At 46.3% G+C, this 72,089-nt stretch overlaps 1 protein-coding gene across 1 annotated transcript; it reads right to left on the reverse strand.

Moving 5' to 3' along the window:
• Positions 1-11,542: 11,542 nt before the first annotated feature.
• On the reverse strand, positions 11,543-38,463 carry ZNF697 (zinc finger protein 697). Its single transcript, XM_030325816.1, has 3 exons — positions 38,424-38,463; positions 14,669-14,949; positions 11,543-13,288 (listed from the first exon to the last, which is right to left on the reverse strand). The coding sequence occupies exons 2-3, from the start codon at positions 14,910-14,912 to the stop codon at positions 11,877-11,879; spliced, it is 1,656 nt and encodes a 551-aa protein (XP_030181676.1). The 5' UTR covers positions 14,913-14,949; positions 38,424-38,463; the 3' UTR covers positions 11,543-11,876.
• Positions 38,464-72,089: the final 33,626 nt, after the last annotated feature.

The following is a 72,089-nucleotide window of genomic DNA, read 5'->3' on the forward strand; positions in this document are numbered from 1 at the left end:
GTGATTCTTCGACTAAATGAATTGTGATTGTTAAAAAAAGAATGAGAACTAATGAAATGCATCTGCGGGCTAGACCCACAACTAAGGCTCCCAGTGTCCCATCTCTGTTCCCAGGCTGGTGGGGGCAATAAAGCGTGAGACACGGTAGGTACTGTATGCGGTGAAATGTACAAAAGCCATCAGAAAGGTAATGTGCCTCGGGAGGATCCCATCTGGGCAGGGGACTCAATAAAGCACTTGCACTGGGCTGAATACTGAAAGATGGTAGGATTCTAACAGGCAGAAATGGAGAGCCTGTATGCCAGGCAGAGGGAGTCTGCTGAGACACAGAGGTGGGAAAGGGGAGTCATTTTCAGGCAACGATGAGACCAGTGTGGACAGACTAGAGAGGACAGGTGCAGGGGAGAATGGAAGACGCACCTGGAACGACATAATGGGAAAAGACCAGGGTGACCTTGATTCACCTCTAGGGGAAACTCTGCCTCCTTCCTTCTTTCCCCTCAGAGCACGAATTCTGTTCCCCTTCTAAAGACCATTTGATATTTAGCTACTTTACGTGTAATATGCCTCACCTTCTGTGGAAAATTACACTCTTTCAGGGCAAAGACCATGTCTTCATGTTCCCACTAGCAATGAATACTGATAGGCGAAAGAACTTGGAGATTTTTCAATGTGCAGCCAGTGAGGATTCTTGTTCAGCTGCCCCTGGAAGAGGACTTGGGCACCAGTGTGCAGGATGGACTGGAAGAAATTAAGAGGATACCTCAAGGGGCACCCGGGTGGCTCAGTCAGTTAAGCGTCCGACTTCGGCTCAGGTCATGATCTCACGGTTTGTGGGTTCAAGCCCCGCATTGGGATCTGTGCTGACAGCTTGGAGCCTGAAGCCTGCTTCGGATTCTGTGTCTCCCTCTCAACTCTGCTCCTCCCCCACTCACTCTCTGTCTCTGTCTCTGTCTCTCTCAAAAATAAATAAACATTAAAAAAAAATTTTTTTAAAAGAGGATACCTCAAGAATCTAGGCAAGAAATAAAGGTCTGATTTCTGCAGGATTAACAAAAATGGAATGCAGGGGGCAACTGAGGCCAGCCTGAGGCAGAGCAGACACTACTTTAAGAAATACCTGAGTAGGGTCACAGCACTCCTATGCACCCACTCTCTCCAGCCAGAAACCTGGATGTCCTTCTCCCACTCTCCCTCCAGCCTATCAATCAGTCCTACCAACGTCACCTCCAGAGTGCCTCCTGACAGTGTCCTCTCCCTGTCCAGTAACACAGCCTAGTTTGGGCCCTCGTTGTCTCTTGCTTGGCCGCCCTGCCTCGGAGAGTCACCGATGAAATCCACTCTCTTAGTCATTGTCCATCCAACATAGACTCTGACCACGTGGCTCCTTTCCTGAAAACCATTCAGTGGAACCCCTTAGGATAACCCTGAGTGTCTTAGAGTAACAGCTAAGGCCCTTCAAGATCTAGCCCCTGCCCACCTCTCCAGATGCAACGGTCACCAGTTCCTGCCCTCTCTCTAGATTGTCCAGCTTTATGTGCCAACGACAGGCCAAGACTTCCCGCATATGTTGTGCTTTTACATACTCCTGTGCTAAAGCTGTGTCCCTTCTGCTTACACCTTGCCCGTCGCTCCTGCCAGCACATCTTTCTCAAGTCCTTGTTCACTTACCCAAAGCTTCCATTGTATCCTCTCTGCATCCTGTGCATATGTAATCGCATGGTAATTATTTCTATGTTCTGCCTCGCTCACTACACTGTCATGTCCTTGAGGGCAGCCACTCACCATTTCATCTCTGTGTCCCTAGAGCCAAGACTTGTGCCTGACACAAAGCAGGCACATAGATGGACCGCGGACTGACGGATGGATGGATGGGTGGGTGGTTAGATGGATAGAGGGATGGGTAGATAGACAGACAGACAAAACACAAACAAACTGAATTGCTGAGATGGGGAGGGAAGGGAGTCAGGGAAGGAGAAAGATTTCAAACCTCAAGAAATCAACAAACCTGAAGAAGCTGGGTCATCGTGAGAACCAGGAAGAGGGCAAGCAACATTGGGAGTGTGGGGGAGAGAGAGGAATCCATTTCTGTGGTACGAGGAGTGAGTGGTTGAAAGAAACGTTGAGAGGGAATGTCACCTACGAAGGCAGAACGTAACTGGGAAGATTTTTACGGGGACTGGAAGTTAGATGTACAATCTGAAACAGCGTGATGCCCAGGGAGTTTTTAGACTACAAAAATAAGGGGACGTCTGGGGTGGCTTAGTCAGTTGAGTGTCCGACTCTTGATTTCAGCTCAGGTCATGATCTCACAGCACGTGAGAATGAGCCCCGAGTCAGGCTCTGCGCTGAGCTTGGAGCCTACTTAAAATTCTCTCTCTCCCTCTCTCTCTCCCCCTCTCTCTGCCCCTCCCCCAAGTGCACACTCTCTCTCAAATAAAAATAAATAAATAAATAAAATCTAAAAATACAAAAACAAAAACTAGGATATTCTATTTTTAAAAACTAAATTCAGAAGAAAATCTCATCAGAAAAGAAGGAAGAGGGAGGAAGAAGGGGAGGAGGGGGAGGGAGAGGAGAGGGAGGAGGAGGGGGAAGAGGAGGGAGAGGAAGGGATAGGAAAAGGAGGAAGGAAAGGAGGGAGGAGGAGAAGGGGGGAAGAGGAGGAGGGGGAGGAGGAGGAGGGGAAAATCTCCCATTCCTTAAATGATTACTTTAAGTGGTCACTTACAGTGCTCCTGAAAGCACCCAGGACTCTGAAGAAGTTTGGAGGGAATCCCCCTCCATTCACCTGGGACAGATCCCACACAAAGGTAAAGAGCAGGGAACACAGTTGGTGTTTCAAGGCAAGAGAGAGGCTCATTATAATGCAGTGGAGGGGGAGGGGAGGACTAACAAAATGTGGATTGGCCACTGTCCCGGAGGGCAGGGGACCCTGGGGTCAGTTGCAAACTCTGGAACAGTCACCAGTCTGTTCTAGAAACCTGAAGCTCCCCACTAATTAAAACTGCAGTCTTTCCTCGAGAAACAGAACCTGAGCAGGCAGAGTCAGCCCATCTTCCAAAATAGGGGCTGGTGACAGGGGCTGGGCACAGTGGGCACAGGATCTAAACTCCTGGCACCAGCTGGAGCCTGTAAATCCACTGGCTCAATTGTGAGCAGTGCGCATCATGAGCATGCGGCTTGTGAGGTCACAAGGGCCCTGTGCTTGGCTTACCGCTCTGCCCTGGGGGCCCCCCCACATCTGATTTTGCACTTAGCCTTGGGATTTAAGCAGCCAATCCTGATAATGAGAATTTCTTTCATCAGTAGGCAAAACAACCCCCTCCTAATCACAGGTAAACCTGGAAGGCTCCCCGACCCCTCCTGGAGAGATCAACATGTTGGTGAGGTTCAAACTATAGAGCTCAACTAGGCCCTAGAGACTCCGGCATTTAGCTATGGTTGCCTTCTCTTCCTCACTTCACAAATGAGAACACCGAGGCCTGAGAAGTAAAGTGATTTTCCCAGCGTCGCCGACAAATCAGTAGCAGAGCTGGCTAGAGTGTAGGTCTCCATTCTGCCCCTCAAGAACACACGAGAATCCCCATGGTGAAGAAAAGAGGAAAGTTTATAGCAGGGGCACCTGGGGCCAGGCAACATACAGAGTTTGAGAAGCACAGCACATGGGCTGGGCGGGTGGGGGGGGGTTACTTTGTAGCCTCTGACACATCTGAAACACCCACCTGAACCCGGCCACACCACGCTGCTGCCATGGCCGCTCGTGCCTGCAACACATTCCTGTTCCCTGGCACCCTTCCCTGACCCAACGAACTGGTCCTCATGCTTCGGGCTGCGCCTTCCCTAGAAAGTCTCCAGCCTTCCAGGGAGGGGTAAAATGTGTCCCTCCGCTAAGGCACTTGTCACAGTCCAGGTGGTTGCTTATTAACTTGCCCATCTCCCTAACTAGACTGTGGACTCCGGAAGGCTCCGTGAGGACCCTGCTTGGACAACCCACGCCTGGCCCCAGAGCAAGCATTCGGTCAACATTTACGGAGTGGAGGAAGGAAGAAAGCCAGTGTTCTTAAAGAAAGAGACTCTGGACCAGAAGAAATGGGATTTTAGGGAGTGGAGGGAAGGTTGTCCAAGTAGGCGTTCCTCTAAGCAAGACAAAGCTGGACTCCATACCCACCTGTCCTGGTGACCTGCTATCGACTGCCAAGGTTGGCCTGTGAGCACCGTGCTCAGAATGGGTAGGAGAGACACCGCCTCCTGGAGGCCAAGAAGGCACAGAGCCAGGAGGCAGCCCTACCAACATATTTGCTAAAGAAAAAGAAACAGGGATAAGAGAGAACATTTGGAAAGGGGGCAGAGGGCAGGCTTACCCAGCACACCGAGCCTTCTGCCCAGAGCCTTCTGCAGAGCTGATACAGCCCAGCACGGCTTGTGGAATGCTGGTCTTACACAGAGACAGCAGGTGCTTCATAGGACAGGAACAAAAGTTGCCGGGGCAAAGTGGGGGGGGGGTGGTGGTGCTGGGGGAGGAGGAAGAGGAGGGAAAAAGAGAAGACAGTATTTTCTCTCTTCAGAAGCTTCTATCTCCAGGGGCGCCTGGGTGGCTCAGTCGGTTGAGCGTCTGATCTCAGTTCAGGTCATGATCTCACAGTTTGTGAGTTTGAGGCCTGCATCAGGCTCTGCGCTGACAACTCAGAGCCTGGAGCCTGCTTCGGATTCTGTGTCTCCTTCTCTTTCTACCCCTCCCCTGCTCTCTCTCTCTCTCAAAAATAAACATTAAAAAAAAAAAAAAAAAGAAGCTTCCATTTCTGCAAACAAGGGTGAACACCTGGGCTCTCTTTCGTTTTGGCCCTTTTCAGAATTAGGCAACTCTCTTTACTTCTCTCGGTCTGTTTCTTTAGCTGCAAAATGAAGGTCGTGGCCCATTTCTCAGGTCCATCCCAGTGACATTGGGCAATCGTAAGTGGCTTCCAGCACCACCATACTTCTGCAGCCAACCTTCACCAGAACACGGTCGTCCAGCTGTACATTTATTTGGGCAAAGCCAAAGGTGAGAGTGGCTCCCTGGCCCTGCCCCAGCCCTATTGGCATCTGGTTCCTCATCTGCACAGGACACACTCCCCTTCCCAATGTAGACGACCAAGGCCCAACCAAGCAGGAGCCCACCGGAGAGTCCCCTCCCTCCTGAGCCACAGAAGCTAACATGGACTGAGACAAGCTCCCACGCCATTCTTGTGTTGAGCTTTGGATGTTTCCCAAGCAGGGTTCAAGCTTTCTGACAACCACTAGACACTAGAGTGGGCAGGGTCCATAGAGATGGTGTCTCTTGAAGAGGAAACTGGCCCAGAAAAGCCCAAGCCTTCCTCAAGACCACAGCTGGCGAATGCCAGAGCTCCGCCCTTTGCCCGTCCCTCAAAGGGATGATAGGTCGGTTCCTCCTTTCTTCCTCTGTCCTCAGGAAAGGAGTGAAGGCCATGGCCTCCCATCCCCTCATCCCTCTGCCTCTGGAGCTGGAAATCGGAGAGGAGACAGGCCAGTGGTCAACTCCATGACCCCTCCTACGCCCACTGACATTAATCGAGAGCAGTAGAGCTACTTCGGAGGAAGCCTGGAGGTGGTCCTTGTGTATCAAAATTCTGGCTTTCCTCACCACTTTCTAACACCAGACTTGACAAAAGAAGTGTCTAGCCAGGTCCCTTGGCAGCCCCTTGCTTCATTAGCCTCTCCAAGGTCACACTGCCTCTTTCACCCACCCACCAAAGCCAGATAAAGTGGATCACTGCCTGCTCTGCAGCAGCAGTGACCCTGGCACAAGTCCTTGGCAGAGTCCGTTTCACCCTGAGCCTTTGCTGGAGGTACCTTACCCAGGCATCATACCTGAAGCCATACTCCATATTATGGAGTTCTTCCTTCCCCCACAAGGGGCCAAATCCCAAGTCACACTTACAGTTTGCAAAATAATTCTCCACCAGGAAGCTGGTTTGATGTTAGGCAGTGAACAAAACCAGCCTTCTCCTTCACCGTTCTGGAGGGTTACAACACGTGAGCTTCTCTCTTTCATACCTATACCCCCAGCATCAAGCGCTACCCCAGCACAAGGGCACTCAGCAGGCTTATGGACTGAGCTTCTCAGGGTCTCTGCTCTTAATGAGCCACAGCCTTGGGGCACCAGGGAAGCCACCCGTCCATAGGAAATGTGTATAGGACATTATGGGAATGTCTCTGCGGAAGAACCACTCCGGCCCTCGTGGGTCAGGGAAGGCATCTCAGGGGAGCATCTTCTGTGAATAAATGACTACCCTAGTTTCCAGCAACTGGTGAAGTCTGGAACCGTTCAGCCCTTTCGCTGGGCATGACACCCCTTCAAATATCTGCACAGGAAGGCCAGCTGGAGCCCTGCCAATAAACTGATACACTTCTTAAATCTTTCCTAAGCACAGGGAAGCTTGGTACATGAAACACCTTGCAACCCAGTTCTTTGGTTTCCAGAGCTGAGTATCTGCAGCTGCTGCAATGCAGGTGAATACAGACAAGTCTGTGAACAGTCGCCTGGACCCCAGTGGGGCGGTTGGAAATTGAAAACCGCTGGAGTGTGCTTCGGATGAGCAGAGCTGACCTTGAAAGCACAGGCGGCCAGCAGGGGACTGTAATCTGCAGACACTTGAGGCTCCAACCAGGAAAAAGAAGAGCCCAGCACTAGTCTGTTCAAGCTGGAGACCCGATGGGTGAGCTCCTCCCCTTTCTCTCCAGGAGCAAAATTCAGAAAACCGCTGGATTGCCAAGGGCAGCTCAGAAAAGGAGTAATGAATGGAATTTTGCTTTGTTAAGTGAGCTGAGGCGGAATGAAGGTCGGAAAGAAGGGAAGGCAGGCAGTCTATGACAGGCAAAGACAAAGGAAGGCCAGCAGCTGCCTGTGATGCCTATCTGGCACTACCTGATGAAGGGTGAATGTGGGCACTCCCCTGGCCCTTACTTATTATCTATTTGGGGAAGGTGCAAGTGAAAGGCAGGCCTAGCAGGAATGACAGGCAGCAAAGCCAGCAGCATCTGACAATGCCCTATGCCTCTATACCCCTTGGCAGAGGAGAGATGGGAGGCTTACCAGTTTTACTTACTGTAACCGCCAAGAAAGAAAGGAGATGCCTAAATGGTCCTACAGATTGCTCAATCCTGGATGCACATTAAAGTTGCCTAGGGAGCCTTTATAAAATTACAGGTCCTTGGACTTCACTCCAGACCAATCAATCAATCAATCAATCAATCTCCGGACCAGTTTTTTTGGTTTTTTTTTTTGTTTTTTTTTTTCGGGGGGGGGGGGGGGAAGGAGGTTGTTTGTTTTTAAAGCTCTCCAGGTAATTCTACTGTGTAGTTAAGGTTAAATTCAGAAAATCCTGATCTTAAACTAATTAAGCCTAAAGAATTCCAAATTGACCAGATAACATTTTCTCCACCTGGACCTCGGACTGAGCCCTGCTCTAACAGCAAGTTCAGGCTGAACATCCTTTCGTGGCATAGCCCAGAAGGCCAGGTTCACTGCTGTGTCCCCACAGAGCACCAGACAAATACTTCAAATACTCGTTCCTAGGAACCAGGAGCTAGACTGGTTGCTTCAAGCCAGTACAGTCAGGCCTAGGGAGGAATGTTGCAATCTCAGAAGGGAGAGCCCCCTCCACAACTAGGACCCGGCGTTCACTGGACCTGCCAGGCAAAGAAGGACCGGCAGACACACAAGGAGGTAGTTGTGATCATTACAAGAAAATAAGGTATTTTTCACGCTTCCTCTTTTCTAGTTCTTGTGAATCCTTTTCTTAAAAACAGCTGTCTCATTGTTTCCATGAGGTTGGGCAGAAACCAGCTAAAAAAGATTTTAAGTAGGAGTCCAGTCTAGCTGATAAGTTCCATTCTGAATTATCAGTAGCCATTAAGTTACATTTCTGAGAGCTGAGGGAAAGAAAATACTTTCTTAGGTGATTCAGGAATATATTCTTTTAATAGATTAGAGGTGAGACCTAAGGCTGCCTCCCCTCCCCACCCCGACTTTCCCCTGCCCGCTGCCTAAATGCCCCAGATTGGTTCATACAAGGAATGAACACACAAATCTTTGGATATCGATACCAGTGGCATTGCATTAACATCCTCCCAACACCCCAAAGTCCCATTAGTACAGAAGTGCCCCGCTGAATTATTGGTTAAAATGGGCAGAGTATTTAGACAGCAGCCAGTTCCAGGATGATCTAGGATCCACCTGAACATTCTAATAACACAGGAGTCAGCAAAGTTTGTTTGTAAAGATCCAGAGAGTAAATATTTTAGGACTGTGGGCCACGCAGCCTCTGTGACAAAGACTCAACCTTGCTGTTGTAGAGCAAAAGCAGCCACAGACAATCTGTAATCAAGGTTGTATGGATATGACTGTCACCCAAAAATTTTTACTTGCAAAAAGAGGCAGCCTAGGTTTGGTAGTTTGCTGACCCCTGTTCTACCAACATAGCTTCCATATACTGATCTGAGTGACATTCAATGGATGACAAAGAAGAAAAGAATGACATGGGGAAAGACTGATATGGATTTAATGACAAATACTCCATATTGGTGGCTGAACACCAGAATGCTGTCCAAGGAACCATCATTAAATAAAACAACCTGAAAATAAGGCAGTTCTCACATATACAAGCACACACACAAAAACTGTTATTTTCAGGATCATTAAATTATTCACTATTTTAACAAACAGCTGTAAAATAACATTACAGTGAAGGAAAATGTGCACAAACTTCAGAAACACAGTTCAGATTGTCTATGAACACAGGTTCTTAATCTGTACTTTTCACATATGTACAAGGCTCTTGATCCTGAAGAGACCACACGGCTCAAGGGGTTAACTTTTCATCTTCTCTTTCCAACTCAGAACTCAAGATTTCGTCAAGCCATTTAACCTATTTAAACTGCTCCTGGCTTCGCCAAGTAAAGAGCAGCCTGTACTTGACCAAACTCCCCAGGAAACAAATGATACACTTGCCTCCGCATCATTAATGAGTTGATGGAAGGAATCTTCAAAGTCACACTTTTAAGGGTGAACCACAGTTAACAAGCGCTGGCTGAAGAAAAACAATTCTCAAACTAAATACGAGAAACAATCTCCTGACTGCATTTCGAGTCACCTAATGCAGCTCTGTTCCCTGAAGAATTGTAAGAGTGGAATCACATTTTAAATGCACCATGAGAGTGGGGGTGTTGGTGGCTGGACTGTTTTCTTCTGCTAAGGGATTTGCTCACAAAAGGGATACAGAAGGAGTAGCTGACTCTCTTATCCATGGTACCCAAGAGAGGTGGATGAAATCCAAAGATTTCCACTGCCACTAAGTTATTTTATATTAGCTTCAGTCTCCTTTCCCTGTTGACCTCTTTCTTGAAAGCCATCCATACATAACCTAGCTAATATAGATGACTGTGTAGTGGCAGCAAAACACCAAATAACCCATAAAGTGGAGGATCAATCCCCGAATAATCAAAAGTTAGATGAGATTTCATAGGCACGAACTTGAGAGAACTTAAAACGTCTGGAAGAGGTAGATGTACATGAAAAAAAAACAAAACAAAACAAAAACCACACACACAAAGGAATAAGATTACCTACAAATTGGCTATATTCTTTTCAGAGGAGTCCTACACACTTAGAATTCAGAGTAAAGAGTCAGAATAAATAATGCACATTTACTTTGCTCATAGTGCTGTCGAGTACTAAAAGAAAATAAAGAATTAGTGTCTTCCAAAATTATCTATCTTTTGAAAATCTGTATTATTTGCATTTGTAAGTGACAATAAACTGATTAAGAGGGCAAGATCGACAGGCATTACATTAAGCCCAGAAGTCTCCAGACTTTTTTAAGAAAGTGTTTTCATAAGGACAGAAACATGCTTTCCTACAGTCCCCAAAGAGGTTCTTGGCTAAAACACAACTGATCAAGTATAAAATACCAGCATCCACAGAAACTTTGCTAAAACCATAAAAACAATCTTGCAATTTTTCTTCTTCTCCTTCAAGTGTGTCCAACAGCTTGTGAAGATGCTTCCATGAAAGGTACAGGACAACTCACGATGACTGGTGAGGAAAACAACACTGCTTTCCACAACTCTAACTTCTAGAAGCTAAACCAGGGGTGGGATTTTCAGCACAGGTAACCGAAATCTGTTGAACAGTCATCTAACTACAGCCCTACTAGAAATACAACAAACCTAAGACACCCTAATTGCGTGACAAAGACCAGCTTTGTCAACAAGGACATCTTTGGCCCTTCTAGACTAGCCTTAAGTTTTCCATAAAGCAGAAGAATTTTCAGTGTCTTTATTACATAAATCATGACAGGTTGTCTTCTAGCAGCTGAGCTGGAGAGCACAAAAGGTCAGGCCGTACCTATCCCCACGGTCATCAGCCTCTCTTCAGAACAGCCTGCTGTACTCTTGTCCCCAGGCCTTCCCTACGATCATAATACTGATCTACCTCACAAAGATGTGAGAAACAACTAACAATCATTAAAAAGCATAAAGCACTTTACAAATATAAAAGTGCTGTTTTGGCATTCATATAACAACCAGAAAACATTCATTGCTTGTGCTATTTGGCAATGTTGCATTTACACCTCTCCCTGCTTGTGCCCTCCTGGTGTAAAGCCTTAAGCTTTCTACTGTGCCTCCCTGTGTAACAAAAAGAAATTTCTACTCAGACCAAAAGCCCATATCAAAATGGATAGAGGTGGCTGTTCTATTCCCTCCTCCATTACTACCAAGGTGGGAGGGGTGCACTGGATACAGAGTGAAGGCAAATGAGACAAGCCTTGCACCCCAACATGTGACCATTTGCTTTCCCGGATTTCTCACGTAAGGCCAGCAGAACTCTGAGCTGGTTGACTTCTGTAGCAGGTCACTGGTCTGAAACAAGCATCATGTTGACCTGGGAAAGGGAAAGTCACACACAGCCAGGACTGTTTCATTTTCCTGCACTTAGAATCTCACAAGTGAGACCTCAAATACCCGGCTCGGCACACACCGGACTTCCACATGGACCACCTTGACCTAGCATGGAGCTAGACTATTTTAAAGGAAGTAATAAAGAGCCAGGGGCAGGACCAAGCTTACCCAGGTCATCTTAAAACCAGTTACGAACGCATTTCTAAATCTCAGTGTTGCGTTTGAAAACAGAGTGTGTAGCTTTCCTGCCCAGTTTCCCCTGGATGCCTCAAAATAGCAGCTAACTGTGGCTCAGAGAAAAGAAGGGAAGAATATATAAAATATCCTCCCCCATAGGATCGACAAGGTTTCGTCTACTTTTCATGGGACTACAGCTGATGGGGGGACAGGGTTCCAACACTGACTTAACGCCCGGTGAGACCAGGATAGAATTATTCATACCTTCCTTTTATTTTATCCCATAATCCTCACTCTAACCACGCCCTCTCCCGATTTTCACAGGCCATCACCACCCTACCTACCCTATTGCCTGCCATCCTGTTCACTCCCCCACCCCGCCCCCCCTTCTTCAAGGTCCTCAAAGCGCCTGCTCCCCCCACCCCGCCCCCGTGCTCTTCACCCCCTACTGCGTGCACCTGAAGAAGTCTTCCCGCTCAAGCACATCTCCCCCAAGCGTGCCCTCCTGCGGGAGGAGGCAGGCAAAATATAAGACCCCCAAACAACGCTTAGTCAATCCTCCCCTTCAAGACCCCCTAACACCAAAAGACTCCCCCCCGTCACTCTCCGATTGCCCCTCCCGCCCCTTCCCATTTCTTTCTACATGGCCTATCCCCAGAACATCTATTCCCCTGCATGCTCCCCCCACCCCACCCCACCCCACCCCACCCCCAGGGCAGCCTCCCTGCGGCCCAGCCCTAACACAGGTGCAGCTTCTGGTGTTGCGCGAGGTGCGTTTTGTAGCGGAAGCCCTTGCCGCAGCCCGCACACTTGTGCGGCTTGTTGCCGGTGTGGATGCGGCGGTGGCGGATCAGGTGCGAGCTCTGGATGAAGCTCTTGCCGCACTCGATGCACGTGTAGGGCTTCTCGCCCGTGTGCGTGCGCTGGTGCTGCGTGAGCGTCGAGAAGTCGCTGAATCGCTTCTCGCACTGGCCGCAGCGGAAGGGCTTCTCGCCCGTGTGCACGCGCAGGTGGTTCACCAGGTGCGAGTTGCGCCCGAAGCCCTTGCCGCACTCGCGGCAGACGTAGGGCCGCTCGCCCGAGTGCGTGCGCTTGTGCGTGAAGAGGTGCGAGCTGACGCTGAAGGTCTCGCCGCATTCGGAGCACATGTAGGGCTTCTCGCCCGTGTGCACGCGCTGGTGCTTCACCAGGTCCGAGCGCCAGCTGAAGCGCTTGCCGCACTCGCCGCAGCCGTGCGGCTTCTCGCCCGTGTGGATGCGCTGGTGGTTGGCCAGGTGCGAGCGGCGCACGAAGCCCTTGCCGCACTCGCCGCAGGCGAAGGGCCGCAGCGCCGCCGCCCCCGCGCCGCTGGCCGCCGCGTGCGCGCGCCGGTGGCTCAGCAGGTGCGAGCTGAGGCTGAAGGCCTCGCCGCACTCGGGGCAGGGGTAGGGCTTCTCGCCCGTGTGCAGGCGCCGGTGCTTGAGCAGGTCGGCGCGCCAGCTGAAGCTCTTGCCGCAGTCGGCGCACAGGTTGGGCCGCTCGCCCGTGTGCAGGCGCAGGTGATTGGTCAGGTAGGTGTTGCGGCTGAAGCCCTTGCCGCACTCCCCGCAGCGGAAGGGCTTCTCGCGCGGGGGCCGGGCCAGCGCGGGCCCCGCCCCAAAGCCCCCCGCCACGCCCACGCCCACCATCCCCACTACCGCGCCGCACTCGCCCGCGAAGCCGAAGGGCTCCAGGCTGGCAGCGGCGGCGGCCTCGGCCAGGCGGTGGATGCGCTGGTGCTGCAGGAAGGCGGCGCCGGGGCTGAAGCTCTCCCCGCAGTCGGGGCAGATGGTGGGCGCGTCCATGATGCTGGCCATCAGGCTGTCGAGCTCCCCGAGGTCCATGGCCATGGGATGGTGGAGCCGGCGGAAGCGGCGGTGGGCAGGATTGTCGCTCCGGTGCCGACTCCCCAGGGAGAGGTGCCGCCGCCAGGGAAGCATGGGAGGGGGCGGCTGCTCCTCTTCGTCTAGCGGGTTCTCCCCAGCGCTCTCCTCCTCCTCCTCTTCCCGGGGGCTGCGGGAAATGCTGTCCGACTCAGACAGTCCCGGGAACATCGCCATTTCAGCTACACCAGATGGGTAATCTTCTTCCTCGCGGAGAGCAGCCCCTTCTTCCTCACTCAGCAGCCCCTCTGCAACAGAAAAGGTGGCAGTGGGGGGTGACCATACTTGGCGCTCAAAGGTAAACCTAGAGGAGACCAGCCTCTTAGAGTATGGGCCACGGAGTGATCCCCTTCCCCAGGTACTCTCAAGCCTGTCTCTCCAGGGCCCCCATGATTCCAGGCTCTTTCCCACCTGGTACCTCCTGGGGAAGGCCTACCTGAGAGTGGGCTCTGAAACCTGGGAAAGGCTCACTCACCTGTTCCCTTGGGGGGCCAGTTCTTCCAGCAGCTGCCTCTGGGCCCAGGCCCCACCCACGGTACACATCTGAAGGCCTGACAGTCGGCTTGAAATGGTCAAGTCTGAGCAGGTGGGGCTCTGTGGGATCTAGGGACAGACTGGCTCACTCTAGCAGCCCCCAATGCGTTTCCAGGCCCTGGCCTCCAAAGACAAGACCAGTCCAGCCAACCACAAGAAAAGACCACCTGTCCTAACCAGGTAATGGGCTGATTTTTATAATTTGTTGGGGTGGAACAACAACCAACCCCAACTTAAGGGCTTTACTATGTAGGCCGGGCAGGGAGAGTGAGCGCAGGGCCTAGAGCTTAGAGACTGACTCAAAACGCACACCTGTCCGTCTCTGGTGGCCATCTCTAAGCAGAGGGCACTCCGGAAGCTTACTAGGATATGAAAAGACCACGTGCTTGTGCACACTGCAGGGGAGGGCAGTAGGAAGTCCAGGATGTGTCACAGGGGAAGGAATGTAACTCCACAGTCTTGGCCATAAGGTATTTGAGTTCACTTCTGTCCCCCAGGCACGCACAGGGCAGTATGAAGCAACGAATGCCCAAAGGTGGAACCAAGGAGGTGGATGGAGGGCCAGCACTTACTCTTTCCAGGTCAGGAGTAGCAAGGGACTTAGCAGAGGCCTTGAGCCCTCTGGGCATTATCGACATGCACCTGGGTAGTCACTTACCACTGAGTTTACTTATCTGCAAACAAAGATGATGACTGTAACTGTAAACACCTGGATGCTTTATTTGCTCAGTGCTGTGCTAAGTTTTTATGCACAACTCATCTGAACTCTCCCAACACCCTGATGAGGTAGGTTCTGATCCGAGCTGTGTTCCCTCTCGTGTGGTTCCAGGTGTTCATTTATAGCAGTGTTCTGCATACTGTAAAGTGCCGCGTCAGTGAGTTACCCTCTTCACCCGTGTTAACCAGTTACATCCCACTTCAGGCTGGACTCAAGAAGAGGCTGTTCCTCAGGCTTTCAGTGGCACCGAATCTGTTTAATGGTGTCCACTAAAGGACTCTCCCGCAACGAATGCCACCCCTGGTTCTAACTCTAGAAGAGCTAGAAATGATGGTGAGTGGGACAACTTCCAAGGAAATGCCAGCTTCGTCCTCACCTGGGCAGATGTCAGACACCAGTTCCCTCTCCTCTGGGTCCCTTCCTAGAGCTGCGTCCTGTGGGTTGGAGCCCATCTTTGGCTCTGGGTGGTCTTGTCTCTTGAGTGCATCCTGTGGATTAGAGCCCATTCCCGTTTCTTCTGGGTCCCGTTCCCTGTCTTCAGAGTTCTCAAAATCAGAGCCCATCCCCTCGTCTTCTGAGTCCTGGGCTTCACACACACCCTGTTTATCTTCTTGTTCCATCCGGGAAGAACAGGACAAGGGACGGGACCAGGGACCCCTGTTCCAGACAAAACACAGATAAAGGTCATGTCAGTCTGGCCTCCTGCCCTCACCGTATCTGGCTTGGATTTCCATGAAAATCAGTGGCACAGTCCAAGAAAACGTGTAGAGTTCCATGCCCCAGATGGCAAATCTCTGCTCCACCTCTCATTTTAAGACGCACAGAACTGAGTGCAAAGGAGGCTGGTCTGGGTGGTGTAGGAACAGTGGCACTCTGAGGCTAACATGCTGACTCCCGCTGGATACAGGTTAATCTGCTTCCATATCTGAAGTGGATTATTCTATCAACATGGCTTTTTAGCCTTCATGGTGGCTGCACCCAGTTTTCAGCTGAGAAAACATAAAGCTCAAAAATAAGGCCCTGTTAGCCTTAGACTAACTTCTAAGCAGGAAAACCTCATTAAACCAATGAGGACCTACCGCTCTCCTAAGAGCAGTGAGTCAAGATAATTCAAGCTGTAGCAGGTCAGCTAGGGGTGGAGGCAGATGCAGTGACCCTCTATATTAGAAGCCATCTCTATAGCCTCATTACATCTTTTGCCTTATATAATATACTTTAATTGTAGAAAGCCCTTAACAGGAACATGACCCTCACATAGTTGGTAACCCCTCTACAGAACAGGCCAACATGTGAACTGCAGGAAGAAAATGACATCGGATTCCTAAACCTTTTGTTAGACATCAGGTTTAAAGGCCCCTTGCCAAGACTGAGCAGTTGAGCCAAAACTAATGGGCTCCTGCCATCCATCACTCCTACAGCTCAGCTCAAGGCAGCAAAGATCTTGAACTGAGACTCTGAAGTGTCCAGCTCTTTCCATGCCTCAGCAGCATCTGAACTAGCAAGATGCTCTTTCCTTGGCTGGGAGCTTTTCCTGCCTCTATTGAGAGGACTTCCCCAAGGCAACCCTGGTTCTGTAGGCTCTTGCCAGCCTTACTCCAAGGCCCAAGGCAAGTCAGTTCACCTGTCTTAGTGTCCTCATCAGTGCAAGGAGGACAATGCTACTTAGCCTTTCTCCCAGGGAGGATGTCCAAAGGAAACATTAACAAAAGTGCTTTGGAAAACACTGTAGAGAGGAATTGATAACTCTTGAGTTTTTTACAAATTGATCCTCATGGGAATATACCTGTCATTTCTATTTTTAATATGAAATACACAGATTATTTCTCTTGAAGTCCTGATGCCGTTTCCAGCATACCTCAGACACAGGGGCACCACCATAATTTTGGCAGATTCGCTGCCCTAAGTAGCAAATTCTATCCTTTCTCAAAGGTGAGGATATACTCCCTAGATTAGAGTGAAAACTCATGCCTGTCCCTTAAACATCATAAGAAAATGGCTTTGTCTGAGGATGTTCAGTCAGCAGTGTCCAGGAATGTTGCTGAGCTCCTTTAGAATATATACAGTTCAAAATGCAGGTTCTGGGACGCCTGGGTGGCTCAGTTGAGCATCTGACTCTTGATTTCAGCCCCCAGGGTTATGGGATCGAGCCCCACATCAGGCTCCCTGCTGAGCTGAAGCTTAGCATTTCACCTCTAAACCCTTTTAAAAAGGACACAAGACCTTCTGAGTACCTCAGAGCAAACACAGAATGAGAGTACTTTCTGATTTGCGATTTTTCAGGAACCAAGAGATAATTCATACCAGAGATACTAAGCAAAGAAACATAGTTTGTATAGATTTAAGCGGGAGAAAGGAAAAGAGGCAGAGGCTGAGTTCCCCAGATGGGGCTGAAATATAGAAGTTCACAGCTGCCACACTCAGAATGAAGAAAGTTCTGAGCTCCCGAAGGGAACATGCCCAGATCCTCATTTGCACCAGGACAGGGAAGATTAGGTATGCTCTAAAAAGGGTGGGAAGCTCCTGGCACCTAGGGCGACACCACTCATGGTGCAACATCTACTCAGATTTATTTGCAAGTGCATGAATGTTAGAGCAGACCTGGAAATCTGCATGGATTCAGTTCCATTCATGCCCTCACATCATGGGGTCCCAGGCAGCCATCAAATAACAGAGAAGGCTATTTAGAAGTAAGGAAAAGCAGTCATGATATATTGTTAGGTGAAAACTAGCTGCTCTTTAAAAAAAAAAAACTCATTTTTTATTAGTATATGCATACTAGTATATGTATATCTACACACACATATACAGGTTCAGAGGGGAAAACCAGAACATTATTTATTGAGCTGCTAATCAGCGATCTCTTGGCCACTTGTAAGGGTTGTGCATCATTTAATCTTAACCGAATGATGAAGTGTATGATCTTCAACTCCGGAGACAAAGATACAGACACAGAAACTGTGACTAGCTCAAGGTCATATAAGTCATCAGGGGCACCACAGAGATTTGAGCCCCTCAGTAGAGAATTCCAGGGCCCATCTTCTTAGCCAGAAGCCTAGTGTGTCACTTGGGGTCACTCTTCCTTTTTGTGAACATCTGTATTTTCTACAATAAAGATACATTTTTTTTTATCAGCAAAAAAGCCAACTTTGTCTCTAATGTGACAAAATACATTAAAGGAAAGACTACAATTATTTTAAAAACCACAAAAAGACAAGGACAGAAGTTGTGTCTGTCTCCACCTAGAGAGGACTTCATCTTTAGACCCGTTATCTAAACACTGCGGTATAACTGAAGTGTCCGTCAATAGTGCTGTAAGCACTTTTTGTTCCAACTCCTTTCCCATTCATTCTCAAAATAAAAGCTAGCAACGTGTTTTCTTGGGCAAGGCCAAGGGGTGGATAACGAATGGGTAGCAGGGCCCCGTGACAGATGTGCGGCTAGACTGCCCGAGGTTCAAATCCTCTCCTCTCTGTCCACTACTCTGCTAGTGCAAGTTACTTAACCTTGCTCATCCTCAGATTCTGCACCCGTAAGAACAAGCATGGTACCGCCTGGCCTGTTAGATTTGTGCCTTATATCCTATAAGATTTGTAAAAGCCGTAGGCATAGAGATGTAATAAATGGTATAGTCTTACAAGCAGAGCTTCCTTTGGCCTGGCAACTAAAGGTTCTATTAATGAACAGCCCACCCTATGGACACGACCACCAGGGAGGGGCTAGTTGCTTGGGGGAGCAGGGGTGAGGGAAGAAGATTCAGTTCCATATTGGTTTGGGGATGTTGAGAAGGGATCCTGTATTCAGAGTGTATAAGCAAGCTGAATGAGGTGCATGGCTCAGTAAACCCTGACTTCCACTGTGTGTAAGGGACAGCCTCCTCCCAGGCAGAAGAGTTAGAAGTTTAAGGGTAGGGTGGGGTGGGGGGAACCAAACAGGCAATGGTGGGAGCAGTCAGGCAGACAAGATTAATTCTGCATCTATTTCTAATCATTGCACTAGCAGCAATGGGGAAGAGCCCAGGTTTTTGGCCAGCACAGCCACTGTGCTGTGTGACTTTAAGTATCTGCCCCCTCTGGAGCCAGGCTGGGTCTGAATGTACCTGAGTCCTCTTCTGGCTTGCCATACGGTACACGGGAGAGTTAATCCAACAAGGCACCCCTGTCAGCTTCGTTAGACATTTTCAGCTGCAGCCTGTTTCCTCACCTAGCACAGCAAGTGGTTAACTCCCCAAATGCCCACCCCCTCCCCCCACACCTTTCTCTTGGGTGCAGATCACTTCAGGATGGGATCAGTCAACTTGGCCAAGGCTGCTCAAATCCTAGCTTTTAGAACTTGCAATATTTTCATGTCCTCTACTCCTACCCCAGACCTCCCCACTCAAAAAAGGGTAATGTTCGTTATCCTATAAAATCACTATGAAAATGCTCACGTGCCTTCCACACAAACTCGACCCCATTTCAAAGACTGATCACATCAATTTGAGGATAATGCTACAGAGTAGAAGTAAATGGGATAAAGGATGTTGGGAAGGAAGGAAAGGAGGGAAAGGAGGGAAAGAGCTGGGGGAAGAGGAGGTGAGGCCAGTAGCACATACAGAAATTAGAATTTACCCGGAGTTTACTGGCACATTTTCCCAGAGGCCCCCTCTGGGGCTCTATGCAAACCTAGCCCTCTCCAAAAGCAAGAGGCTCACCACTTCATAGAGTTGAGGGAACTTCCCGGGAGCAGGGGGTGGGGGCACAGACAAGCACACCCCTCTCCCTCACCTTCCTGAAAGATCAAGCACTGGCTGTCTTTCTCCAGGGCATCTGGCACGCATGGCACAGGGTCATGCCACCGCTGGCCAGGGCAGGTGGGGTGGAGCGGAGCGAGGTGCTCCCAGGCACCTGTGGTGAGACGTCTCCTGATGGGCGATGCAGCTCATTTGACTCCAATAATCCCATGATCCCGTGAGGCAGACATGGAGGGTCACCCACCCTGTTCTATGCGTCAAGAATGCCGAGGCTCAGTAGATGAGCTCCAGGTGACGCAGCTCCTAGGTGGAGTAAGGACTCGGACTGGCCCCCTGCCTTGGGGGGACCCCAACGGGGGGGTGGGGAGGAGTGCTGGCAGTTGCTGAGCCCTGAGCCCCAGGAACCTGGGGGAGTGCGCGCGGCCCCCCAGGGGCCCTGGGCAGGCGGAGGGGGCTGGCCTGCGCACAGACCTCCCCCTCCCAGGTCCAGCGGGTGGGGGAGTCATGTGCCACGGCCATTGCCAGGTGGCCAGGAGCCAGGGCAGCGGGGCTGTCATGTCAGGGGAAGGAAGCGGCTGGGCGGAGGGCCAGGAGCGGCTCCCACTCCGCCTCCTCCAGGCTGCAGCGCCTTTCCTGTCCCCCAGTCCTCTAGAGGGTGCCTTCCTTACCTCCCTTCGGGCTGGCCGGCCTCCCCACCTCCCCCGCGGCGGTCCGAGGCCTCCAGCCTTCACTTCCCACGCCCCCTGCACACCACTCGCTCCCTGGGGAGGGTTTCCATAGCAGAGGCAGGGCCAAGACACCCCGACAGGGGGAGAATACTGGAAAAACAATCTGAAGTCTGCGGTCCAAAAGGCTGAACTCATGACCATAACTGGGGCCTAACCAGGGATTCCAGGGGGTTAATCATTTGTCAGTCCTCAGCACCAACTGAGTAAACAGTCAACTAGCACCAGCCTCTCAGGGGATATGGCCAGCAGGGTCCTGCCGCCTTGCGGGAGAGCCTGCGGTCAGCAAGAAGGCAAGGGCAAAGAAATCCACCCCACCACATTTGCACAGATGCCTCCGGTGATCCGGGACAAGGTGTCCATATCCAAAGGGTGCAGCTGACTTCCCCAGTCACACACCCAGACTGCCCAACCCAAAACGCCAACCCTCCTGAGTGGCAGGCTGCCACATGAGGTGAACATTCATTTCCCACAGAAAGCCAGAAGATGACTGCAGCTAAGTACCAAGTACTGTCCAGACAGGAGAAGCTAAAATAATACGGTTTCCTCCTTGTGGTTACTGCTTTTTTTTTTTTTTTTTTTAACCTGGAGGGGGAAGCCCGGGTTGAAAAAAAGAGAAAGGCTTAAACCAAGGCCACAGAGAAATCAATTCACAACCCCAGTGGTCAGAGCTAGTCTGAGACGCCTTCCAATCTCTTTAGTCAAGAATAGCATGAATGTCCTTGGGGTCAGGCATTTCCTGTCTGTTGGTTGTGCTGGGGCCCCTCAGTTTGGCCAGAGGGGCCTCAGCTTGTCACAGCTGTCAAGCCTTCACCAACACCCTACTCCTGCTGCAAAAAATAAGGATGACTGCAATTCACAGACAGATTCTAAGCGCCCTCAAAATTAGACCATCCGCCATCAGACGAGAAGTCGCAAAAGCTAGATTCTCAGGCAGGCATTTACTCGTCCATGGTTTACGTTTAACCGATTCGAATGTCCTACCTGATGCACAGAGTATCCCCTCTGTTCATATTTTTCCTCCACTCTGCTTGGCATTGTACCACGACCACTACCTGGTACACAGCCTCAGCCTCTTTTCTTATCTTGCACTTGGTAAGTCCTCAGAACTGTCTTCAGATACCTCATCAACAGCTGGCTCAAATGCTCCACACCTGTATTTCATGGAATCCTAGAGCTGGAAACCCCTTAGCTCAAACTCCTTTACAGACAGGAAAGTGAGGCTCAGAAAGGGAAACAGACGAGGTCAAAAATCGAAAGTTTGCTAGAAGGGTTATGGCCAGGAGAATCTCAATTTTTCTGATGGCCTCTCCAATGACCTTCCCATCTCTTTAATAGAAAACACCACTTCATATACAGCCAGCCAGATAAACCCAGGGCATATACTTACTTGTCCTCCCCCCACTCCACCACCCCCACCACACCATTTGTCAGCATTCTCCGGAGAAACAAAACCAACAGGATGTGTATATAGAAAGAGAGTTACTATAAGGGATTGACCCATTTTGGAGACTAGTAAGTCCAAAATCTACAGGGTGGGTCAGCACACTGGAGATCCAGAAAAGATGATGCTACGTTCCAGTCCAAAGGCACGTCTGCTGGAGAAGTCCTCCTTACTCAGGGAAATCTGTTCAGGCCTTCAGCTGATTGGATGAGGCCCATCCATATTATGGAGGGCAATCTGCTTTACTCAAAATCTACCCATTTAAAGGTATAAGCCTTCAGGTTTGTTTGTGTTTTTTTTAATGTTTATTTTATTTTTGAGAGAGAGGTAGAGAGAGTGAGCAGGGGAGGGGCATAGAGAGAATGAGGCACAGAATCTGCAGCAGGTTCCAGACTCTGAGCTGTCAGCACAGAGCCCGACATGGGGCTTGAACTCACAAACTGTGAGATCATGACCTGAGCCGAAATCAGATGCCTAACTAACTGAGCCACCCAGGTGCTTGAAATCTACCAATTTAAATGTTAATCTCATCCCAAAATTCTGTCACAGAAACACTCAGAATGTTAGATCAAGTATCTGTGTACCTATTGGTTCAGCCAAGTTGATGCATAAAATTAATCGTAACACACGACAGCTTTAAAAAAAAAGTCCACAATAATCCCATTGTAAGTCAAAATTCACCCATTAAAAACATGTTCTTTTTTATAAAAAATCATTCCTATATTCCTATATGCAGATAGTTGAACAGGGTCTCTGGGTGTAGGCACCATACAGGACAGCAGGGAAGAATCAAAATTAATCTTAACCAAAAAGCTACACAGACACACACATATGTTTACAGGCACACACTCCCACTGCAGAGAGAGACGCAATTTAATAATCTGTTTCGCTGAAGGATGAGGGAGAAAGCAGACTTAGAAGGCACGGTGGGCAAATGTGGGCTGCGGAAATTGTTAACAAACAGCTTTGTTCTGGAGAGCTGATGCTGGAATCCTGGTTAAGGTTACCAGATGGGGCCAGGTGACTCCAGGAAGTCCCCCCCCCCCCCGCAGATGATTCTGTGATCCTATTTCCACTGGAATGAACAGTCCTCAAGAGAATGCAGACAGCGAGAGAGGAACACTGGGACCAAGGGATTTGATGTATACATTCAATCACCCCGGTTTCCCACTTACAGATTCAACAGGAAAAACTGCTCTCCCCATTCTCTGCCCAAAATAACTGTTCGGCGTTGCCGATGAAGACGGGCTGGCGTGTTCCAGCCCCATTCGTTTCAGCAGTGGGCAAGTGACACCACTGCATACAATTTGCCAAGGTGTCTTCCAACAGAGAAAGCAAGAAGAAAAATGTAGAGACATCTCCTGATGCTTCAATTTTCCTGCCTAATTAAACTGCAAACTCTAGAGCTGCACGGTCTTCAGCACAGAGTGAGATGTTACATAGGCTGAAAAACATGTTTTTAAAAATCACATACTGGGGCGCCTGAGAGGCTCAGTCGGTTAAGCATCCGACTTCGGCTCAGGTCACGATCTCGCGGTCCGTGAGTTTGAGTCCCGCGTCAGGCTCTGTGCTGACTGCTCAGAGCCTGGAGCCTGTTTCAGATCCTGTATCTCCCTCTCTCTCTGACCCTCCCCCATTCATGCTCTGTCTCTCTCTGTCTCAAAAATAAATAAACATTAAAAAAATTAAAAAAAAAATCACATACTTGCATGACTCCTATTTCCTTAAAAATAACATTATCAGGGGCGCCTGGGTGGCTCAGTTGGTTGGGCATCCGACTTTGGCTCAGGTCATGATCTCGCGGTTCGTGAGTTCCAGCCCCGCATCAGACTCTGTGCTGACAGCTCGAAGCCTGGAGCCTGCTTGGGATTCTGTGTCTCCCTCTCTCTCTGCCCCTCCCCCACTTGCGCTCTGTTCTCTTTCTCTCAAAAACAAATAAACATTAAAAAAATAAGAATAACATTATCAGCAAAGCCCAGATCATAGGAACTATGGGAGACATATGATCCAGTTTCTTTACCAACAATGACAAAAATAGCAAGAATGATACACAGGAAGGAAACCTCCAAGTCAAAAGACTTGAGATGTCTCAACCAACACCAGTGTTCAGACCTTACTTGAATCCCAAGTCAACTAAGGTACAGAAACAAATTATAACACAACTGGGAACTCATGAATGCTGATTAGATATTTGATAGTAAGAAACTTACTCGTGTTTTGTTTTTTTTTTTAAGGTGCTGGTATTGGGAATAAATTTACAAAGAGCTCTTACAGCTTTAATATATTCATAATGGAGTATTTACAGGTGAAATGGTATGTCTGGAATTTGCTTCACTTGAAATGAAATGTCCAGGACACAGGGGAGTGGGCAGAGACACAGAAAAAATAAGACGCCCTTTCGGTGATCACAGCTGACTGCTGAAGCAGAGCGGTATATGTGGTTTTATCACACCGCTCTGCTTACTTTGTTTGCCAGGAAAGCTACTAATAAAAAGTTGTAAAATGGAAAACATACGTTTTGTTTCTGAAATTTAAGGCTGATTATATTCATTCAAACGCTGAACCGACTGTAATAAAAAAATCAGTGACTTCCACAAACGGATTAGCCTGCTTTTACGAAGTATGCCAAATCAGGACTGATTACGATGCTCAATATTGAATAGAGCCCCCGAGAATTGGGGAGAGAGGCAGTAGGGGAGAGACGAAAGGAACTTAACTTTGATGCTTTGAGCTTTTTTTTTTCTTATGATGATAGAATAGCTGTTCTATACAAAATAGCATCAGAAAACTGTTTCCACTTTCATCACCTTTTATATTTCCAAGGAACTCAAAAAACAATCTTGCCATAGCTGGTGCTTATTGTTAGTCCAGCCACTTTACAGCCAAGACCAAGGGGAGACAAACCTGACAGGGGACATGGTCCTGACAACTCGGCCAGAGGAATGCTTTATCCCCGGAAAAGCCAAAATGACAAAATGACACGAGCATCCAACAGACTGAGTACATTGGTAACTGGTCGTCCCCAGAACGATCTTCTGAGGGGATGAAAAAGGTCAGGGTGCGTGTCGGTGAAAAGGAAGCTAATACACTCGTGACGTATGAAAATGTGATCTCCAGGAGATGAACTCTGGCAGGGACAGAATTACTTTACTAGCCCAAGCTGAGAACTGTTACATTTAGAGAGTGTCCTCGGAGAAATGCCATGCAAATTTACTCACACCATATCACAAAGAGAGCAGCTAGACGGTATTACGTTCCCACTTCAGGCTGGAAACCAAAAGCTCACAGACATTGTCCGTTTTAGCGAAGGGGACACAGAACTGGTCACAGGACACAGCTGTCATCCAGGAAGTGGTGCATTTATCTCAACAAGGAGACTGTAGCATCCAAGCTCATTCACGGCTTCAACACCACAGTCCCCAAGCCAGTCGTGAGGCTCAGAGTTTCCTAATGTCCCCTTTACCTTCGGCCCCTAGCATTTCCTGCAGAGAACAGCATCCTATACAAGCTTGGAAGCAGAATAATGGTATTTTTCTTGGGCGTGGGTTCTTAGCCTGAGAGCCTTCGGAGTCCATGACCTCCCTGCAGTCTTATGTGAATGTGTCTGTAGAAACTTTCTTCTGCTGAGAAGGCCCATGGCTTTCCCTTGGACTCTGAAAGAATTTATGGCAAACAAAACCAAACCCTGTTATAAACCACTACTACGGAGGACCCATGATACATTGCCTATCACAGTGTTTCAGAAGTCCACAGTGGTCTGGGGGAAGAGGTGTAAGAGCCCACTGCACCCCCACACGCCACGGGATGTTTTGGTGGGTTGGTGGAGAAGAGAAGGTGCTGACAGCAGATCCCAAATCAGGCGGCAGCACAGACACAAACGTCAGCTGATGACAGAGCAGAACGAGGCACCCGGCAAGAGGGGAATCTGCTGGTCTCGTCCAGCACCATTTTACAGAAGCATAAGCCTTGGGACTCAGAAAGGTTAAGTGAATTACCCATGAGTGTACCAGTTAAGGGCAGACATGAGCTTCAATCACCGACATCGCAACTTTTGTTCTAATCCCCCTTCTACTCTACCCCACGCAGCCGACAGTGCTTGGCTGAAACACTCACGCTGATGATCTGGGCCTCCCTGGATCTCACTTAGCTTGCCTGCTTCTCACTTCCTAATCACTTGTGTTACCCGGCAGGTGCACTAAGAGGGACTTAAGTTGCTCCTCAAGACTCCAACACACTGCCTCTCTGGGATGTAGCTAATTTATACAAGTTTGACCCTGGGTTTATAGCTCCCATCAACTGCTTACTTGGGCAGTGAGTCAAAGCACATTAATCAAGCCATTACCTACCCAGGACGCAAAATGCTTTGTTAGCTAATCCTCCTTTTCTCCAAGGAAAAAGAACTAAAAATCTGGCCAAAGTCGCCAACTCATTCCTAACAAATCTTCAAAGTGCTCCAGAGTCATCCTGCCTGCAGATAATAACTTGGAAATACCCAGGTGAAAAAAAAGGATTCTAGGAGGAACACAAAACTCCGCAGTATAAGGAATCCTGGCTCACACTTCATGGCGAGTAAAAAAGTGTTCCAGGCACGCTCATCCGACATGACCCATCACCACCAATACGGTTTCTCAGATTCACCCTCCTTCCTCTTACATCTTCTTGCTCCTGCTGTAATAGCTTGGCATGCTCTGTGTGGGAGGCGATGCAGAAACAGACCAACCACAAGCTAAATTTTGCCGAAGAGACAATATCCACAGATGACGAGCCAGTAGCACGATTTTTTTGGCTGAAAATGTCTTTAAAGGATCCCTCCTTTTACTGATGAGGAAAATGAGGACTAGGGAAAATAAGTGGCTTGTTTGAATTCACAAAGGTGGGGAGCTGGTGGTAGAAATGGGACCGCCCTCCAGGTTATGGGATTCCTTTCAAGCTCCATGTGCCCTGCAGTGCACTCCCCAGCCGGCTCAGTCGTATTTGCGGGGTGACTGCTCTGGCTTTACCGACACAGCACATCACGGATGCTACCTTCCTCCTATTTTTCCTGTTCTCTTCCAGACTCCTGCTAATTGCTTCTTTTCTATTTTGATTTTAATTATTTTTCCCTTAGACAGTGTTCTTCAAACTTATCTTCGTGCGATGCTTAAAAAGGGTCTCTGATTTAACTGTTTTTCTTAGAGAAAACAGACATCTTGTTGGCTAGGAAAGAAAGCAATCATTTGAGTTAGCTTTGGGTTAATGGAGTGTTATGGTAAACAATTAATAATTCCAAGTCCTTGGTACAGCATCTGAAAGAAAAGTCATCATGAGAGAGAGAGAGAGAGAGAGAGAGAGAGAGAGAGCAGGAGAGGGGCAGAGAGAGGGAGATGCAGAATCCAAAGCAGGCTCCAAGCTCTGAGCTGTCAGCACAGAGCCCGACTCAGGGCTCGAACTCACGGACCGCGAGATCATGACCTGAGCCGAAGTCGGACGCTCAACTGACTGAGCCACCCAGGCACCCGTCACTCCATTCTAACAAGAATTTTAAAAGATATTTTTCTACCAAATTATGAAACTCTAAGAAGGGGCACTTTTTCTTCACATTACTGTTTTTTAAATGCCCCAAACCAACGATCAAACTATATTACATTCCCTTCTGCAGTGCCTCCTGGGAAAAGGAGGGGTCCGTGCCAGTGAGACCTGATAAAGTACTTCATCACCACACACATCAGTTCCCCAGGGAACCACAGGCTTCCCAGGTGTGAGCCATCCCAGCAGATAGTATTAATGGCTAACATTTAGAGAGTCAGGCTCACATCAGTACCAGCTATAATTTCTGAGCTTCCAAATCCAGTGGTCTCTTCTCCTATGATCTTGCCATTGTGCAAATTAATAAAAGGAAACCTCACTAAAGTGGAGTCTGGATGGTAGAAGGAGAGGCTAAGAGAAATGGCCTTTACTACTCAAGTCAATTAAAGCAAGAACCTCCAATCACAGACCCCAATAGGAAAAGATGTACATTACATCTCCTGCAAGAAATCAACTACCCTGCAACTCAGCCAATGGGGAGGTCAGCAGCCCAGACTTGGGCTTGTCTCCACTGGATTTGCATTAAAAACAACCTCTTTCCACTTCCTCCTTCTTCTCCATAAAATAATGTTCCTCTCCTTTGCTTGCTGGACACGCCTATGCTTTTGCCAAAGCTTGCATGTCTCAAGTTACAGTTCTGTTTTTCCCAAATAAACCCATTTTACTGGTAAAGTAACTGACCTTTATGTTTAAGGTTAACACCATCAACACCGCAAAGTGCTTGTATATGTAACAGGGATTCAGTAAATGACTGCAGAAATCCTGCTGAGACATGTCCCGTGGAAATTCTCTCCTTCCCGAGTTTCATATTACACTGTCCCAGTCCTCCTGAGCACTTACCACCTTGGCTTCTCTTTATTTTTTTAATTTTTTTAAGTTTATTTATTTTGAGAGAGAGAGCAGGGGAGGGGCAGAGAAAGGGAGAGAAGGATCGCAAGCAGGCTCTGGTTGTCAGTGCAGAGCCCAACCCTGGACTCTATCTCACCAACCATAAGATCAAGCAGGACCTGAGCTGAGGTCAAGAGTCAGGCGCTTAACCGACTGAGCCACCCAGGTGCCCCACCTTGTCTCCTCTTCTGAACTCCTCAAACAAGTCAGCCTTCAAGGTTCTTGTCTACACTTTCTTCTCTCTCACCTCTCAATCATCTAGCCCCTTTCCCTAATTTTAGAGAAACACCTCTGCCCAGAGACCTCAGTATTTGAACCTCTTACCCCAACCCCTGATGTGCACTCCAGGTCCACGTTTCTAATGATGCACCAAGCATCACACCAAGGAGCATTAATACCACTGCCCTGAACATCACACGGGACACAGGACAGGAGGCATCAACAGACCTGGTTTCTAACGGCGGTTTGCCTCTTACATAGTGTATCCCCCAGGACAGTTACTTACCTCCTTGAGACAGAGTTTCCTCATCTTTGCAATGAGAAAAACAAGTGACCTTGAAAGGCTGTTGTGAAGACTAAATGAGTTTCCACCAAAAAACAGTAGCTCTTCTCCCAAATCTTTGTTACAAATCAGTTCCTCACAGTACCCATTTCTGTCCATGCCTCTCTGTTCTTACTCATCAGGCTCAAAACCCTGGAGTCTGACCCTTCCTCACCCCTTTCAATCAAATCAGTTTCGGAGCCCTTCCTTTTATTTCTTTCCTCTTTTTTTTCTGTGGCCGAGATCACTGCAATAGACACTCTTACCAGTTACAGGCACCTACATACCACCTGCTGGATTGATCTTAAAACATAGTTACCACTCCATTTGGAGCTCAGAACCCTGACAGACTCTGCCATAGTCTTCAGAGAAGCATAAACTCCAAGTCTTCAACAATGTAGCCTAAGATTCTCTTACCCCTCCCTGACCTCTAATCGGCTAACCCCAGGCAAAACCCTGATGCTTTAAGCCTCCCAGAAGGCACCCTGTGTTTTTCCTCTCTTGCCATGCTATTCCTCAAGAAACAGCACGATGCATTTCCTGGTAGGAAGTAATAAAAGCTCAGATGCTGTAGCCACGCCACCTGTATGAATCCAGCCTCTAGCTCTAGAACCTTAAACAAGTTGCTCTATCTCTTGGAGCCTTGGCTTCATCATCTACAAAATGGGTACAACAAGTATATGTACCCTATAGGATTATTGTTAAATGCTCAGAGAGAATTACTATTGTTTCACTTTGTATGACTCTTTAAGGTACTTTTCCTTATCTTATTCTGTCTCCTGTTAGTTTTTAAAATACTGTAGGTTTTAAAACTACAATAATTTGTATCGTATTCGTTTTCTCTCCCTCCCTATCAGCTCCCAACTGCCAGCTCCTACAGGGAACACATTGATTTACTCACTTTGGTTGTCCACGCCCCACCCCCCCCCAATAATGAGCCCTCAAATTATTTCTTAAAATGCATAAAATTAGGTGTCCTTATTTCTCTCCCTCAGTCCCAAAAGGAAGGACTAACAAGACCAGGAAATCTAGTGATGTGGCCAAGATCACATCAGGTAAGGCAGAGCCATGGAAACTACCTAGCTCTCCGAACAGGATCCAATAACCTGTCAGCACCAAGAGCCAAGCCTGCTTAATTATCCTGCTAAATAAGTAGACATGATAGAAAGTGGCGATTAGCTTCAGAAGTTAGACAGAATGTTCTAGAAAAAGAACCCTCATCCCTTGGCCAAATGCCAGCACCCTTGTTTGCATCCGATTGTCCTGTTGGAGTCCTCCCCTCCGCTCTAAGCTTTTAACACTCAGTTCAGCTCTGCAAAGGACAGAGGTGGCACACAGCTGTGTCTGTGTTCGTGGTGGGAAATGCTACTAGACTCTTGCCAATGTGACGGGACAGCTGCTTCTCTGCTCACCCCTGGAGGAAAAGCAGGACCAGAATGAACAGAAGTTAAATGATGAATGAAAAAGACTAACAATCATCCGTTAGAAGTTGCTTGGTTGGGGAGGGGGTCAGCGGGGAGGCACATCAGGAAATACAATCAAATACGGGGGAAAACGTCTATTTAACATTGTAAGTGTCTGTTCAGACCAAAGCTTCTTCTGTGGCCGTTTTCAGGGGGTTTGTGTTTTTTCATTTTCTACTACAGTCTTGTTATCTCTCTCACCTACATACAATCATCAGCCTAGAAACCCCTTTTCCTCAAGAGTCCAGAATTAAGCTATGGACAAACAGAGGCTCTTCAAGAAGTGTGTAAAAAGGTCCATGCTCTACAGGAAGTAGGTGACCAGAAATATTTACCAAACTACCAGTTCGATCAATACATACAAGTACCTAGTTGGGAGCAGGGAAGAAATAAAGGGAGTTCTTACAGCAACTGCTTCTGAGCTAGTCCAGGCTGAGGTCACAGTCTAGTAAAATTCAATTGACATTCACCTTATTTAAAAAAAAAAAAAAAAAAAAAAGAAGTGAGGGAACATTTCTGCAGGTTTATTTTACATGAGATTTCTCACTTCTGGGGTAAGCTGGGTTTGCATTAAAATAGATATGGCACACGTACACTCACCAAAAGGAGAAAAACAAGAAAAGTTCATGTATATAAAAATATATCAAGAGAATGAGAAGGCAAGCCACAGACTGGGAGCAAATATTTGCAAAAGACACATCACATATAGGCCTGTTATCCAAAACATACAAAGAACCCTTAAAACTTAACAACAAGAAAATGAACTACTTGATTTAAAAATGGGCAACAGGGGCACCTGGGTGGCTCAGTCCATTAAGTGTCCAACTTCAGCTCAGGTCATGATCTTGCGATTCCTGAGTTCGAGCCTCGCATTGGGGTTGGCGCTGACAATACAGAGCCTGCTTGGGATTTTCTCTCTCTCTCTCTCTCTCTCTCTCTCTCTGTTCCTCCCCCATTTGAGCTTTCTCTCTCAAAATAAATAAATAAAAACTTTTAAAAATTCTTTTAAAAAATTTAAAATAAATAAAATAAAAATGGGCAACAGTTCTAAACAGACACCTCACCAAAGATCTATAGATGGCAAATAAGCCTATGAAAAGGTGTTCAACATGATACGTCACCAGGGATCTACAGTTTAAAACAACAACACACTGGGGCGCCTGGGTGGCGCAGTCGGTTAAGCGGCCGACTTCAGCCAGGTCACGATCTCGCGGTCCGGGAGTTCGAGCCCCGCGTCAGGCTCTGGGCTGATGGCTCGGAGCCTGGAGCCTGTTTCCGATTCTGTGTCTCCCTCTCTCTCTGCCCCTCCCCCGTTCATGCTCTGTCTCTCTCTGTCCCCAAAATAAATAAACGTTGAAAAAAAAAATTAAAAAAAAAAAAAACAACAACACACTACTACACATTTATTAGAATGGCAAAAAATTCAGAACACTGACAACATCAAATGATGGTGATGATGCAGAGGAACAAGAACTCTCTCTTAGCGCTGATAAGAACGCGAAATGGTACAGCCACTTGGGAAGAGAGATGGGCAGCTTTTTATAAAACTGAGCCTTTCATACCACACAGTCCAACATTCTCACTCCTTGGTGTTTATGCAAATGAGTTGAAAACTTAACATCCACACATAAAACCCTGCATATGGAGGTTTACAGCAGCTTTAATAATAATCACCAAAACTTGGAAACAACCAAGGTATCCTTCAACAGATGGATAAACTGTGGCACGTCCAGAAAACAGAATATTATTCAGAGCTAATATAAGATAGAAATAAGCTATCAAGTCATGAAAAGCCATGGGGGGAACTAAGTGCCCATTACTAAGTGAAAGAAGTCAATCTGAAAAGGCTACATACTCTATGACATTCTTGAAAAAGCGAACTATGGAGACGGTGAAAAGACCAGTGTTTGCCAGGAGTTAGAGGGGAGAAAGGGATGAACAGGCAGACACAGAGGACGTTCTAGGGCAGTGAAACTATTCAGCATGATGTTAAAATGGTGGATACGTGTCATTATACATTTGCCAAAACTCCTGGAATGTACAACACCAAGAGCAAATGCTAACGTGTACTGTGGACTTTGGGTGATAATGATGTGTCAATACAGGTTCATGGATTTTTAACAAACATACTGCTCTGGTATGCGATGCTGATAATAGGGAGGCTGTGCATATGTAGGGGCTGGAGGCCACTCTGGAACTCTCTACCTTATGCCCAACCTTGCTGTGAACATAAAACCGCTCTAAAAAATAAAGGCCATCTTGTGAAAAACAATCTATATTTCCTCTGCTTATATAACATTTAAGCATGGACACTTTGCCACATCACACGGTAGGAAATTGGCAATGCCATCATATTAGGAAAGAATCAAAATGAAATACTTTAAAAGATAACACATTCACTCACTCAACAAATCATCACTGAACACTTACCATGTACATCACAGAACCATTGTACTGGGTTCTGCTTTGTGGAGGTTACGTTCTAATGAAATAATCACTGCTTTCAAAACCACCTACTACTACCAGAAATTATTGTCAACACCTGCCTGAGAGATTATTTTAAAAAGAGAAAAAAGGGGCGCCTGGGTAGCTCAGTCAGTTAAACGCCCAACTGTTGACTTGAGCTGAGGTCATGATCTCATGGTACGTGAGTTCGAGCCCCGCATCAGGCTCTGCACTGACAGTGTGGAGCCTGCTTGGGATTCTCTGGCTCCCTCTTTCTCTGCTTGCTCTCTCTCTCTCAAAATAAATTTTAAAAAATAAAAAAGACTAGAAAAAAGAGTGATTCTTTGAAATACACAAAGGTTCCTAGGTGTTGGGCGGGGTGGGGGCAGGCGGGAGGGCGGGGGAGGGGGTGGTCAACAACTGGAAATGGGTTATTCCAATAGTGCTTTGCCTTAGTGTTTCAAGCACCAAAGATATGCTAACCACATGAATGTGCACAGCACTGAGATAAAAGTGACACATTTCTGATTAATAAAAACCAGAAAGAATGGCTCCTGTTTTCTAATTCATGGTAAGATTCTAATAAAGTTCTCAGGAGACAATATATACCTAAAATACCTCTCTGAAACAGGTAGGATCTTTCCCCCTAACTACACGTAGTTTAGCAACTTACAGCACGTACAGGATGCATACTTTACCCTTTGCAGGAAGGGAAACTTGAAGACTCACATGTGGCCCAGCCACACACCTCGCTGGAAAACTTGCTGGCCTACAGATGCGCAGTGAGTGACTGCGGAACGAAGGCAGGCATCCTAAGAACTATACTAGTTGCCTTAAAATGATTCATGTGCTTAAAAACACCCCACAGCACACTGTGTTTATACCCAGCCTCCCAAAGTGCTACACAGCCTTGAGGTCAGGGAAAAAGGAGGCACAGTGGGTCTCGGGGATGAATGCGATCTTGTGGTGAGTAAAAGCCTTTTCCACCCGAAGAGGAGAGGCCGCTGATCTTTTTTACCATCCCCATCAATACAGGACGCAATAAAGTCCAAATCCATACCCCACACAAGTGATGCTGCTCTCAGAGGTAAAAACAAACAAACGCTCTTCCTTCCTCACCCCAGCCTTACCTTCCCCGGCCCAAACATATCTGTAGGAGCAGGGAAACTTCTGATTTTCTCAGATGTGCAATACCTTCCTATAAGATTACAGGAGAAGGTGGGCATGACATCAAGGGGGGAGGTACTGAAGCAATGGCCCCGCCCATGCTACCCCATTATCCATAAAACACCATAATCATTTATCAGTGATGTCAGTCAAGCTCATGAAACTCAGCAATACAGGGGTCGGCTCTGGCATATTTCCAGAAGGTGTTTATTTCTTGCGGCAGTCATGTGAAAGGGATGAAAATTAACCAAGAACATGATCCCAGTGACCTCTCTTCCAAACTGTCAACATGCAAATAATGTTTCATGCCTGCATTTTTGCATTTTCAGTCATTACCAATTTATGGTCGACTCAGCTCAGTTCCTGAAGGGCCACCCCACGCTGGGTTGTGTTCTGGACACATGGTTCCTGCCATGTGCAGGGAATACGCAAATATTCCCTCCACTGTGGGGCTTATTCAGGTTTGCTTTCATTAGGAAGACGCTGACCTTCAGGTATTTCAGACAATGCAGAAAATTAGAGGAGAGGCTGAGTGTAACCTGGAGTGTCAAGAAAGGCTGCTTGGAAGGGGTAAGACTTGGCCCGGAGGGAGGAATAGAAAGAATTCAGATAGGCTGGGAGAGAGGGGAAAAGGATTCGAGGCACCGTTCTGTGCTACAGGGTCTTATTAGGGATTCTGAACCTGAGCTTTCCAGCTGATGGCCCTGGGAGTTTAAGGGCATAAGAATAATGAATTTATGAAAAACCAGTACCTCTCAGAATGAGATCCACTAGCATGAACTTAAAACCCAGTGTTGCTGGCAGGAAATTTGGGAAGTGAAGGAAGAAAGAAGAGAGATCTGGCAGTTTTCTCCCAGAGTGAGGAAAGATCCACCCTTTCTGACCAGGGTTGGGAGTCAGAGAGCCAAATTCCAGTCTACCTCCAGATCGGAATCTGGGACTTGAAGCAAGTTACTTTAACTTCCCTCTGAGCTCCCATTTCCTCCGTTTTTGAATGGAAATCATAATAGGTAAGTCATCAGACGGAGGCAATGCATGGAAATTATCTAGTGCGATAGTTGCTACACAGGTGTTCAATAACTGTAACTGTTGCTGTGATCAAGGGAAAAGCAAGCATGAAAAGCTGTCCAGTTAGAGCTAAGTGAGGGGCGACAAAATTGCAGTGTCTTGGAGGAAAATCTGAGAGCCTGATCTGCCTTGTAACTTGTATATACTACGTTTTAATCCTGGCAGACAGCTTGGGCTGTAAAAACCAAAGCAACATGGGGCGCCTGGGTGGCTCAGTGGGTTAAGCGTCCGACTTCGGTTCAGGTCATGATCTCGCGGTTTGTGGGTTCAAACCCTGTGTCAGGTTCTGTGCTGACAGCTCAGAGCCTGGAGCCTGCTTCAGTTTCTGTGTCTCCCTCTTCCTCTGCTCCTCCCCCACTCACACTCTGTCTCTCTCTCTCTCTCAAAAATAAATAAACATTAAAAAGTTAGAAAAAAAAAAAAATCAAAGCAACATGACAGACGTCAGTGGCTTCACTCCAAACAGCAGGAGAGCCTCTGCAGTGCTGCTTTCTAGAAAGCACATCTCACCCTCACAAAATTGAGAGGGAACAGTTACCTCCTTCCGTCCAGGAGCCAGCCAAAAAGTCACTGATTATTCACCTGGGATTAATCCATTCTGCACCCTATCTATAAGAGTCTGAAAACGTAGGCTGGCAAAGAACCTACTCAACAAACTTCTAATGAATGTCTTTGTACTAGACTTGGTGATAGATCCTTCTAGGGCCTCTTAATCCAGGAGCAAAAGGAAAAGTTCCAGACTATTATGCACCAGATGCTTTAGGTTCACAATTGCAATGAATCCTCACAGGTCTATGAGAAAGGCTTCATCCCCTTTTTTGTAGAAAAGAGATAAAGTAAGACATATGCATTCTTGGGACCCCTGGGTGGCTCAGCCAGTTAAGCGACTGGCTCTTGACTTCAGCTCAGGTCATAATCTCCTGGTTCTGAGTTCGAGTCCCAAACTGGACTCTGCAGAGCCTGCTTCAGATGCTCTGTCTCCCTCTTTCTGTTTCTCCCCCTCCCCCACTTTCTCCCTCTCTCTTTCTCTCAAATACATAGATGTTTAAAACAAAGACATATGCATTCTTTCACTCACTCCTCATTTACTCATGCTTTTCAAATAAACACCTGTTTTGCACTGCTAGGTAAAGCACAGGGTAGAGTGACCACTGCCCTCAAGGGGGTTACAGTTTGATGGGGAGAAATATGAACACCCAGCTATCACAAGACAGACCAGAGGTGTGAGTCATCCAAAAGATACAAAGTACCACGGGGATGAGATGAATTCTGACTGGGAAGTCTGGGAAGACTTCCAGAAGGGTGCTCCATCAGTTGGGCTAGGATTTGCAGACAATAATCAGAGGCAGTGCCGGGATGCCTAACAAGCATGGAGTTTAATCCGGTGGAGACACACTGGTGGAAGGATATCTGTGGCATCTGGGAACCGGCACTGTTTGCTGCAAGAATGGGTAGGTAATTTGGGGTGCTCTGGATCCAGTGGAGGATCAAGGTGAGCGGGCACGGCACTGTGAAGGGTTCTGAATGCCAAACTAAGGACATACCTTTATTGATCACATTACCACTACATAGTATGTGGTGCTAAGAAACCTGATAAGGGGGGTTTTAAAAAAAAAGGCACAAAAGAAGGAAAAGAAGCAGCATCTTAGATACAAAGAAAAGCCCACAAAGGCGCCAGGGTGGCTCAGTCGGTTAAGGCTCGGACTCTTAGCTCAGGTCTTGATCTCAGAGTTGTGAGTTCAAGCCCGGCACTGGGCTCCACACTGGGTGTGAAGCCTATGTTTGGGAAAAAAAAAAAAAAAAAAAGCCCACATAACACTGGCATAGCTTCAGGCTCCAGACCTCTTAAATGGCACTGCAGTTTTGTGAGGGTTTTTTCCCCACTCTACATGAGCTGGGAGTATCTTTGTCTTAATTTATCATCTTTATACTCAACTTTTACCCTTCCTCCTTCCCTTAAATGGATGCTAGAAATTAGGCAAACATGTAGATTTTGAGGAAATCCAAAGCTTTCTGGGGGGAGGGAGAGGAAATGTGGTGCAACTTTATCAGCCTTAGTCACACAGCCTCCAGTGAGGTCAGCCTTCCCACCCCACTGCAGCTGCATCAGCCGCTTTGCCTCAGTCTGATTTGTCTCCATTCCCCTCCTCAATCCCAGTGGTTTTTGAAGGCCATCAACGTTTTACTTTGTGCGTAAGGCAAAGGGTGGCCTGGCTTCCCATTTATGACTTTGGTTCACTCTGGCGCCACCTTATTCTGCTGGGGGCCCGGCTGAACTTCTGACATCAAATTCTCCGCCAACAACAGCCTCTACCGCCAACACACACATACATGTGCACATGCACACATACACACACACACTGCCAAAATGTTCCAACTCGAAATCGTCTTCCAAACGAACATACCTTTCCGCTTTATCGGAAACATACCTTTCCGCTTTATCGGAAACATACCTTTCCGCTTTATCCTCCATCCCCATGCCCTCAGCCTGGACAACTGGGTTTTTCCCAGCTCCATTCTTCCCTTCAGACGGTTCACCTCTCCTACAGACACCAGCGTGAAGAGTCTGTTCCCCCTACAAACCGTCTATAAACAGTGCTGTGCTCTGTGCCTCGACACATCTTTCTCACCAGGAGCCTTGGCTGCTCCTGTCTCACCACCAAGTGGCATTTTTACAGGTTCATTTGGCTCTTAAAATACATTCCACGTTAACTAATATCCATATGTTGGTTTGTTAAGAGAGAAGGGAACCATTTGGATACAGAATTTACAAAAAAAAAAAAAAAAAAAAAAAAAAAAGACGGGAAGGGGGGAAAAGGAGAAACCGAGGTCCCTTAGGCAAGTGAGCTCCGATACAGCAGTAGCACTTGGGCCGCGTTTCAAAGTTGCCCACCTCATCCATCACTATGGATGGATGACTATTAACTTGCTCCCCGAAGACTATTAACTTGCTAGCCACCATTCAACCGCCTTCACCACACCCGCAGTCCCCCGGGGACGAGGATAACGCCAGAGGGGATGCAGCGTACCCGCGTCACCCCACAGGTAAAGGACTCATAGGCCCGCTGTAAAGGCAGGGAGGCACACACGACCAAATTGAATCCAGCCCGGGGCTCTTGTAGTAAGGGGTGGGTGATTCATTACTGGGGGGGAGGGGGACAGTTAGGAAAAAGGAAAATCGTGGAAAGTCCCAGAGGAAGTGGTAACCCGATTCTGGAAGCCTGGCCGTAATGTGCACTGGCCGTTAGGTACACCCAGCGCCCCCTCCACCTCCTACTCGCCCTGTCCTCCCAACACGCGCCTCACCCCATGCCTCCACTCACACCATTATCCTCGGGTGAGCGCGTCAGCTTCGCCCCGCTACCCGCCCACGGGCACACATGGACATCGGGGGTTGGAAAGCCCACCAGAGCTAAACGGCGACCCTCCGGGGCGGCGAGCTGCTGCCCATCTCCCCACCCACTCATCCTTATTGTGCCATCTGCCCAGTCTGATGGCAGCCCAAGCCGCTGATGCGAGAGGGAAGAGGAGGAACGCGTTTCGCAAGGACCCAAGTTGACCCGCTGCCCCTCCTTGGAGTGCCCCACCCCCACCCCTCCGGCCTCGAGTGGGGCTGGGGGCGCAGACAGACAAGGGGAGGGAAGCACACTCGGTCCCTGTCCGCAGCTGCACACAAAGCCCTTCACCTTCTCCTTGCCTTCCAAGCTCCTCCCCGGGCTTCGTTTTTCCGAGGGTCTCGGATGCCCCCTTCGGTGGTCGGCGGGACGGTCCCACCAGCTCTCGCAGCGCTGCCTCCTCCCTCGCGTCTCGGCCGCCTCCTCCCCGCCCCTCGCCACAGATCCCGGAGCTAGCTCAGCTTGGGCTCGGGGGCGGGGGGGGGGGGGGTGGGGAACAGAGCCTCCCCCCACCCCGCCACGCGCGCGGGGCCTCTGCGCCCCGGGGGAGCGGACAGCGGTCCGGTGCGGGCGGCACAACTTCGCCCAGCCGCTCCGCCACCCGCTCACCGGCGCACAGCCCATCCCCGCGGCGACCGGCTCGGGTCCCGGTCAGCCCCATCCCCAGGCGGCCGTGAGCCCAGCCGCGGCCACGCTCCTACCTGCGCGGCGAGGAGCGAGGGCAGCGCGCGCCCCGTCCGGAGCCCCGCGCGCGGCGCGTCTGCCCTTGTGCTGCGGCGGCGGCGGCCGCGGGCTTGGCTGGCAGACTGGCCGCCCGCCCGGCTGACTCCTCACTGGGGCTTCCTGTAGGGCTGGACAAAGGACATTTCCTGGGAGGAGCAGGGGAATGTTCCCAGCATGCCTCGATTTGTAGTTCCCGGGGACTTCCTGCCACCACGGCGGCGGGCGCCCGGGAGGCTGCCCCGGCCGGAGGGGGACCCCGCACGCGAGCGCCGGCGCTCGCTCCTTCCAGCGGCGCTCCGGGACAGGGAGCGGCGGGGCTGTCCCTCCCTGAGCCCCGCCCTGCGCCCCGCGCCCCGCCCCGTCCGACCCCGCGGGGCGCCCGTCCGCGCGCCCGGGTCCGCGCTCGCCGCCAAGCCTGCGGTCCCCTAAGCGGTGGTCCGCCGCCTAGCCGTTGCGGTACACGCGGGAGCGCTCTGCGGCGGGAGCGGCCTTTTCTTCGGAGACGAGGAAGTTTCGGGTGGGTTCGCTGCGGGTTGACTTGTGTTTGCAACAGATTTTCTTTTTCCTTTTCCTTGTGTCTTTTAAACCGCTGGAATCCTGCTGGGAGCGGATTAAAAGAACTTGACTGCTCACCAGGAATGCAGGTTCCTTAAAATCTTGGCGCTTCATCCCTCGGACCGTGAGAGCTGATTGTTTCCAGATCCTGACCCTGTGACTTTGCTCCCTCCGACGTTGGCGTTGTCCCGGGCATCTTTTCAAGAAAAGTAATTAAGTTAAGCGATTGAAAACAAATTATGTGAATTAGCCCCAAGACAAGTAAAAACCCCGTGTGTTGCTGGAATTTCTACCCGTTCACCTTTAGGAGTCAGTATCCTGGGTCCTACAAACAGACGCAGTGCCCACTATGGCCGTCTGTGGAGGGGGCTTCGGGACGGAGAACTCCACTTGCAGCCTATTCAGAGTCTACAACATCCTCCATAAAGTCCTGTCCAGTTCTGGAACTGTATATCCGGGACCTCGTGGGAAAAATCAAGGAAGGGCCACTTGGAGACTAAATGATGAAAAGTTGTGTTCTCTCTTCAGGGGAGTGAGAAGCATGGGATGAACCGAGCTAGGAAAGGAAGAGTTCTGGCATGCTCTGAAGTGTGTTTGAAAGGTAATCAGAAGGTCATAATCACCCTGTGTATCCGCTTGGCCTTTCACATTTCAAATGCACACGAATTACAACAACTGCACCGGGGTCTCCGTGTACTTTTAAGAAAAGTGCATTCGCTTTTCTTTTCTGCTGTCGTTCTCTTTCTCTCGGAACACTTGACCACAGGGATAAGATGGGCTGAATCCATTTCAGGTGTAGAAATTGTGACAAGTGTGCAGATAGGATCACCTACCTCCCCAAGGTTCCTGCTGCATTCACTGCAATCCTCGCATTTGCCAGACCCTACAAATTACAGCTTCCTAAAGGTTTGCAATCTGGTAACATCCCCCTGAAATTGCCCCCTCCACTACCACCAAGGGGAAAAACAGATAATTGATCATCATTTGGCAAATCCAGCGACCCCTCATAGTGTTCAACTTGAAAAGATGAAACTTCCCTGTGGCATTTAACGTTGCTGCTACGCCCTCGGTGAAGCTATTTTCTGCCTTCCTTCTAATATAGCACACTCTCCTCATTCTCCTCCTACATTTCTAAGTTAGCTCAAGATCCCTAAAATTTCGCTCCTCTCCATCCCATATCAAACCTGCCCTTCTCTTTTGTTGCCAACCCAGGTTAATTAGTTGCTTCAAAAGAGATCTGTGTAATGCTCCCTGCATGCTAGTCACCATACCTACAATAGACGTATGTTAACATTCAGCCGTAAGATATTGACTAACTGCAAACTCTGTCTTAACTCTCGGGAAGTTCATACTCCAGTTGACATCACACAGACAATTACCATCTAGTATTCTAGTGCTATGACAAAGCCATAACACCGAGGTTTTGTTCTCAGAGAGTGGTGCTCTTTCCATAAACTCTCTTGTTCCAGCAAGATCAGGAGTGGGACAGCAGTGGCCAGAGGAGGGAACAAGAGAGGCCAGGAAATGCAAATAGTACCTAGGGACTCTCAGTGTGTGAAATCTGGTTATAAAGAAGTGGTAGCTGAGAAGGGAGAAGGGTCTAAGGGGAAGGCAGTTTCTGTTTGTGGGCTTTGTTTAGTTTTTAAGATGAGAGCTCCTTGGGGATGTTTAAATGCTGATGGGAAAGGACTAGGAGAGAAGGCAGAGGGTGAAGACAGGAGGGAGAAAGGATAAGAGATCAGGCATTCAACAAATACTTGCTGAATTAACTAATTCCTGTTACATATCATTGCTGAAGATGTTGAGATGGAAATTAATAAATTGCACATTCCCAGCTAAGATCAGCAAAGTCTGAGACCAGGCAGAAATGACATTCCTTTCTCCCTCGTCATGCATCCTCCCCCGCCCTTCTAGTCCTCTGGGGAGGTAATAGGGAGTGAGGGGAGGGAAACCAGGGCTCCCCACTGCTACAGGCTGGATGTCAAGTTTTCCGACTCCACAACGGGTTCCAAAGGCATGCAGCAACTTCAGAAAAGTCTAAACTTTTAAGTGTGTGGATTTAATTTTTTAATTAAGCAAATATTTTACCCTTGCCTTCCCCCCACCCTTCACTTTAAGATAGAATAGTTAACTATTCTCAGCCTCACCTTTCAAAGGGGGAATTGAACCAGGAGACATTTGCGTACACGTTTTAAGCTTTCAAGTATAAGGTGGACATCTGTTGTTTTCTTACCCTCACAAGCATCCATTCCCTATCCACCCCCCGCCTTCTTTTTTTTTTTTTTAATTTTTTTTTCAACGTTTATTTATTTTTGGGACAGAGAGAGACAGAGCATGAACGGGGGAGGGGCAGAGAGAGAGGGAGACACAGAATCGGAAACAGGCTCCAAGCCATCAGCCCAGAGCCCGACGCGGGGCTCGAACTCACGGACCGCGAGATCGTGACCTGGCTGAAGTCGGACGCTTAACCGACTGCGCCACCCAGGCGCCCCTCCCCTTTTCATCTTAATCCTTATGGTTTAGAGAAGGGCAGAGCCCATCTCCTCCTGCACTCCAGTGATGGGTACATAATCAACATCTACCAGCTAATCTGCTCCATTGCTGTATAGAGGATAAGCTACTAGAGGATGCAGAGCTGAGAAAGAGGGAGGGGTGGTGTTCGAGAGAGACAGAGACAGAGACAGAGACAGAGAGAACGCATGCACAAGCAAATCCTTGTGATACTGTTTGATCATGCCTGAAGCCAAGATAACCCTAGATTTTCTTTTTGTTAGATGAGCCAAAACATTCCCTTTTGGGCTTAAGCTATTTTGAGTGAAGTTCTATCTCTTGCAGCCAAGAGAGGTCTATACCATTGAGTGCGGAGTGTTGCAGTGCAGATCGTTAAATGTGCACCTGGCTAAATTGAGGAAGGGTGAGACGTGAAAGGACCCTCGGTACCAGGCTGGGGAATTGGAAATCCTTGTGATACGGTAGCCAAAACGCTGAATGCAAAGGTCTCCAGCCCTCAGCATTTCAAGGGTGGGCTTGTAGAGGTCTTGATTGACAAATGACAGCATTTTAGAATGTTTGCAGTGTTTATAAATATTCTGAAGAACCAGATATGCTAGTGTTGAAACTGGCCTCAGTGGAAGCAGGGAGGAAGAAATTAGAGCCTGGGTAAAGACGTTCTTTCTGACTCTAGCCGGCAAACCCAAATGGTCAAGAGTCAGCTATATCGAGCCATGCCAGGTTGGAAACATGAAATTCTCTGCCCTTTCCAGGGTAACAGCAAAGGCAGGAGGGCAAAAAACTCAGATCATGGTAAAAAGACTGTACAGGGTCCGCATCAAACTCTTCCTGCTGTTCCCTCCCTGCCTGAGGAAGAAAAGGCTTAACCTCATTTTAAGTAGAGTGACTGTATAATTTATCATCCAAAATGGGACAGTTTGGAATGTGGTGAGGGGTGCTATTAATAATTACAGCTGAATGACAGCTCTAAAGCAGGTCACCCCCATTAAAAGAGCTCACCGCTAGGATAGGGCCTTGTATCGAGAGGCCAACCTGTCAGTTGTCTTCAATCCCAGTTAATTGTTTCCAATCGCCCCTAGGCAGAGGTCAAGTTGGCCTGGAAAGTGAATCAACCCTAAGGTGTTTCCTTAAAAGACAGACAGCTCCAGGCCAGGGTTCAGAGTGTAGATGAGCTCCACACTGCTGAGGGACACCAGCAAGTCGGTGGCCAAAGCGGTTCAGTCCTGAGAAGGGAAACCGTCCTCAGTTGCGATCACAGTTGTGGTCATGGATGAAAATCATGAGAATCTTTCTGGGAGAGTTAAAGTGGCGATAGCTACGTTGTTTCAAGAACTCCATTCCTTTCCTGGCAGGTAATCCTTGCTACTTCTAATTAGCAGAATTGAATGCATCCTGTAGGACAATCTCCCTGCTTATTATTTTCCCCTTGCCTTTGTTTTCCGGTAGAAGTTAGCCTGTTTTTCCTTCTGCCACTTTACAGCGACTGTGTGGGGAATCATCAAATTTGTAGTTTCACCATGAGCTATGAGAAAGAATAGAAATCACTTAAAGGTCAGGGACCAGGAGCCAGACCTAAAGTCAAGTTCTCTCCCTCTGGAGTGTGGGCGAGTACATTTTCATGCGTGTGCATAACAATTACATGCTATTAGGTGGGGACATTTTAAAAATCATGTGTATGGAAGAAGAGAAGCCAAGGCATGGCTATTATTTTTTGATGGCTCAGCTTGCATTTCCACTTATAACAATGCCCTCATTTGACTTCTGAGAAGCTGTCCCTCCCTCAACTTTAGTCTTGCCTGGAAGAGCCTTTCACCTTCCCCACCTCTACCTCTTTGTCATGCGGCTCCCGGTGGGGGTGGGGGCGGGGGCTGGGGGGGTGGGTAGGTCTGTAACCCAGCGGGCCCAGCAGTGCTCCCACATCTCATAGACCAGTGATGGGTTCAGGATGGGCAACTGAGCCTGAAGCTAAGGTAGAAGAAGCCCTCTTTCTCCATTGGAGCCGCTAATTGAAAAGACCACATAAATCTGAAACTGTTGGAGGCTGGAAGCTATAGCCTGAATGTGGCATCAAAACAGAGAAAAGAGCAGAGTGGAGGGAAAGACAGAGAAAGTAAAAGAAGTTTATCTGAATTCTTAAATCCAGCCATTCCTAACCTATCCCACTTGTCAGTCGTATGAACGATTAAATAGCCCCAACCATCCCTGTGTTTGTTTATTTATCTAATTGAATTGGACGTCTACCTCTTCAACAGACATAGTTGTAACTAAACGCGGAGATTTTGAATGCTTTACAGTGTGGATGCTGGTGTTTTTCAAGAAAGAGGGAGGTGAGCAGCAGACAAGAATGTACTCACCTGGACAGCACGTCAGTGATGTGTGTTCTTTTTCTCAGGAGGTGCCTGTAGTTGCCCCAGCCGCCTCTCTGATTCCATCATCCAGGCTGGTTAGGACTGAGTGTGGGAAACTAACCACCTCCTAGGGTTGAAATGACCTGGAACGTTAAGGATCCATCAATGCCTGACTTGGGCAAGATCAGCCATGTTCTCATCTTTGTATTGGTACTTTTGCTGAAAAATCAATTAACTGAAAAAAAAAAAGATTTTCAACTCTTACACTTCTTGTGGGACCTGGTTTATTTACTAATAGGTCACATGCAGCTTAGTTTTTTGTTCTTAGATTTTTGTTTTGTTTGCGGGTGGCCTTTTGCTGCTTCTTGTCAAGTTTAAAAACTTGTATTCCCTCATCAGGGCCGATCTCCCTTCTCTTCTCGGAACCAGCTTTCCACCTTCAGTCCCAATCTCTTTGTGGATGGATACTTCCCACACTAAACCTAACTGCCACCTCCTTGTGGAGACCTTCTCAGAGCCTTCCATCTACAGTGGACTCCGCTTCTTTCTCTCAGTCCTTTGTTTTCCTTCATGTTTGAACCACTTTAATAAACATTGTTCTGTGTTTTGTTTCTCTCCTACAGCTAGAGTGGAAACTCTGTGAGTACAGAGTCTGTGTCTGTCTGATTCACAGTTTTGTCCCAAGAGACTAGCACAGCACTCAGCTTTTACAGCAAGAGCTCAAAAGGTGCTTGGTGAATGCATCCAATAAAGAAATATGTTTTAAGCATCTGTGAGGAGCATTTAATGTTCACTTGTGGGCAACTTCTCTTAGATACTTTTTCTTTTTTAGTAAACTTTCTATTAAAGTATAATGTGTAAAAATGAATATCTCATTAAAGAGTAAAGTATTCAAGTGTTGAAGACTGTCTTATTTCCTGGAGGAGAATTTGGGGATGGGAAAAGTGAGAGTGTTTAAAGGATTAAAGGAAGTAGAGGGAGGAGAAGGGGGATGCTTTTGTGGGGATTAACTTGGCTGAGGGCTAGCTCTAAAATGGTCTGCCTCCTACAAGCGTTTCCCCTAGCACGAGCACAAGACTTTGTTTCCTTGCTGGGCTCCAAATAGCCTGGAAGCTCTTACCCCTCAAGGGTGGGGAGAGGAGGAAAATAAGTTGTGAGTCACAGGAAAAATTAGGTTAACATAAACCGAGGTATAGATTTCGGTCACTTCTGTACTCCAGAAAAATTAGGGAGGGGGGGAGAGGAGAGGGGGGAAGGGGGTGGGGGGGGCGGGGTCCAGGAGGGTCCCGCAGAGTGACACAGGCCAGAAAATTAATTAGTTGTGGGCCCGGGTCCTGAATGACAGTATGAGCTACATGAAAGAGTGTGGACAGGACACAGCACTGGGGGGATGAGACAGACTGGATAAAAGAGAACATCTGAAAGGGTAGACACTGAAAAGAAAATGGCTCAGTCCTTATAGGTTGAATGAAAATGTGGGGGGGACGGGGGTAGGGGGCGCCTGGGTGGCTCAGTTGGTTAAGCGTCTGACTTCGGCTCAGGTCATGATCTCGCGGTTCGTGAGTTCGAGCCCCGCGACGGGCTCTGTGCTGACAGCTCAGAGCCTGGAGCCTGCTCCGGATTCTATGTCTCCCTCTCTCTCTGACCCTCCCCTGCTCATGCTTTGTCTCTCTCTGTCTCAAAAATAAATAAAACATTAAAAAATAATAATAATAATTAAAAAAAAAACAAAGATGTGGGGTTAAACCGCTTTATTTTTTCATGTCTACACTCAACATCAGTGATCACTTCCGTCGCCATCTCATTTTCCTGTAATTTACCACCAGTTACAGCTTTTACAAAAGTGTTAGTAAAACTTTTCCCTATTCTGAATATGATTGCATTAAACCTTCAGTCCACTTGACAAGTACCCCCCCACCCACACATCACCTTTTCTCTTTGATCCTTGTGGCTTCATTACTAGGTCTAACATCTGTGATCAAGCAAGAGGGTCCCCCAATACGGCTTTAATGAAACAGAAAAGAAAAATCCATTTATTCAACAAATATTGACAGAGCATTACTAGTGCTAGGATACCACAGTAAACAAAATATGGTTCCTACTCTGAAGTTTATGGGCTTGAGCTGACCAAACAGATAATAATATTTAACACTAGAATCAGCAAGCATTATATGACACTGTGTGACAAGCCTTGTTCTTCCATATAGGAATCCATCAATCATTTAATTATCTGGACAACCCCCATCTCACCCTGCTACTGGGCTTAGAGCCCCAGCAGCACAGCTCCTGTGTCTGTGACTTATCCCATTCACTTTAACAGCCTAATGACAATCTAGTGTGAAAAATGACATGATACAGACACACTGCATTAGAGAAATGTTCACCTAATCCAGTTGTAGGGGTCAGGAACCATTTTCTGGAAAAGCTTCAAGCCGAGCTTGACAGGGAGCAGTAGGAGTTAGCCAGGTGACAGAGGAAAGGAGGGATGTGATTCTGGGTCAAAGATATCCTAAGCACAAAGATGCAGAGCCCAGAAAGAACTTGGCACCCATTGCAGAATATCCTGGAAGGCCAAAAGAGGCCAGGATGAGGGAATGAAGGTGGGGGTGGGGAGGAATAAACGTTAAGTCAGCCATTTTTGATTTCAGCATTTAGTGGTAGAAGAACGCACATAGACAAGGCAATGGTTCCAGACACTCCTGAGTTTAAATATTATATCCCTTTCAAGACATGATGACTTTTTTTCCAAGCCAAAATTGGAATCATTTTTGGGATTTGTGGATTCATTTAATGTCTTAGAAAAGTATTTCTTTTTTTTTTAATGTTTATTTATTTTTTGAGAGAGACAGAGACAGAGCACGAGCAGGGGAGGGGCAGAGAGAGAGGGAGACAGAGAATCGGAAGCAGGCTCTAGGTTCGGAGCTGTCAGCCCAGAGCCTGACACGGGGATCTCACTAGCCATGAGATCATGACCTCAGCCAGCGCCAGATGCTTAACTGACTGAGCCAGCCAGGCGCCCCAGGAAAGTATTTCTTATTAACTACATGAAGTTACATATTTAACCATTTATCTTTGTTGAAAGAAATAGAATTGCATTAAAATAACTATAAAACAAACCCTACAAATCAGTTACTACTACAATTGAACTGTCATTCTTAAATTCAACATGTATTTATTGAGCACCTACTATTATTTCAGGCCTACTATATGACACCAGAGGACACCTCAGTGAAGAAAACGTGTCCATGAGCTTGCACTATGTACATTTCAGCAAATCTTGAGTATCTTAGAAGCCTGAAACCATGGTTTTCCATATTTGTAGAATATACGAAGTCTTTTTGGTCCAAACATCTCATCTCACAGATGAGGAAACTAAAGAGGGTAAGCGATTTGCCCACATTCATACAACTCCCTGCAGTGCGGTACTGGGGATGTGACCTAGACTCACACCCTTCCAGGACATTGCTCTTTCCAATAGTATTCCAGTCACTTATGTATTCTGAACCATGGGTTCAAGAGGAGTGTTAGACAAGCCAAGAAGTACTGTGGGTCTGGATTCTCCTGGAGTATTTCTTGAGCAATCTAGCATTCTCCCCCTCTCACGAGATAACAGCCTAGAAAAAGCCAACATTGTCCAACGTACAAAAATGTTTTCACATTCATTACCTCATCCAAGCTTCAAGTGACCCTATGAGGTAGACGCTATAGATACTATCTCCATGCAGGTGAGGAAACTGAGCTTTGGAGTTTCCATGACATGAGCGTGGTGACAAAATAAGGACCAGGAGAGGAGGGTCAGCTGCCCCAGGCCACAATCCATGGAGCCACTGAAACGCCCCAGGAATTCATCAGAGATTCATTGCCATTTACATCAGATTTCCACCAACACTCTCAACACAAGTGAGGAAATGTAAATTGTTTCTATTCTCACTCAAGAAGTAAGTGTCCTTGGATAAAAATAAAAAAAACACAGACTCCTAGGTCTGTGGATTTAGCTTAGTTGAGATTTTTCTGTGATATATACATGCACGTTTCTTGGTGTAATTGGAGTCTGGTCCCAATCCCAAGAAGACCTGAAGCTGGCAGCCGAATTCTGAAACCAGTGTAAGACAAAGCACAGAGAATAAGAGATCTTTTCAAATATAATTTTTAATACCTTCATGTTCCCATGGACGCATGTAGTGGGAAATGAAAACTGAAGAGAGGACAGATTGTAGCAATGTGCCGTTTTATGGGTATTGAGGCCAATAAGTAAACAACAGAAAGGACACGTAAAAAATATACTCATTATACAAGAGAAGTGTGAGTACATTGCTATTAAGGAATTAGAACAACAAGGTATTTAGATTAAATATTAAAAGCCACTTTTCACATACCATGAGTGGTCTTGCTACTCTCCCAGTGATTTAAGAAAAATATTTTCTTAGGAAACATATCTTGAACAAGATTTGCAGCTATCTCCAAGTAAGTTATCTCTGCCTTTGTGAGTGTGAATGACTAATGCTTTCCAGTTACGGGTGCTGGAAAAACTGTCGAACAAAAGATAATTCCAAATAAGTAAAATACTCTGCGATAGCACATAAAATAAATCCCTTTCTTTGATCATAAAGAGAGATTTGATTTTTCTTTTTTTTAAATTTTTTTAAAAAGTTTATTTTGAGAGAGAGCGAACAAGCGGGGAGGGGCAGAGAGAGACGGAGAGAAAGAGAATCCCAAGTAGACTCTGAACTGCCGGTGCAGAGCCTAACGTGGTGCTCGAACTCACGAACCATGAGATAATGACCTGATGATCATGAAATCAAGAGTCGGATGCTTAACCGACTGAGCCACCCAGGAGCCCTGGGATTTGATTTTTCTTAATGGAACTGATCATCACCAGCAGTCCTTATTAAAGAATATGAGTTTGAAGGGAAGCCGAATGATCCCTGGGCCACATCTATCTGCCCTCCAGGCCTCAATTTGTTGACTGAGGCTCAGTTCTTTTACCCTACAGTCTGTTTTTCACTCCAAATTTTTTGCTCCTTCCACTATCTTATTTCCCACCCCGAACGCCTAGAGTCCTGGTAGATTGCACCACAGAACATTCGAACTCTATTTTATTCCGATTTTTTAAGACTGAAGTATAACCAACATAAAATGTTGTATTAGTTTCAGGTGCACAACATGTTGATGCAACAGTTCTGTACATTGCTTGATGCTCACCGTGACAAATGTAGTCACCACCTGTCACCATACGTTATCACAAATTATTGACTATATTCCTTGTGCTGGACTTTTTATCCCCCGCTACCTGTTTATTTTAGAACTCAAAGTTCATACTTCTTAATTCTCTTCACCTTTTTCACCCATCCCCCCACCCACTTCCCCTCTGGCAACAACCAGTTTGTTCTCTGTATTTTAGAGTTTGTTTGGTTTTTTGTTTGTTTCGTGTTTTTTCTTTCTTTTAATGTTTATTTATTTTTGAGAGAGAGAGAGAGAGAGCGTGAGCAGGGGAGAGGCAGAGAGAGAGGGAGACACAGAATCTGAAGCAGGCTCCAGGCTCTTAGCTGTCAGCACAGGCCTAATGTGGGGCTCGAACTCACGAACTGTGAGGTCATGACCTGAGCCAACTCAGATGCTTAACCGACTGAGCCACCCAGATGCCCCTGATTTGTTTCGTTTTTTAGATTCCACATAAAGATGAAATCATATGGTATTTTTCTTTCTCTTACTGACCTCTTTTGCTTAGCATAATCCCCTCTATCTCCATCCGTGTTGCACGTTATTGTAAATGGCAAGACCTCATTCTTGTTATGGCCGAGTAACATTCCATCCGTATGCATACACCACATCTTCTTATCCATTCATCTATTGATGGACTGCATTCTATTTTATACTGTTTACCCTGGTTCATGAGATGTTTTGTGCAAATTGTTGGTTCTGTCTCCCCAACTAGACTCAGAGCTTGGGGGCAGGAATCTTGTCTCACGTTTATCTTCATCTACCTCTCCCACTGAATGCCCTTGCTTCACTGTGCACAGAGTAGGTTCAGAACCTCCTGTAGGGGTGCAACCCCCCCCCTTTCTCTTCTATCAACTCAGAGGAAGTACTCAGCAGCCACACTGTCATGGCCTGGAGCAGGTGCAGAGTTCAGATTCTCTCAGAGTGGAGCTAAGGCTGAGCCTGCCCCTGGCCTTGTGAGCTCTCCTCCAAACTCCACTAAGCCTCTTCCTGGTCTTGCTTCCCAAAGTAGACGTTCCCTGGTCCTATAGTTAGTAGTCCGGCTGCACTTAGTTCCTGGGTTCGCTTCCTGATTACTCTCAGCCAGTCTCGTCTGGTCCAGGACTTAATCCACACTCTCTCTCTTACTTTGCCAACTTTGTTTCCCTCTACTACTCCAGGATTCTCGTACAGACTTCTGTTTCTTCTGGCTGCTCCCAGAGGCACTTAATCCATTACCAATGGACTCTTTAATCGTTGCTTTAATCATTAACACTTACAATCATTTATAGAGATTACCCACACCAGCCCATGAAATGGGAATTCTGTCCCAGGATGGCTGTATCTTAGGTGCTTTGATTGTACCCACATGCTCTCCTGACTGGAACATGATCTGTAACTCTAAAGATAAAATACTGCACATTTTTTTTTCCCCTGTGAGGTTTTACTCATGGTCATTTGCTTTGGCTGCTGAATATAAACAAACCAGTTTAACAGCTTTAAAAGGTCAGCTGAAAAAGGAACCAGTCAACCTGCGTACCCATTAAAAATAAACAGAGGAGTTATGGAGAGTTATTACATCTTATGTCAAGACTTTTTTTTTTTTTTTAGAGGGTGAGTGGAATCCAGCACCAGGCGGGAGGTGGACGGTTAATCGGGACTGCGTCCTTAGATACATCTATTGGGATATTTGGGTTGACTCCATGTAAAGATGCTGGAAGATCAGAACAAGGGTTTGTCCCAGGCTGGAGGCTCCAGTTCAAGATCATGTGAAGGGTTTTTGAAGGCATGGAAACCAGGGAATAACTATTCTAAGAATTCAGACAGCTACATATAGAATGCAGTTTTAACTAGAAGCCAGGGGTAAAATCTCACAGTCACCACAAAACACCAGATGTATCCAAGGACCATATTGAAAAATTGTCTGACTGGGGCACCTGGGTGGCTCAGTCGGTTGAGCATCCGACTTCGACTCAGGTCACGATCTCACCATTCATGGGTTCGAGTCCCATGTCGGGCTCTGCGCTGAGTGTGCGGAGCCTGCTTGGGATTCTCTCCCTCTCCCTCTCTCTCTCTGCCCTTCCCCCACTTGCATGCTCTCTCTCAAAATGCATAAATAAACTTAAAAAAAAAAGAAAAGAAAAATTGACCAAGTAGAGAGGGAAAGACACAGGAGCTCTGAAGCCAGAGTTGGTGGATCGGGCTGGATTAAATGCCCATGGTTAATGCCAGTAGCTTCTCCATCTGTATATTGCTTACATCAACTGCATTTTTGCATCCTACAGTACAGTCATTGTTTAAATCTGAAAACTCAGTATGTTCTGGACTGATAAACAGCAGAGGAAGTGTAAGGAAGAAAGGAATAGGTGGGCAGGACTAACCTGCAGCCCCAAGGTACCAATGGAGCAAAAATGAGTGACCGATTCTCTTGGAGGGGGCAGAGGAAGAAACAGATTGTTACCAAAGACAGTCTCCCGCCCAGGAGACCCTGAGGCATTACACTAGCAGACTAGGACACATGACTATTTCTCAACTCTGTCTCCAGTTTGACCTCGCCTCTGCTGTAAATGGTGTTTGGAGAGAAGGGCTGAGGTGACATATATGTTTTTCTGCTTCCGGTGTCTCTGTCAAAAGACAGGTGCTGTGGGCAGGGTCTTCATCATCTGCTTTCTTGGTAACCCCTCCGATCACGGTGGCTACTTTGTGGTGGTGTTGGATGACCCGGTCAGGAAGGATGGTTAATGCATAGAAGTAGGCTAGGCGGACAGGGGCCAGTCGGTCCTAAATGTTTACATCTGATACCCACCTAGGGACAGAGCTTTGGAGAAACGATGGGTGGTGATTATTAAGAGCTTCCTTGGGGCGCCCAGGTGGCTCAGTTGGTTAAGCGTCCAACTTCGGCTCAGGTCATGATCTCACGATTCGTGGGTTCGAGCCCCGTGTCGGGTTCTATGCTGACAACTCAGAGCCTGGAGCCTGCTTCAGATTCTGTGTCTCCCTCTCTCTCTGCCTCTCCCCTGCTCATGCTCTGTCTCTGTCTCAAAAAAAAAAAAAAATGAATAAACATTAAAAAAAAAAAAGGAGCTTCCTGTGTGCCAGAGACGGTGCTAAGGGCTCTAAATGTATCTCCTCATTTACTCCCCCCAACAAACCGATTAGGCGTGACTACTTTTTCTATTGTAAATGTGAGGACACTGATGCTCAGAGAGGCTCAGTAATTTGCCCAAGGTCACAGAGCTGGTAAGTAAAAGAGTCAGATCTCAAACCCAGGTCTGACTCCAGATCTCGGGCTGCTAATGACTGTGCCGTCCTAGGAAAGGCACCTGAAGGGAAATCTAATAATGCAGTCCTAGATTTGAAAAATAAGGGAAAGATGCTTATTTCTTTGCACTCTTTCCCCCAGTTTTCTTCATTTGATCACATTTTACATCCTGTTTCCAGATGCCAGTATTGTGCTTTCAGTTGCGTGCTGAGTTGTGGAAGGGTGAGCAGTTTGTTTCCATGCAAGAATGCTCATCCGTCAAATGGACCTGCCATTACACGGTTTTCACGTAGATGACAGTCCACCAGAGTGTGGAGGGGGGAAGGTGAGGGGAGGGGGTATGCACAGTCCTCATGCTCAGGAAGTTTACAAACTCCTGTGAAGATAAGATGTTCATATCTAAAAGATCATCCAAGGCCACCTATGATAAATGCTAGATCAACAGGAAGGAGAACCACTCTCCAGGATGGAGGAGGGAGAGATCACGTCTGGATGGGCGCTCAGGGCAGAATTTCTGGAGGCCGGATCTGAAGAGAGAGGGAGGGTATTTACCTGGGGTCAGTGGCATCAAAAAAACGGGGGCATGGAGTGAGGAAGCGAAAGGCGTGTTTGGGAGCAGGGAAAGCACCAGTTCCGGTCTGGCTCCGCTCAGCAGGGTAGGAACAGGAGTGAGGCGGGAGAGGCAAGCTGAAATTAGATTGTACAGATTCTTGAAAACAATGCAAAGCAGTTTGATCTCATTGTAATACATAAGATTCCCCATGATAAAACACCAAGCCTATGTGGCACTTGATAAACTGGAGGCTGTTGTACACTTAGGGCAGAAAGAGCCAGGGATTTGGAAAGAAAGGTGCCTCTGAGTCAAAGTCTAGCTGTGCCATTCACTAGCAGTATGACTTTGGCTAGTTACTTAATTTTTCTGAGTTTCCATTTATTCATCAGCAAAATGCAAGTAATTCCCGTGGCACGTGATTGTAGTGCAGCAGTCGGCAAACCCTTTCTGTTATGAGCCAGATTGTGAATAGTTTAGACAATCAACGCCATATGGTCACTGCTCTCATACAGTGAAGACACATAGCAATACGTAAACAAATGATTGTGGCCGTGATCCAATAAGATTTTACGTACAAAAACAGTCAGCCAACCAAATTTGACTTGTGGGTCATAGTTTACTAGCCCCTTATGGAGGATTAAGTGACATAATATCTGTAAAACATCCAGAACAAGATAGACTTTAAAGAACCGTTCCCACATCTGTCAATTACTTTTGCCGCCCGCCAAAGCATCTTGTACCCCCATTGCCACACTCTGATGTAGTTGATATATATGCATACTATTTTTCATCTTGGTTTTTCTGCAGCTTGTTTTTCTGCAGCGCTGACCATATTTTCCCATAAAAATGGACTTCGAAACTAATAAATTATGTAGGGTATTATTTGCGAAGAGTGTAAAGAAAAGGGATCTTTCTGGTCATAATCACACATATAGCCATGTCCCAACATCTAGGCTGAGGACAGGAAGCAGTACCCTCCCTTTTCTTGCCATGGAGCTGCATAGAGAATATGGAATGAACGGGTGCCCCCTGATGGAGATTTAGAGAACTCAGTGGATTCTGTTTGACTTTTCCAACTGGGATTAACCAGCATGAAAATACCTTGTAAGCAGTCTACTCTTTACAAGTCCCCTCACATATGACCTTATTGATCAGCAACTGTGTTGTGGGATGATTTTGCTCCAGGAAACTGAAACAGAGGTGGTTAGGGATTGGGCTAAGGTCACACTTCATGAGGTGAAACAGTAGAGAGAGAGGTTAGGTGCTCGGGGTAGACACAGAAGAGGCTTAGCAGGGTACATAGTGGGAGATTTGCGCCCCCCCCCCCAACAACAGTTGTACCGATTGCTAACACCATACCAAATTGAACTACATTAAGAAACCATCAGTTCACCTCACTGAAACCTATTTCACTGCAAGAGTTCTAATTGAGCTTGATATGCTATAGGCAGAGCAGTCTTCCGACTGATAAGCCAAACTACACAAAAGAACCTAATGGTTCTTTACCCAAGTTATCAGTTGGAGTCAAGAGATGCTCATTTGCAGCTGGCTCATTATCCCCTTCCTTCCTTGACGATAAGTCACTTCCTTAGTTGCTGAGTGAGGTTTGTTCACTATGGGACAAAGTCCCTGCATTGCAGAGTATATATGGTCACTCTCAAGTCCCCAGGTAGTCACCCGGGAAAGAACTAGAAGCATGAGAGGCAAGAAGCAAACAGGACCATGTTAAAGGAAGAGAACTCAGATTTTGTTCCAGACAGTAAAATCTCAATAAATTGCACATGTGATTCATCTTTGAACTTGGAATAATAGGATTTGCAGGGTAAATGAAGAGCAGACTCAAGATTTTGATGGGAAATGTTTAACTTAACAAAACAGGTCTGAAAAAAGAAAAGAAAAAAAAAGATATCTGAAGCAAGTTGAAGTACAAATCCCAAGAGCCTTACTTGTTCCTTAGAGTAGTGGTTCTCAAATTCGGCTCCTACTTTTTCCCATAAACAGGGAGGTTTTTTCAACTGACTTTGAACCAAATGGTGTCATTTCCCCGGAAAAAAATTAAGTTAATGGGAAACTTCTCAATTCTATCCATAATTGTATATCTTTCACTAACACCAAAAATCTAGTTATCAGCACGAAAGTACTCCAGTAGCAAACATTTAATAGAACAGTATTTTATGTTTTTTTGTGGGGAGGGATGGTGTTGTTTTTGTTTTTGGTGAAGAGTACCGTGACTTCAGACTGTTCCTCACCTGGATGTGTTTGATTCTTCAGCTTTGTCTAACGACAATGAGTCTCCTAGTTGAATTCACTTTAGCCAACTCAGCCTCTTGTTTACTTCACTCTGCAGCTGATGAAATGAGAATTTTCTCTGCTTGGTTGATACCCATTGTAAAGATTTGGGCTTTCCACTTGATCCCAGGATTTTTCCAGATGGATCTCCAGGAAGCTCAGGCTCTCCATAACCAACATCCAATTTCCTCTCTTTGGTGATGATCTGTGGCTCGGTTTCTGATCATTTGGCTCAATTTCTCTATAAGACTTGCCTTTATGCATGTGACCTGGTCTGGAAAGCCAGCAAACTCTCCAGCTCCAGATTCCTCAAGAATTGGCAAGACATGTTTCATGCAGGCCAGGAAGAATTGGGTCTGCCAGATTTAGGACAGACTCTTCAATTGACTGTGGGCCCAAGGGTTTTTAATTCTCGGTTTCTCAATTTTCTTGTCAAGGTCTAGCCAGTAGGTTTGCATCTAGAGATAAACAACAGTGTCCTCTAAAGGACTTGTGTGTGCTCTGGGTAGATAAGCTATTTATTTATTTATTTATTTATTTATTTAATTTTATTTTGAGAAATACAGAGACAGTGCGAGTAGGGGAGGGGCAGAGAGAGAAGAAGAAGAGAGAGAGAATCCCAAGCAAGTTCTGCACTGACAGCACGAAGCCCGATGCAGAGCTCGAACCCATGAAGTTGTGAGATCATGACCTGAGCCAAAACTGAGTCAGATGCTTAACTGACTAAGCCATCCAGGCACCAGAAGCTGGATCAACTTCTTAACTGCTGTAGATAATCAGGGGCAAATTAAAACAGATGTCCAGCTGTGTCTAGTGGGGCCCATTCTGGGTCCCAAAAGCCAGGTTTATAGGGTCACCAATCATCCCGGTTTGCTTGGGACTGGGGAGGCTTTGGGGACTTGGGACTTCCAGTGTTAAAACTGGGAAAATCTTGGGCACGTTAGGATGAGTTGGTTACCCTCCTGGTTGGAAGGAAGTAGATCCTTGTCTGTAATTGGGGTTCAGAAACATACAAGCTATCTAGTGAACGAGAGAACCCTCAGGGAGGCAGAATGGTAGGGGCTCTGGCCCATAGAGAGCAAATGACCTCGAATAAAGAAGTGTTTCTAGAAATTTCTAACATGGGTTCTGAGCAATAGCATATGGGACACCCATTCCAGGCATAATGTAGAACAGTTATTTCTACCCCTTGTCCCAGTCACCCATCATTGCCAGGGTACCTGTGAGTCCTGAGAGCTGTGGCAGAAATACTAGGGTTGTGTCTCCAAGGGCTCACAGAGGGCAGCTGTGGGGGGTCTTCCTCAAGGAACTGAATGCGTGGATGACCTGGCCAGAGAGAAGAGAGCACAGAAGACTGGAAGAGAGAGAACAAGATGTCCAGAGAAGGACAGCAGTGGCAAGACCAGGACCCAGAAGTGATCAAAGTGACAGTGGACAACAGAGGAGAGGGGCAGCAGGGACTCTGACTATATATGGGGTGATGCTCTCGCTTCTGGAAATCTCAGAGGGATAAGCTGTCCATTGAAGTCCATTCCACAGCTCAGAGAATTTTCCCAAACAGAACACATCTGCACAGCCAGAATCCGGATTAGGAAACAAAACGTTATTACCGTCCCAGAAGCCCACCTTGTGCCCCCTCCTGTCACTGCCCCCCTCCTGAGGGTAACCACTGTCCTCACTTCTAACACCATACATTAATTTTGTCTGTTCTTGAATTTTATGTAAATGGAATGCCTATAACTCTTTTGTTTTGCCTTCTTTCTCACTCAATAGTGTGTTTATCGGGTTCATCCGTGTTGTTATGTGGAGGTTGTGGCTTATTTATTGTCATTGCTGTATAGGATTTCGTTACAAATATACTACTGTTTATTTATCCATTCTACTTCTGCCGGGCGTTTGTGTTATTTCCAGTTGAAGGCTCTCTTATGAATAGTGTTGCCACAGTCTTTCTACTACGTGCATTTTGGTAAATATATGATGCATTCCTGCAGAGTATTCACCTAAGAGTGGCTGCTAGGGCATGGAGGTACGCTCAGCCTTTGAAGATACCGCCCAGTTTTTCAAGGTGGTCATGCAATTGACACGCTCCCAAATGATGTTTGAGAGTTCCAATTGCTTTATATCTTTCACAGCACGGTTTTTGTTTTTGTTTCATTTTGGCCATTCTGTTGGGTGTGAAGTATACATAAAACTGTTAGTTTCATATTCACATCTGGCAGATTCCCTGGACTACACCTCCCCGTTATTAACATTTTTCCTGAGGGGCACCAGGGTGGCTCAGTCAGTTAAGCATCCGACTTTGGCTCGGGTCATGATCTCGAGGTCTGTGAGTTCGAGCCCCACATCGGGCTCTGTGCTGACAGCTTGGAGCCTGCTTCGGATTCTGTGTTTCCCCCCGTCTCTGCCCCTCCCGTGCTCATGCTCTGTGTCTCTTTGTCTCTAAATAATAAATAAATGTTAAAAAAATTTAACAAAGAAAATTTTTCTTGAATTTGGCCAAATGGAGTCCTCAATATAAAGATCCAAATGATTCTCTCTTTCTGAGATTCTCTCTGAGGATGCTGGTAAAAGATTTGGCTTATAGAGAAAGCATTTCCTTGTTTTTGAGGCTTTAGGCTCTTTCACTTTCTGAATGCGATAGCAAAACCAAAAGCGAACAAAACCAAAGGCAGATGTAAGGGTGGCTTTGTTGTAAGATGTGAAGAAGAACTTTTCCTTTCCTTCCTGAACTGGGTTTTAATTTTTATTATTTGAAAAATTTTTAATGTTTATTTATTCTTGAGAGAGAGACAGAGACAGAGAGATAGAGCACAAGCAGGGGAAGGGCAGAGAGGGGGAGACACAGAATCCGAAGCAGCCTCCAGGCTCAGAGTGTCAGCACAGAGCCAGAACCGAACTCATGAACCGCGAGATCATGACCTGAGCCGAAGTTGCACACTTAACTGACTGAGCCATCCAGGCGCCCCCTGAACTGGTTTTTTAAGAAGACATCTGCAGTAAGTCTCCATACTAACACTTTTACTAGATCGCACATCATCTCTTCACATGTTTGGCTACTATGGCGTAACATATGGACCTTTCATTTAGCCGACACATCTCACAACAGAGAAGATTATTTCTGGAGACCTGCAACCAGTAGAAGCTGGAGAACCGCAAGGCTTTCCTTGTAATTGATCTTGAAAGGGAAGGCTGTTTTGTCAAAGACCATTTCTCTGGGGACAGCTGTGTTAATTTAAGTGGAAAGCATCTTTTAGGACCAAATTACAGAAAACAAAGCAAATCTGGAGTGGCATGGGGATTTCATGAGTCTCTTCTCTAGAGATAAATATATAAAGTGTGCATGTTTGGCTTTCTCTGTTTGTTACCACCTTTGGCCTAGGGAGTTTGAATTCTGCCAAACTGCTTTTGCCTTTACATTAATTATTGACTTAGCTGTCTCCAAAGTATTAGTGTACTTGGGCTGGTATATTAGAGCATTGACAAGATTGAGAGGAGATGCGGCCTAAAAATAATGTGTGTTTTTTTTTTTTAAATAAAACGAAACCATATTTCTGCATTTGTGCAGAATGGGCTTCACTCTTCCAGCTAGTGACAGGGACAGGTGAGAAACTGCAAGCAAAAACAAGTGTTAGTGAGGAGGTGGAGAAAAAGGAACCCTCTTGCACTGCTGGGGGTGCAAACTGGTGCAGCCACTCTGGAAAACAGTGTGGAGGGTCCTCAAAAAGTTAAAAAGAGAATACTCTGCAATCCAGCAATGGCACTACTAGGTATTTACCGAAAAAAACCAAAAACCAAAAAACAAAAACCCTAATTCAAAGGCATATATGGACCCTGATGTTTGTAGCAGCATTATCTACAATAGCCAAATTATGGAAGCAGCCCAAGCATCCTTGGATAGATGAATGGATAAAGAGGGTGTGGTGTGTATATGTATGTATGTATATATATGTATATGTATATATATACATATGTATGCGTATATATACATATATATATACACACACACACGCATTCAAGTGAATATTATTCAGCCATAGAAAGAATGAAATCTTGCCATTTGCAACAACATGGATGGAACTAGAGAGTGTAATGCTAAGCTAAATAAGTCAGGCAGAGAAAAATAAATACCATATGATTTCACTCACGTGTAGAATTTAAGAAACGAAATGGGGGCGCCTGGGTGGCTCAGTTGGTTAAGCGTCCAACTTCGGCTCAGGTCATGGTCTCGCAGTTCATGAGTTCAAGCCCCGCATCGGGCTCTGTGCTGACAGCTCAGAGCCTGGAGCCTGCTTCGGATCTTGTCTCCCTCTCTCTCTGCCCTTCTCCTGCTCATGCTCTGTCTCTCTCTTTCTGTCACTCAAAAATAAATGAACGTTAAAAAAAAAGAAAGAAACAAAGTAAAAGAGGAAAGGGGAAAAGAGAGAGAGAGAAAAACCAAGAAGCCGACTAGTAACTATAGAGAAAAAAACATTGATTACCAGAGGGAAGGGGTGGGGGTGGGGGAAATAGGTGATGGGGATTAGATTAAGGAGGGCACTCACAGGGTGATGTATGGAAGTGTTGAATCACTATATTATACACCTGAAACTAATATAATATTGTATGTTAACTATCCTGGAATTAAAATCAGTGAAAAAGAAACCGTGAGCAAAACCCATGACCATGTTAGTGAGGAAGCACATGAAATTGAAATGAAACGAGATGAAATGAAATAATGAAATGAAATGAAATGAAATGAAATGAAATGAAATGAAATGAAATGAAATGAAATGAAATGAAATGGAAAAGAGGTTACCTGAAAAACATTTAAGAATTATGTTGTTACTACGATTTTCCTCACAATCACTTAGGTATCACAAAGTCTGACAGGGAAGGGTGGGTTTGGCTGTGGGGAGCCAACTAGGGACACGGTTACCCAGCGGTTATCTGAGAGATGGCCTCTTCCCAGCTGTTAATGTCCTAGATGGTGTACGACAGACCCCAATCAGACTACACGCCTCTGGAGGGCAGGGACTAGTTATTCCCTCAGAAAAATTCATTAAGCATCTGTCTGATGCTGGGGGGGGGGGGGCAAGACGACGTTTCCCCTTGGCTGAGCTTCCTGGTATCGCGCGTGGAAACCCTTGGCTAGTCCCGCTCTCAAACTCCTGACAACTCTCCTCCTCCTCTGGAGACACTCTGTATGTTTTGCTGAGACCTCACGATGCCCATCATTTATTCGGGCTAGCGCCTGTCACTTGACTGAGTGTGTTTTTCCTCACAGACCCTTCTCCCAGCACCTGGAGCAGGTCCCCCACCCCTGCTTCCAACTAGTGGTTCTACTGGTGTTCTAGGCCCTTCCAGACTTCCCCGTCCAACTTTCCCTGGGCTATGTCGCTTCACTCACAAGTGTGTTCATTCCACAAATGTTTTAAGCTTCCACTTTGTGCCAGATGCTGAAGATGCCAACTGTTTACAGTCATTACATTGCGAAGGGAAACACAGACCTGTGGACAAATACGTATAAGAAAATCTTACAGGGGGCGCCTGGGTGACTCAGTCCGTGGAGCGTCTGACTCTTGGTTTCGGCTTAGGTCACGAGCCCAGGGTCGTGGGGTTGAGCCTCATGTTGGGCTCCGCACTGAGCTTGGAGCCTGCTTGAGATTCCCTCTCTTTCCCTCTGCCCCTGCCCCCCACCCCGCTCATGCTCTCGCTCTCTCTCAAATTAAACAAAAAAAACAAATAAGTGAAAATGTTATAGATACCTTGAATGGATGTGTGTATGGCATTCAGTGGGGCACCAAGGGCTAGCTGATAAGTACTCCATGAGGTTAGGGGTAGGCAGGTAAGACTTCCAAGGGTAAATGTTAGATGAAGTAGCTTGAATCAGACCTCTGCTCCTCCAACAGCTCTCGACATTCTGTCCTGACCATGTTGCACTGCTGGTCAGAGCTCTGGCAGTGGTGGACAGAAGAGAGGGCAAATACATACTACTAAAAGGTGCATCAGCCTAGTGTCCAAGGGAATACTTGGTCGTGGCGTATGATTATTTTTACATGTTGCTAGTATTTCATTGAGGGTGTTCGTGTCTAGATTCATAAAGGATGTTGGTCCGCAGTTTTTGATGTCTTTGATTTCATCAGGGTAACACCCCATAGAAGGATTTGGAAGCACTCCTACCTCTTCCCTTTCTTTGGAAGAATTGTAAATAATCGGTCTCAATTCCTTCATCAAATGTCTCCCAGAATGACGTGAAAAGCTCAGAACATATTCTTTGAGCCTGAAAGGGACAAACTAATGGTTTGTCAGAAAAAAAAAAAAATGTTCTTTTTAATAGAAAGAAGACCAGCCCAAATTGAGAGGAAAAGTGTTCGAGTGTTTGGGAGAACTTTTCATGGTCTGACAAGACAGAACACCATAAAAATTTACAGTCCAATCCATTTTATGAACTGTCATATGAAAATCCTCACCCGAAGTACCAATGAATCAAATGTGACACCACCACTAATGGAAAAATCATGATGACAAAGCAGTTTCATATCAAGGAGGCAAGGACAAAGTGCTATTAAAAAGTCTATTCATATAAATAATAGGTCAAGACAAAAATCATACGAACTCAGTTCATGCTAAAACAGCATTTGATAAAATATCCATTCTTGATAAAGGCTGTACAAAAGTCATTCATAGATGGCATGATAACAAGAGGGATAATGGTAGCGATGTCTCAATTTAGGTCCAAAGATTACAACAAATGTACCGCTTTGGTGTGGGATGTTGATGGGGGCCAGGCTGTGCATGTGTGGGAGCAGGGGCTATATGGGAACTCTTTGTGCTTTCTGCTCAATTTTGCTGTGAATCTAAAACTTCCCTAAAAAAAATAAAATGTTATTTCAAAAAGGAATGGCTCATAGAAAAATGCTTCTTTAAAAATGATTTAAAAAACATAACTTCAGACCAAAAGCCAACATTGTATTCAAGGTGAATTCCTGAAAGTCATTCCATTGTAATATCTACTATCTCTTGTACTATTACCGTCATTTGAAAGATCCTAGCTAATACATGAAGACAGGACACAAAAATAAATCCCCTTTAGAAAGGAGAACACGGAGAATTACTATTTACAAAGGATAACATCCACTAAAGAACTCAAAGAAATAAACTAAAAAAAAAAAAGAAAAAGAGGTAAAATGAGTAAGAACAGAAAGCACAATGGCCAAACGCAAGGCAAATATAATTCAATAGTTTCTTTCGATAACAATACCCATATCAGGTGAGCGCATGTTACTTATGTAGCAGACACTGTGGAAGTGCTTTTCATGCACAATCTGATTTAATCTTTTAAAACCCTGCAGCCATTAATGAATGAAATTCCACAGCAACTTTTATGAGGTAGGTACTATCATTACCTTCATTTTATAGAAGAGGGAGCCTGGACTTAGGAGGCAAATAAACTTGCCCAAGGTCACAAAGCTAGTATGAAGCACAGGTAGAATCAACTAAGTCCCACTCTATTATTATTGCTATTATTGTTATAGTTATTCTTATTATCAAAGAATGTAGTAGATCCAGGTATTCTGAAATGGAAAGGTTGACTAAGATGTGTTCGTTAAGTGTTTTTTTTTTTTTTTTTTTTTTTTTTTTTTAAGCAAGTTGCAGGAAATCAGTTATCGTGGGAAGCCATTTTGCAATGCGTGGATACAGTTTTGGTTGTCAGAACTGGGTGGCGGTGGTGGGGTTACTACCGGCAGCCAGTGGTTAGAGACCAGGGATGCTGCTAAATGCACTACAAGGCACACAGCAGTCCTCCAAACAAAAAATAGTGCCAAGGGTAAGAAACCCTGTTCTAGAGGAATATGTGCCAAACTCTCAACAGTATCTTTAAGACTTGAATTATATGTAGAGGAATTAGACCCTTTCTAAGTCATTAATTTCTCTTTGCATTTCTTTTAATGAGCTTATTATAATCAGAAAAAAAAAAACCCAACGTTTTGAAAAGCTGTAAGTGGTTGGAACAGACACATTAAAAAAAAAAAACAACCAATATATTTAATCAAATTAAACAGCAGATGAGCAGATGGGGACCAAGACCAGAGCAGCTATGAGAGGAGAGACTGGGCTTGTTCCTAAAGGACACCGCGGAGCTGGTTAATGAACTCAGGTGACAATCAGCCTTCCTATCCAAAGGTGTTTCCTGCCCCCTGCCGGGGCAGTTCTTTGCTGGTCTCACTGGGAAAGGGCTCCGCCTTCAGATTAGCGTGGGCAGGGCAGGGGCCGGTCGTGTGGGAGCTGGTGCTCCTCCCGGTCCCAACACCACACCCAGAGTCCTGGGGGTTGGGGAACGTTGGAGACTTGATGGGACATAAGAGTACCGTGAAATGGAAGTCATGGTGCCACGTTCTTCCACAGGGTAAGTTTTGCCCCGCCCTCGCCATGCCCGGGGTGGTTTTGTTACACTGGGCTCTCTTGAGCGCCATCTGGTGGACAGATTTCTATTACCAAGTCGGACGTGCTCTGGTGTTCCCCACAAAGATTTCAGTCACGTTAGCTTCTTGTCTGCGTTTTCAGTTCCTTCCGCAGTAGCGCTAAGACTTGTCTTCAATTCCTCAGCACCGTGTGCAATTGACAGAGTGCAGGCAGCCAGAAATTGTTGAAAGAATAAATATTGATCCATGAGGAGCTGGGAGTGGATTTGGAGTCAAGCCTGAAACTGTAATGGAAGGAGCTGAAAAGCAGGAATAAGGGACTCTGGTTGTAAAGGGTGAGTGCAATGCCTGCCACTAAGGGAATAAACAAAACAAAACAAAACAAAACAAACAAACAAAAAAAACAGCTCCAGGCCAGAGAGCATCTGAGATCCCAGACAGCCTCCTGGGCACACACAGGAATCTGGGAGTCCTGGACTCCAGGCGATTTCTGACAGAGTGGACGCGGGCCCCCACTGTGATGAGAAGCCACGAGGGGCGCAAGTTCTCCCTGTGTGATTTCACTCGCCCCTGCCATTTCAGCTCTGCCCTCACAATTCCCCAGTAACACAACTGCCAGCCTCCAGACAGTGGGCCCCAGGGGAGTGCAGGCACTTCCCCTTCTAGAAGGGACAGCTGCCAGTGAGGGGGCCCCAAGGGAACACAGGGCCGGATGCTGCAATGTTTCCAGACTTCTCAAAAGAAAAAGAAATCTTGATTATCATGTGAAATCCCTGAATTTTCCAATATTGGCTCAAGTTACTTTTGAAACACTCAGCGGGCCCAAAACCCAGTGTGTTTTTGGCCAGTAGTTAGTGACCCAGCAACTAGAAGATCTCTCTGCTTCTTTTCATTCTTCTGCCTCTGGCCTCCACCCACATCTATGCATGGCTGGTTTTTTAATGAGGTCAATTGATAATCCTGGCTCAGTGTGAACCTCAAGGTCGGGAGTGCTCTGTCTTTGAAGTTTCAGGACAATGAGCTTCTCTTTAAGGAAAAAAAAAAAAAAAAAAAAGGTGTTTCTCTTTAGGTAAAATATCTTTCAGAGCAACCCAGGCCTGCCCCCTAATTCGACCCCACCCAAACCCAGCTGTCTCCTCTGTTTCTTTCTGCTACAGATCTCTGCAGCATGTTGTGTTTTGTGCATCTGAACTAGATCAAGCCTCTGCATTCTGACCTTTTCCCCTGGGGTGCGGTCTTTCGAACTTTCTGCTTTCATTAACTTAGAAGCCTATGATGCTGTCAAATTAGTCAAATTAATTTCAATCAAGCACCATGTGCTAAAGCTAGTGAATCACTTTGCCCATTGGTCTTTAAAAAGAGCAGGGTTGCATGTAGACCCCACGACACACACACACACACACGCACGTACAATTATATACGTATAATTATATATGTATATTATATTCCATATGCAAGGCTATATTACATAGAATGCACATATATAATTGTCTATGTGTTTCACTCAAACTACATGTTTTCACTTTATTCATGGCTTGAAAGTTCTAGAGAACTCAGTGTGGAAAGAAAAAGTTAATGAAAATGTCTGACCCTTTCACTCAGCATTGCTGGTAGTTGTGGGAAAGTTTCCAGAGTTGTCAGTCACAAGTTCCTATGAGAATCTGACCTAAACAACTTAGCCTTCCCTCAAGAAAACACTCCTAGGCATACTGTCATACTATTTCCCAATGCTTGCTCATAGATGCCTAGGAATACATGGACCCCAGGTTACGAATCCCTGCTATGCGAACGAGGAGTAAGGCCACTGCACAGAGCCTATAGATTTAATTTAATTTGAAGGTAGCCTGTCAACTATAAACTCCCAAAATACATCAATCACACCTTCCAACAGAATTGAACCAAGACTCGAGACACACTTTATACTGTCTTATTAACTCAGGGCCTGTACCATACAAAATTTCCTGTGTCGTTATAGCCTATTAAGGTCATATCTGACCACTAAGCATTCGTACTTATGACTTTTTGCTTGGGTCCTGTCTCCTCCATTTATCTGTATCTCTCTTCCTTCAGCTGGATTAGGGCTGGGTTAGGGTCAGAACTGGGGGTCTGTTAGCATCGATGAGGGGCTCACCAGAAGGCTAAGACCCCCCAAACTTGACTGTTCTACCATGTTGGGATAGGCTTCAGTAATAGGTACCATGAGGCTGTCCTGGGAGTCGTATCAGGAAAGTAACTGGGGGGGGGGGGGGTTGGGGGGGGAGGGCAATGCAGCACCTCAAAGAAGCCTGACAGGATATCAAGTGGCATCAGGAACCTAGCCAGGGAACTGAGGGTCAGGCCAGGACTATAATCTCTAGGATTGGGAGAAGTAAGACAGGAACGAGCATTCCAAGCTAGGAGCCAAGATAGGAAATTAGACACAGGGAAATAAAACAGACCCCTAGTCACCAGTGTTACGGTAGAAGTGGCAATTTTGAGAAAGCACATATAGTAAAACCTTGGTTTGTAAGCATAGTTCATTCCAGGAACATGCCTGTAATCCAAAGCACTTGTATATCAAAGCGAATTTCCCCATAAGAAATCATGAAAACTCAGATGATTTTTCTGCAACCCAAAAATATTCATGTAAAAATCATTACAGTACTGTAACATAATACAAACTAATAAAGAAAATGCAAAATATAAAGAAAAAAAAAAAAACTAACCTGCACTTAGCTTTGAAAACCTTTGTGGCTGGTGTGAGGGAGACCAGAGAGAAGAGGGTTATTGTGTAGGGCGACTTTCACTATCACTAATGGAATCACTGCTGTCTATTGGCACAATGGAATCTTTTTCTTTTCGTGCAACTTTAGCAAGGAACCTGTCCAACGACAGTTGCTTTTGCCTCCTTTTGAGGACTTCACAGAAATGTGACATCGCATTGATGATCACCCACAATCCGCAGCGAGCAATAGAGAGAGAGAGAGAGAGAGAGAGAAAACCATTGGCTCAGTTGTGATCACCTGACGCTAAGCATCACCTACGACTCGTATTGCAAGACATCTCTTGTTTATCAAGTTAAAATTTATTAGAAATGTTTACTCATCTTGTGGAACACTCGCAGAACAATCCAAGGTTTTTCTGTACTCCGCAAACAAAAGTATAAGTTCCCAAGAGGACTAGCAGTAGGTTGACTTGATTCTAAGTCAGTGAGCCTTGGTTCTATAGTACCTTACATTCTTCCTACGTATCAGTCATCTCTGAGTCAGGGATGTAATTGAGTCTGCAAGTGGGAACCAAATGGATCTACTAAGGCGTCTCAGAGATTTTGAGGGGATAGAGAGCCAGGCAAAACCCAAACCATGTCACTGGCATGCCCATCGTTGGTAATATTTATATATATCAGGTAATATATATATATATATATATCAGGTAATATACATATATATATCAGGATGGGAAGTCAGTACTGAACATATTCTAGACCAGAAAGTCTGTAGTGTGGGGAAGTTTTTTTTGTTTTGTTTCATGCATTTGTTTGTTTTCCACAAAGCTAGCAGAAAGATAGTAGTGTTTTGGATGTGAGTATAAACTTTGGAGGTAGACTCCCTGAGTTTAAATCTCAGCTCTGCTATGAGGTTAGCTGCAAGACGTGGGCACGTGTTAAAATCTCTATATTCCTCATAGAGAGGTTAATATAATCTCCAATCTGTGATAGAAGATAGTATTAGTACCCACCTCATGGCATTGTTATGAGTAACGAATGAATGATTGCATATAAAAGTGCCGATGACAATGTCTGGCACATAATAAACACTGTATGTATTGAAATATAAATAAAGAAACTGAAAACATTTATGACTCAGGCCACCTCAATATGAATCCTGAATCCCAAATGAAATCTCTTGGACAAGAAGGTACTCAAGAAATGGTCTATAATGGTGACAGTGCTGGGGTGGCATGCGGTGATAGCCACAGGACTCCGGGAACCTATTGAGATTTGTCCCTAATATATTTGGGTCTTGGTTTCTGGAATCTGAAGTGTCTGCCTAAGAATGAAGACGAAGTGTCAATACACCAAAGGGAAGAAGCAATTGGGAAAATTCACAAGGTAATGGAATAAAATATTGTTTGTCTCACACAATACAAACCCAAGGGAATACCCTTTTTAAGGGGGTAAAAAAGAAACGCTTGACTAATCCAAATATTACTTAATCCCAGTTTGCGTTTCTCAAGGTCAAGAACCATGTTCAATTCTTGTTTTTATCCCCTGTTCGTGGTAGAGGTCCTGTACTATGTAAGAGTTCAAGATGTGTCTGTTGAATGAAGTATGTAACACGAAGCCGAGGTGTTTGATACTTACTTTGTGTCTAGGATTTAAGAAGTTTGCAAGACTGGGGCCCCTGGTGGCTCAGTCGGTTGAACGTCTGACTCTTGATTTCAGCTCAGGTCAGGCTCTCACGGTTGGGATGGAGCCCTGAGTTGGGCTCGGAGCTGTCAGCATGGAGCGTGCTTGAGATTGTCTGTCTCCCTCTCTCTCTGCCCTTCCCCCGCTGGTACACACACACACACACACACACACACACACACACACACATCACGTGCTCTCAATAAATAAATAAATAAATAAATAAATAAACCTAAAAATTTTTAAAAATAATAAAAAAAAGTTTGGGAGACTGAGCGTTAGTTAACCATGGGTGGAGTAGGGATTGCCTTGGAGAAAGAGGGATAACTTCTAAGAGGAGAGTGGAAGAAGAGAGGAAGAAAGAAAGAATAAGAAAAAGGAAAAAAGAGTCAAGAAGGAAAAAATTCTGATTTATTTTTATTTTTATGTACTTTATTTTATTTTATTTTTTAAAATATATGAAATTTATTGTCAAATCGGTTTCCATACAACACCCAGTGCTCATGAAAAGATTCTGATTTAATGATTCTGTGTTAAACAGCATGTTATTAAACAGAGTAGCACTGGTTCTGTATTCGTCTAGTCAGGGACCTCCAGAGAAACAGAACCAATTGGATATATATATATATATATATATATATATGCGTGTGTGTGTGTGTGTTGTGTGTGTGTGTGTGTGTGTGTGTGTGTGTGTGTAGAGAGAGATGTATTATGATGAATTAGCTCATGAAATTGGGGAGACTTACAAGTCCAAAATCAGCAGTGTGGGCAGGTAGACTGGAGACGCAGGACAATCTATGCTAGTTCCAGTGCAAAAGCTAGCAGGAGAGCCCGTGGTGGAGGTAAAATCTACAGGCAGTCTGCTAGAGGATTCCCTTTTTCTGGGGGAGACTGGTCTCTTCGTTCAATAGAACAGGCTGATTATATGAGGTTCGCTCACATTCTGGTGGGCAGTCTGAGCAGTCAAGATTCACCAGTTTAATTGTTAACCTCATCCCCAAACACCCTCCAGGGCGACACATCTATTATAAGCTCTCGGTCCCCTTAGAAACCAGAGATAACCTATGGCTCTCATACCCTTATTTTGAAAGAGAAATAACACATTTAATACATTTCTGTTATCCTTTTCTTTTTTAAGAAAGTTTTTAATGTTTATTTATTTACTTATTTATTTTCAATGTTTATTTATTTTTGAGAGAGAGACAGAGTGTGAGCAGGGGAGGGGCAGAGAGAGAGAGAGAGACAGAGAATCCAAGGCAGGCTCCAGGCTCTGAGCTGTCAGCACAGAGCCCGATGCAGGGCTCGAACTCATAAACCCCGAGATCATGACCTGAGCCGAAGTCAGATGTTCAACTGACTGAGCCACGCAGGCACCCTAAATGTTTATTTATTTTTGAAGAGACACAGAGTGTGAGCAGGGAAGGGGCAGAGAGAGAGAGAGATACAGAGAATCCAAAGCAGGCTCTGGGCTCTGAGTCCGATGGGGGGCTTGAACCCAGAAACTGTGAGATCATGATCTGAGATGAAGTCAGATGCTCAACCCACTGAGCCACCCAGGTGCCCCTCTGCTATTCTGTTCTAACACATACTTCACAAGTGTATCAGTATACTCGTAGTGGAAAAGTTTGGACATCGTTTGGGGTGAGTTCTTGCATGAAAAGCACCTGCGATCGTGAAAACAAGGAAAGCACCGAAGGAAATAGCACAGCGACAATGTGGAAGGAAGGGGAGACCCTGGATGGCCTTGTGGAGCACAGCACTGACCCATGGACTGCTCAACTGGGGGACCATCACGTATGAGAGAAACTTCATTTGTTGAAGTACTATGTTTTGAGGCCTTTGCTACAGCTTAGCCTTTCCTGATAACATAAACACTGGTACCTGGAGACGGTTGCTGTCATGAAGAGACCTTAAATACGTAGCATCAGCTTAGCAGTGGGGGTACACAGCGAGCGCGGTTGTCCCGGCCCAGAAAGTTGGTAAGCCTCGTGGCAGGCAGCCCACTCTCCCTTCTTCTCCCCGCGGGATGCGCTAACCTGTCAGCTGTATGCCACAGTACATATCGCTAACAGCAAATCCTTTTGATACCTAATTGTTTCCATATATCCGTTTTCGCAGGAATATTTGCTTACCTGAGCTGTTTATCTCCATCATCTAACACAGTGCCAGGCCCAGAAATACAGGTTGGGTGAATAAATAAATACATGCTCAAAGAATGCATGCATGCATGCATGCATGAAAGAATGATGAAGAAATTCTCTGCTGCAGCTTGGACTGCGTAGGATTGGTAAAGCACACGGAATCTCCAGGTGCCTGGACAGCCCTTCATTCCTACTAAGCTATGAGACTTGTGTTAGTGACCAATCAAGGTGAGCCCTGGTCAGCCAGGGCCTCAGAACTGACTGGAAATGCCAGGTAATAAATTCTAAGCTTTGCTGACTCACAATGTTGCTGCTGGCCCGGGGAAATCTCCCTTTGTTTGCTGCACAAGATCCCTTTCTGTTAGAAAGGACCATGATTAAACTCCAGGAGAAAGTAATCTTGCTATGAGATGATAAACAGAAAGCAAAAAATTAAAATAAAAAAATTTTTTTGTTAAGTCCCAAATATCCTTTGTACTAGATCTGTTTGTTTTAGAATATACACTGGTCAGGGGCGCCTGGGTGGCTCAGTCGGTTGGGTGAGTTCGAGCCCCACGTTGGGCTCTGTGCTGACAGCTCGGAGCCTGGAGCCTGCTTTGGATTCTGTCTCCTTCTCTCTCTGCCCCTCCCCCACTCATAGTCTCCCTCTCTCTCTCTCTCTCTCTCTCTCAAAAATAAACATTTAAAACTTTTTAAAAAAAGAATATATGCTGGCCCGAGATCTTGATGTCTTCTTCTTTCTGTTCTTCTGATGTCTATGCTATGAGAACAGAAGGAATAATTTATTGAGAAATTATAGGAGAGGGGCACCCGGGTGGCTCAGTCGGTTGAGTGTCTGACTCTTGATTTCAGCTTAGGTCATGATCCCAAGGTCGTGGGTTTGAGCCCTATGTCGGGCTCCACACTTAGTGTGGAGCCTGCTTTAAGATTGTCTCTCTCTCTCCCTCTGCCCCTCTCCCCTGCTCGTGCTTTCTTTAAAATAAAATAAAATAAAATAAAATAAAATAAAATAAAATAAAATAAAATAAGAAATTATAGGACAAATAACTGGAGGATGGAAATGTGTATCATTGTAGGTTCTATGAAGACAATAGTAACATGAACAGAATAAAAAAAAAGGATAAATTATGTATAATCTTACTGTTTCACTATGCTTTAATTTATATGTTCTGTGTCACACTATTCATATGTTTGCTTATTTTTTTTTTACAAAGATGTAACAAAGAACGTACATACTCACAAACACAAACATACACAGACAAATCTTCTGTGTCTACAGGAGTGTCCAACCTGAGGGTGAACATCAGGCCACACTGGGAATAAGATTCCACCCCATTTCATTCAGCAATGGTTCTAATCCTCAACCCCCCTCCTCACTAGTTCTGGAGTTCTCAGGAGGGAATCCTCCCAGCTATCTTGCACCCAGCTCCAATTCTCCTCCAGTTCTCAGCATCTCCCTTGGTAACATCTCCTGCTGCTGCTGCTGCTGCTGCTGCTGCTGCTGCTGCTGAAAGTTCTGGAACCTCAGGAGAGGGGCTGACTCCTCCCTTTTCATTCTGCCTCCAGCCGCCAAGGAGGGCCGGTTCAATGCATGATTTAGCTTGTTTCTGCTCCATGGACAAACCCACTGCGTTAGAATCAGCGACACAGGCTCTGAGACAGTACAAACGGCAAGATTTTAGTGAAACTGCGCTTGTTTTCACACCTACGGTTTTCTGATCATCCCCTTTTCTTTTTGCCAACTCTGCCCGAGCTGAGCTTACCTGAGTTGTGTCTCTTCTCTTTATGATGGAGTTTTACTTAATAGGTTCTCAGTCCCATGTGCATAGGTATACGCCATGTAGGTCCCTTCAGACGGGACTAAATAGGTTTAAAGCCTTGGATGAACATAATTTGGTGTCTGGGCTTCCTGATACAATAACATTGATAAAATCCTGGGTTTTGCCTTTTTTCACTTTAGTATTTTGGGAGTATATCCAGGTTACTACATAGTTCTT

The sequence above is a fragment of the Lynx canadensis genome, chromosome C1 (assembly GCF_007474595.2).
Source record: "Lynx canadensis isolate LIC74 chromosome C1, mLynCan4.pri.v2, whole genome shotgun sequence".
Classification (NCBI taxonomy): Eukaryota; Metazoa; Chordata; class Mammalia; order Carnivora; family Felidae; genus Lynx; species Lynx canadensis.

Bases quoted from the DNA above. Each gene is read 5' to 3' on its own strand.
- ZNF697 (XM_030325816.1), bottom strand. From the start codon at position 14,912: ATGGAACAAGAAGATAAACAGGGTGTGTGTGAAGCCCAGGACTCAGAA. The intron at 13,289-14,668 runs GTGAGGACGAAG...TTTCTGTTGCAG, and splicing joins GGTGTCTGACATCTGCCCAG to AGGGGCTGCTGAGTGAGGAA.